The sequence below is a fragment of the Erigeron canadensis genome, chromosome 1 (genome assembly GCF_010389155.1).
Source record: "Erigeron canadensis isolate Cc75 chromosome 1, C_canadensis_v1, whole genome shotgun sequence".
Lineage (NCBI taxonomy): Eukaryota > Viridiplantae > Streptophyta > Magnoliopsida > Asterales > Asteraceae > Erigeron > Erigeron canadensis.
This window is the reverse complement of record NC_057761.1, coordinates 48,504,357-48,576,445: the sequence shown is the minus strand read 5'-3', so window position 1 is coordinate 48,576,445 and position 72,089 is coordinate 48,504,357. Positions and strand designations below refer to the sequence as shown.

The 72,089-nt window shown below is 31.7% G+C and overlaps 5 protein-coding genes and 1 long non-coding RNA gene across 10 annotated transcripts; 3 read left to right on the top strand and 3 right to left on the bottom strand.

Moving 5' to 3' along the window:
- Positions 1-13,883: 13,883 nt before the first annotated feature.
- LOC122585611 (NAC domain-containing protein 43-like) lies at positions 13,884-16,031 on the bottom strand. The gene is made up of 3 exons (XM_043757733.1): positions 15,824-16,031; positions 15,311-15,591; positions 13,884-14,648 (listed from the first exon to the last, which is right to left on the bottom strand). Exons 1-3 carry the CDS (start codon positions 16,014-16,016, stop codon positions 13,905-13,907), a joined length of 1,218 nt encoding a protein of 405 aa, XP_043613668.1. The 5' UTR covers positions 16,017-16,031; the 3' UTR covers positions 13,884-13,904.
- An 18,408-nt stretch (positions 16,032-34,439) lies between these two features.
- Positions 34,440-38,515, top strand: LOC122602770 (alcohol dehydrogenase-like 4). Of its 5 annotated transcripts, none has more exons than XM_043775382.1 (10): positions 34,450-34,668; positions 34,797-34,933; positions 35,037-35,086; positions 35,626-35,963; positions 36,081-36,163; positions 36,281-36,356; positions 36,903-36,964; positions 37,233-37,328; positions 37,449-37,591; positions 38,226-38,319. In XM_043775382.1, exons 1-10 carry the CDS (start codon positions 34,608-34,610, stop codon positions 38,233-38,235), a joined length of 1,056 nt encoding a protein of 351 aa, XP_043631317.1. In that variant the 5' UTR covers positions 34,450-34,607; the 3' UTR covers positions 38,236-38,319. The 5 variants fall into 5 exon arrangements, with proteins under 5 accessions (XP_043631329.1, XP_043631323.1, XP_043631317.1 ...); XM_043775376.1 differs by having other exon boundaries at positions 34,461-34,668; positions 35,635-35,963; positions 37,430-37,591; positions 38,226-38,515; XM_043775367.1 differs by having other exon boundaries at positions 34,461-34,668; positions 37,430-37,591; positions 38,226-38,515.
- Positions 38,516-40,905: 2,390 nt separating this feature from the next.
- On the top strand, positions 40,906-48,185 carry LOC122602206 (protein phosphatase 1 regulatory subunit 12A). The gene is made up of 7 exons (XM_043774923.1): positions 40,906-42,165; positions 42,331-42,680; positions 45,198-46,202; positions 46,295-46,748; positions 47,211-47,281; positions 47,374-47,496; positions 47,587-48,185. Exons 1-7 carry the CDS (start codon positions 41,271-41,273, stop codon positions 47,932-47,934), a joined length of 3,246 nt encoding a protein of 1,081 aa, XP_043630858.1. The 5' UTR covers positions 40,906-41,270; the 3' UTR covers positions 47,935-48,185.
- Positions 48,186-48,326: 141 nt separating this feature from the next.
- LOC122604510 (glucan endo-1,3-beta-glucosidase 11-like) lies at positions 48,327-50,364 on the bottom strand. Its single transcript, XM_043777400.1, has 3 exons — positions 49,505-50,364; positions 48,900-49,426; positions 48,327-48,679 (listed from the first exon to the last, which is right to left on the bottom strand). The coding sequence occupies exons 1-3, from the start codon at positions 50,130-50,132 to the stop codon at positions 48,605-48,607; spliced, it is 1,230 nt and encodes a 409-aa protein (XP_043633335.1). The 5' UTR covers positions 50,133-50,364; the 3' UTR covers positions 48,327-48,604.
- A 1,225-nt stretch (positions 50,365-51,589) lies between these two features.
- LOC122583364 lies at positions 51,590-53,919 on the bottom strand. The gene is made up of 2 exons (XR_006321319.1): positions 53,348-53,919; positions 51,590-51,908 (listed from the first exon to the last, which is right to left on the bottom strand). It is a non-coding gene; the product is annotated as an uncharacterized LOC122583364 (long non-coding RNA).
- A 12,213-nt stretch (positions 53,920-66,132) lies between these two features.
- Positions 66,133-71,852, top strand: LOC122609027 (serine/threonine-protein kinase AFC3). Its single transcript, XM_043782089.1, has 13 exons — positions 66,133-66,477; positions 66,569-66,677; positions 67,960-67,986; positions 68,077-68,230; positions 68,312-68,360; positions 68,579-68,693; positions 68,843-68,934; positions 69,023-69,170; positions 69,504-69,568; positions 69,664-69,761; positions 70,176-70,278; positions 70,558-70,707; positions 71,414-71,852. Exons 1-12 carry the CDS (start codon positions 66,358-66,360, stop codon positions 70,702-70,704), a joined length of 1,227 nt encoding a protein of 408 aa, XP_043638024.1. The 5' UTR covers positions 66,133-66,357; the 3' UTR covers positions 70,705-70,707; positions 71,414-71,852.
- Positions 71,853-72,089: the final 237 nt, after the last annotated feature.

The following is a 72,089-nucleotide window of genomic DNA, read 5'->3' as shown; positions in this document are numbered from 1 at the left end:
TGACATAGAATAATGAATCTAATTAGTTTTCCAAGATATGTGATCTCGCTGACTTTTATTCCATTGGCAAGGGATAACTTGCAATGTTTATATTACTATACGATAAGCATAGAAACCTACGCAGGACATGTTCTTGAGGAGACGATATAAGCCAGAAATCAGAGAGTGAGTATATATAAGTAAATAGAGTGTATATATATTGTTAATTAAAAACTTTTTTTTGTCACATATATTCCCTATAGTTGTTACAAAGACCATTATACCCTCACGTGAGGGGTTTAACGGCTTAAACTAATAGAAGTTAGTGTCGGAGAGTTCTGGCAACGAAAATGAAAAATATAAGAACCATTTGCAACGGAAAAAAAACATAAAAAGCAAAATGCGTGTATGACAAACCACGGGAACCATTTGTGACATTTTCTTAAAAAAAATATATTTGTAGTTTTGCACAAAAGTGCAAAAGACATAACTCTACTACATAAAATACTCGCATGTTTGAATCTGTTCAATTCTCTCTCTAATCTATATATCGTGATACTCAAAAATAAATAATCGAACATGGGTTGGTTCTATAAAAAAATGGTTATTTCACTTAATTAAATCACAAAAAAAAAAAAAGAGAGTCAAGATTTCTTTGTCATTATAAAAAAAAAATTTGCTAGAAAAGAACAAAAGAAAAAGATTGATATCTAAACGTAGTTTTCTTTGATTAAGATGAATGGCTCTATTTCAAGGTTTGGTTTGAGCTTGTAAAAGGCTAAAAGACTTATCACACGCTTTAAATCATAGTATAAAAATATGCTTCAAGACATGTATGGTCATAAACAACTTATCAATGGAACCAGGTGTTTTTAGCCTTAACTTTTCCAAACTTTTATGTGAAACCATCTATGTATGTTTTTCCGTGCCTAATAATATTGATAAAAAAAAGTAAAGTAACTCCTAATGGCATCCTATACAGGTTTTGGGTCTTAATCCCGTCTTCGATGGTGTATAAGGGAAGTTGATATGTAGACAGACTTACCCCTACCAAATATAGAAAGACTGTTTCCAGGTTCTACCAACGGTGGAAAAAAACCTTCATCCTTACTAGACATGAGGATTGAACCCATAACCCATATTCTCAGAAGTAAGGGCTCCCAATAATAGTGATGTTAAAGCTATATATGTGGTGGATATATTGGCCTGGACTCATCAGCTGGTGTATGATCCTGTCTGTAATCCTATAGTTTAAAAGACAGGAAAAAAAGTGACGAGTCGGATTCCTTTTTGGGTGTCGATTGGAAGTTTTAGCAACCAAATAAAATTTCTTTTTTTTAAAGATGATATGAGTTAAAGTGACATATGGGTAGACTAGAAATGACCTAACAAAAACCTTGATTCAAATAAAGTGCAATATATAACCATGTTGATATAAGAATATTTTGATGGGAATATGGTTGTTATTTGTTGAATTGGTAAGACTAGTGATAAAGAGAGGTGATCATGAATGGTAACCTCTCATATAATGTGTTGATTAATTCTATCTAAAAGACTATCGTTGCCCGATAAAGTCGATCACTCTAGTCATTTAATTGGAAGAAGAAGAGTCATTTTCTAACCTTAATTCTACAACAAACATCAATCAAAGTGTTTTCATATATTCCTATCCACTACCTTCCGACTAATTTGTTATCTGGCCAACAAAGACTTTAATCATCAACAAAACATCTAGGGGGTATGTTACTAAAGAAGCATTTCATATCATATATATTGCTTCTTTCATATAATTGATTTATCCTTTTGCATTTTTTCCTTTCTTAGGTGTATATTTTATATTTACTTCATAGAGAAAATGTTGTTATTTGTAAAATATCAAATTTATAAGAATAACTATATATAATGTATATATTTAATATTTTTACTTAGCACCCCTTAATTATATTCATATAAACGACATTTAAAACATTAATGATATGTTACACTATCAATCATTTATCTTTTAAAATATCTCTATTAATTCTTAATATCAATTACTTTTACATCAATTATTTAAATCACTCGACGTCGCCTCCACCTCCAACCCCACCACCACACTGTCGCCGCCATAACCATTGTTGCATTTGCGCGGTTACCGTACTAGTTATTGTTATTATTATTATTATCATACACACAAACTAAATTAAAATATAAAAGACCAAAAAATTAAATAAATGTGTTGCTCCAAATATAGCAAAGTGAAAGATGAAATCAAATGAGCTATTGTTTGTTAGAAGAATATTAAATTATCTATTAATATACTAAAACAGGATTAAGGTATTTTTTTTTAATCGATACATAATGTATTACTTAAACGACAAGTGTCCCATTTAGTATTCTTAATTGAATCAAGATAAAATTTCTAATTAGTTTCTACTTACGTTATAATAATAATAATAGTTATTAAATATAGATATCTATGTTATATCAAATTTATTCCAATACCAAAGAAAAAAAAAAGTATCTCTTAGATTTTTTTTCAAGTTATCTCCTAAAAACAAATTATGGTTAAGTATTTATATATGGATATTTATTTCAATTTATCTCCTAAAAGCAAATTATATATGTATCTATCAATAAACTAAAATATGATTGAGATGTTCTTGAAACGACTCATTGTGTAATCCTTGATCGACACATGTCCTTTTATTTTATTTATCATATTAAATTAGTTTTTTTTAATTGTATATAGATACATTAGACTTAGAATTAAACTTTAACTTTTGGTTTATTAATCGAAAAGAGATTATAACCTTATTTGATTGATCATTTTCTCATTAATATATTGTCTCTTTTTCTTTCTCAATTCTTCAACTATTATTATTCATATCAGTTATAAATAAGTTTTAACATGAAGACTTCAAAAATTGAGTTTACGATCCGAAATCACAAGGCTATTTGCCATCATTCATTATGTATACAAGTTTTGATTTGGATGTGATTTTAAAAATTTAAGGTAAATCCAAAACTCTAACTAAACATATATTATATTTAGCATTATTACTGTTTATTATAATTTATCTTCGATCATCGATTTACTTTAACCACATTTTATTTCATACTCAAGAATCATGTAGGAGACATATTCAAATTTCTTTATGATACAATCTATATAGCTACCGTACATCGTACGAGTATTAGGACTAGTGTATATATATATATATATATGGTATTCGCGTAATGTGGTGACGGTGCGTTGGTGACTGCGACGATTGGTGGTGATGGCAACAGGGATAGGTGAAAGCGACATCGTGGCGACAACGAATAGATATTCTAAGTTATTGATGAAAGGTAATTATGGTAAAAAAAAAAAGGTAACGCAATTATTTTAGAAATTGAAAGATAAATGTCAATAATTGGTGATTTTCATTTATTAAGAATTTTTTTAATATATCAATAATTAGTGATGATATCACCTGTTTTTAACCGTAGATCACCAAATATGCTTTAAATTGTTGTACTATATATATAAAACCGTGATATATCTTTGGTGTTGCATGACTAAAAGTAGGTGACGTATAGATCAGCACTGGGTGTTTCCGAGCAGCGAGGCTTACACCCATTCGCATTAGTTCATCCAAAGTTCCTTCAAAACGACTTCTGGCATCACCGAAAGGATCGAAACCACATCCGTAGATTCAAAAGAAAAAAAGAAAGAAGGAATTTTTCAATCCTTTGTTTCGAAGGCCAGTCTCTAGACTGGAAAAGATTCAATCCACTTGTTGGCCTGAATAAAAAATGAAATTAAATTACAGAAGATGAAAGTCAAAATATATACATTGAACCATGATATCAGAGCTTTATGTATAAGTACATTGAATATCGATAATGAAGATTTCTTTCAAATGTCAAAATGAATTAAATGTAAGATAACGCCCGTAAACTATATCTATATTTTTATACTATCCAATTATAAAGATTACAAGTTTTTTTTAATAGTTAGTCGTTATTCAACATCAGGGAACACCTCACCGTATAATGGTAAAGCTCTGTACATACTCTAGACTACGAGATGTAGAACATAAGCCGTTATTATTCATTTAAGAATATGCAAATTACCTTCTATAATTACCTTCTATAATAAAACAAAAGGAAATGAATAGTAGAGTTATAAGTTTTTGAAAATTTATCACAAAACCTTTAATAGTAAACTTTAGGTTTTTTAAGTTTCACCACAAGACTTTCAAATCTTTTAGATAGTAGAGTAGATTTTTAAATTTTCAAAATTTCACCATAATTACTAAACTTTTAAGTTTTTAAATTTCACCACAAGGCTTTCAAACATTTTAGATAATAGATCTTTAGATTTTCCAAATTTACCACAAGACTTTCATACTTTTTAGTTTGATCCTACAACATAATATCTATATAAAGCAAAATATCACATTGTCTATATTTTGTCATGTCGCACCATATTCCATTTAGATTATGTCTTTCTTAAAACATTTTTTTGTGTTTTTTTTCCGGTGGATTGATCTAAATATGATGGTGTGTCGTGTTACTGTTTTTAAAAAGAAAAACGAAGAATTGCAGTTTTTTTAACGACATTATCAATATAGGAGTAAGCATATTGTGGTATTGTCTTCATAAGAAAAAACTCGCAAAACGATAATTACCGCCCCGCAAATGCGGGGCTTATGAGCCTCCTACAATAAGCTACATCATCAATTTCTTATCTTTTAAAATATATTCACTAACCTCTTGACATCAATTATCTAAATCATTCAACACCGTTACTGCCACCACCAACAGTTGTACCAGTCACCGCCATGACGATCGATTACCACAACCATCATACTGCCGCCACCATTATCGTTGTTATATTGCGCGGGTATCATGCTAATCATCATCATCACACATACACAAACACACACACGCACATAGGGTAGCTTTCCGGTAAGAACATGTTAAAAACAAAAAAATTCAATAGAACTAATTGTGAATATGTCTTTTTACATATATTTTTTACATGTATTTAAAAGGACATAATAGTAAATAAAAATAAGAAAAAGAAAAAACAAAAATATGCATGCCTAGCTTTCACCACGTTAATTCATGATAAAAAAAAATAAAATAAAATTTCATGACAGTTTTACTTTTCAAAAATAAAAAATAAAAATTCATGGCAGTTTATTTTTTTTTTGTAGACTTTATAACATTTCATTGACACTCTATTTCCAAATTTTTCAATCAAACATAAACCATATGTAATTAACATTCTGATCAAATAACACTTATCAAAATTTTCAGCTTTTGATTGCGCTTGATTTTTATAGGGATGCACTTTCGCATCCTTTTTTTCTTGATTTTAAAAGGATGAACATGTATAAAAAAGAGGTATTTGGATGTAAAAGTCAGACAAACAAGATTCACACCAAAATTATATTATCCACACATATGAATGAATTGAAGTGAATGCAAATACAAAAAAATTGCATCCCTGTTCCCATACAAAATTGTGCATCCATAGTAAAAAGTTGTGCATCCATGTTAAAAAAATTTACACAAAGCATAAAATTGTGCATCCGTGCTAAAATTTATAAAAAGCATTAAAGTGTGCATCTAATGGGTATTGTTAATAATTTAATATGTGTAAACCGGGTTGGGTTTTGTAATGGATCTTGTATGGCGAACAGATGCAATAGTTTGGAAAAGTATTAGTGATCTGAGATTTTGCTTTGTAAGGGTTGTGGTTAAAATTTTGCAGAAGAAAGTGAATACAGTATTAAATCGAAGATATCGTTACAAAAAGGAAAAGAAATAATGTATTTGATAGAAAAAGAATTAATCTAAATCTGATTGATAAAAAATAATTATAAATTAATTGTATATTTCAATTGTCTATATTACCCTTTATAATGGCTGATGATTTGGAAGTCTCCTATTGATTATTACAAGTTCTTATTGGATGACCCATATATATATATATATATATATAGGGTTAGGTATTTATAAAACAAATATTAAAGTAAAACAAATAAGACAAGATCTTGACCCTTAGATCATGATTAAATTGATGCACTAATATTCACGAACCAATTGATGCACGATGATTTTCATAATGCACGGTGATTATTAGTGAAAAGAAACATATTGTTTATTTATTTTACTTTAATACTTGTTTTATTTTACCTAAAACCTATATATATCTATATCTATACTATCTTATAAAGCATTTTGTCCTTTTTGAAAATTCCAATTAATGATTTGAAGTACCTAAAATACCTTCTTTTTTTATTCATTGATTTAAACATCCTTAGCTAATATACCTATAGTACCCTTAAATCTCAACCACTTAATTTTTTTTTCTCTCCACAAATCTCAACCACTCATTTTTTTTCTCTCATGCATAAATCATTTTATTCATCTAATTCATTCAAAATCATTTATCTCAAAAACAATATATCAATAAATTATAAAAATTGTAGAGTGTTTTTAAAATTTCATGCTCTTTCATTAGAGATGTAATGCGATATACTTTCGACGAATTTTTAAATGCGAGGGCGGAGCCCATACGGATAATGCATTTGGCTATCACACTCCATGACTTATCACCTCCTATGACCTATCACCCCTACCATCTCACCGCTGCAATGCGCGGACACTTTCCCTCGTATATATATATATATACCTCCTCGTACTTCCGATTAGGGGTGTTGATCGATCGAGTTATTCGGGTTTCCGGTTATATGGGTCGGGTTATTCGGGTTTGAGCCATACAAAATGTGATCAAAAAACCGAACCGAATAAATATTTTGATTTTGGGTTTCGGGTTAGATGGTTCGGGTTGTTTTGGGTTGGGTTTTGGGTTAAACCCAAATTAACCAATTGAAAAGGTTTTGAAACAAATACAAAAATTTTCAATTTATAAAAGATGGTTAGTTGCCCATTTACATTACATAACAAATGACATCGTAAATTTTTGAAGTATATTATCATAAATTTAAAAATACAAAAGAAAAAATAAAAAAATTACGCATAATCAAAATATTAGAATACCAAAAAGTAGATAGTACATGCATTATACTAGTCTAGTCTTTCTTCTTATCTCTTCAAATATGTTTTGTTACTTTAATAATCAAAGAACCAAGATTTCTTGTTTCCAATTCTACACTAACAAATGAGATAATAATAGACAAAATTTATATATATTGAAAGATGTAATGAAGAAACAAAATTATAATCGTCGACTACTGCTAGTATTATAGTAACCAACTAACAATGCCATATTTATCATTATAATAATTGTATAAAAAATAAAAATAATTTATTCGGATAACCCGAAATTAAATTTTATCACCCACAACCCGAACCGATTAAATTTATATGGGTATGGTTGGTTTTGGTTATTTTCAACACCCCTACTTCCGATGATACCTTTTTATTATACTTAGTCCATCATCGATCATAACATACATTAGGAAGATTAAATAGGTAAATAAAACAATAATCAAACATATGATTTTACATGAGAAATAGTGAAACCACTAACGAATTATTTGACTCAAACACAACTTTTATAAAGATATAATCTTTTCAATTGATGTACTTTTTTTTTTTTGATTTAATATTATGTTTTTTTATAAATAAATATTTAAGTCTGATCAATTAAGTGAATGGTTGTTTCTTGTTACTCAATTTTATTATAAGACTAAATTGATTTTATACATCTCACTATGCCTATTGATATTTGTATATTTTACTAGGAAGTCATCTTAATAATTTTTGTAATAATTTAATTATGATATTTGATAGAACTTAACTAAAATAAGATTGAAAAAGTATTAATTTATGATACTGAAAAAGATTATTATGAGGATATAAATATCCCATATCTATGTATTAAAAATACTCATTTGTTGATACGAGGTTGGCCCATTTGGTAAAAAATTTTGTTTTTGTCGGTATCAATAAAGAGTTAGTCTAGTGGTAACGAAAACACTTGATATCCTTAAGGTCTCAGGTTCAATCCCCGCTTGGCGCAAAATAATAATTCTTTTAAGGTACTTGTTACTAATGAAACCTAGGCTTACATGTAAAGTTTAAATACACGGGTTCGATCATTCGGGGTGCCCGGATCATGTGGGAATTAGGATGGAAGTATTGTACCGACATCATATGACTCATACGAGGTGAGTCAATGGGTATCCAATTATAATACCGAGACTAGAATTCCCTTATTACCCTTTCTACACTTTTATATATATATATATATATATATTTTGTCGGTAAATCCTTTGGAATAATGAGGTGGTGGCCCTCGCCCCCATTTTAAATCATTTTGTTTGGACAACAATATCTCTGTCTTTGATGAAAAACCAGAATTCTTAATCAGTTAATAAAATATTCCTAATATCCCTACTTATTATTCGTCTATGTTGAACTAACATTTTCATGTCCCATTATTTATATTTTTTATATTTATACTATTATATAAAGTAAACTATCTCCTTGTAATCAATTAAAAATTTGAAACGACTATATCACCCTTATTTTTATTCACTAAAGTAAACATTTTCAGATATATACCTATAATACTTTTAAGGGTTTGTTAGTGACAGCCTTTAGAGTTGTCAGTAAAAACTAATTGGGTGTATTAAAATTTATACCTTACTGTTAAAAAAATCAAGGACGGTTTTTAATATATAATGTACAAGTTTTTAAGCATATAATATGTTATTAGTGGATTATTTTCCTACTTTTAATGATATAATTTCTCCAACCCTTAAATAACCGTATTAACTCTTTTTACATTAATTAATTTTACCACCACGTCTCTACCACCACCGTCTATGAAGCACCGAAACGCCCCCAACCTCGGCGTGCCCGTTCCGAAACGTGTTGGGAACGGAAACACCCCCGAAATGTGTCGGGAACGTATCCACCACGTTTCTGTGTTACTCGAAACGTTTCGACTGAAGTTTCCTAAACGTTTCTGTTTTGCAAGGAGTTTCCATGCCGTTTCATTACATATAGTTTGGGTTTTAGTGGGCTTTTTAATTCCAACAGGCTCAATAAAGCTTTAGATAAAAAAGTTAATGGCGGAAGTTTTCTACAGAGTAGGATATGAAGAAGACGACCAACAATTATACGTTTCAATTTTTTACATACCATTCCCCTGAAATTATATTCTATTACACATTTTCCCCTTGTCTACTAATGTCTAGAACTCTAAATTTCTAGTTCTGATCTTTTACATATCACGCCCTACAATTGTTTACTATTACACTTTTCCCTCTTGCTTATGAATGTATATGTTCTTGTCTTTACAAGTTTAAACCAAAATGTTTAATTATGGATTTCTATCTTATATTTTTATTATATATATATATATATATTATTGCCGTTTCCTTGCCGTTCTGTATCTTGGATTTTTGATTTTTGTCGTTCCCCGTTCTCGTAACGTTCCCGTTTCTGAAACTGCCGCCGTGACCACACCGTCGTCGTTACTATCATCACCGTTGCATCATGCGGGGATCCGTCTAGTACAACTTTATATACAAATTACTATCAATTGACAATTCTACTAAGTGTTTTTTTAGATAACATTTTCCAAATGTATTGTCATAGCATTTGTCCTTTATTGTAGCACTAGAAATTAAAGCAATATTCTACTATAACGTAAAACGGAAACATCCAATGAGTAGCGACACTACTGTTCATCGACGTATCAATTTCTTAAGTCACTGGCATTCCAGCCTATAAATTTCTTTTTGAACAATACTTACGAAGTCATGCTTTCTCTAGGTCTAGAATGAAAACATACGTACGTACAAGAGTTGTTACGATGCCCTTTCCATGACTAATCAACCGTTAGTTTTTGTCAGCGCAACATTTGCGTTATATGATAAAAAATTCTGCCTTCCCTTAACACTAATCTCACATGATATCTGCAATACATCACTAACCAATTGAGTATTAACCATTAAACTATCATTTATTCTTTTTATTGTATACTCTTTGTGTAAGATAAGACAGGGAAAAAACCAAAAGATTCATTCATGACCAGAACCACGAGTCATCCAATCATGGGCCTACCGTAAATCACAATTAGTAATTAATGTGCACTTGTGGTGGCTTTCGAAACGAGCCAACAATGAGCATGCATATTGGGATCCCTCAAAGATAATTAGGAGGGTGAAACAAGACCCCAAAGTTGCTAGTAATAAAGTACAATTTTCATTGTCATTATTCATTACAAATTTCAACTGGAGAATGTGGACAGAAACTTAATTAACAGACCCCAAAGTTGCTAGAGTAATAAAGTACGATGACATGCAATTATTAATTGACGTAAAAATTTTTTTTAAGTGTTTAAAACTTGTGCCTAAAAATTTTTAAGTCAATTAATTTTTTATATTTTTAGCATGGATCCGGTTAAGATGATGTATGCCAGATCTCTCGTTGTCGAATCGCGACACGAAATTTTTAGCGAAATTTTTACTTTTAAAAAAAAACAAACAACATAAGAACATTAAACACGTGTCAATTTTTGGGATGGATTGAGAGAGAACAAAACATGAATCATAATAGCTCTTCAATAATTGAATTAATGGTAGATATTCTGTTTAGAAAAGTTCTGTGAGCAGACTAATTATAAAATAATTCGTTTTGCAAAGTTGGAGTCGTAATATTATGGGTAAACCTTCATGGCCCTTAAGAGGGTTTATGTAAATTAGAATAACAGTTGTGTAACTGAAAAACAAAAACAAAAATTACAATAACAGTTATGTAAGTAGCAAAAAAATCATATGCGTATGAAAAAATTACAATAACAATTTTGTAAAGGCATGTTTGGTTTACAGAATCTGATGAAATTGTAATTGAATTTCATTTCGTGGTATGTTGTTGGCTGTAAAAAAATGAAAAAATTTCATTCCATTAGAATGTAAACATTCCATCAGATGATAGAATCTCCATTCCTTCAGGTTATTGGATAAAATTTCATTCCTTTCTTTTCTTGAATTTTAAGAAAAACAAAAAATATTCCATCAAATTCCATTTTTTCAGAATCTAAATTCCGTTGACAGATTCCATTTCTTACAAAAACATTGTGTGAACCAAAAACGCCCTAAGTTGCCAATGAAATTGAAAGCTAAGACTTCTGACAATCTTGCAGCTCTTCCTGGCTCTTCCTCACTGCCAAATCAACATTTCTCCCTCATTAAATCACCTCTTCCTACTCACTACACACCCTACCTCTTCCTCATCTCTCCCTTCACTTTATTTATCTATATTTTTATCTTTACACACACAAACTTAGGTCAGGTCCACCACACCTCTTCCTCACCCGGCGATGGGGGAAGAGTTAAACAAGGAAGAGCCAAGATGAGGCACGGTGCTAACGCAGAAAGAGCCAAGATGAGATGCTACGCCGGGGTTGGCACCGGCCTGATAAATGAAATTGAGTACAATTACTCTTTAGCTTATTGGCCTAATATTTTTGGTTTCATAAAATACATATGTGTAAGAAGAAAATTCTTAGGCTGAGGGTCCCCCTACCCACAAACGCAGTGCACTCCATCCGCCATTGTTAATATGTAAAATTTTATCTCACTTACAATTAACTTAATATTGATTATAATGAAGTAATAAAATTGTTGAGATTAAAATCCTAATAACAATTGTAATTATAATATTGCTTGATGTATGTAGCTAGTTCGACAAACATAATGTTGACCTTTTAATTCATGATGTCATTCGCAGAAGCATTTGAAGACAGTGGCATGGGTGGTAAATGTTGTAGTAAAACATGAGAGACCAAAAGCTTTTTGCAAGATATTATACATGAGCGACATCATGAAGGACAACAAAAGTACGTTGTATAAACAACTATCTTGAGCCTATACTACTCGATTTGGTGAAAGCAGTTTGTCATATACAATGGAAGTATATATTGAATGTTACAATTTTGCGGATGAGTGACACGTCCAATTCATTTTCACCCATCAAAATCAGAATGTTGGTTTATAAAAAGATAATGTATGTCAAATGTTTAAGATTATCGAATCATAACATAATTATTCAAGTCAAACTAATGTTTGTTGTTATCGAACTTCTTGAACACAATCAATGAATACTTGTATCAAAGATTATTTTGGGCTCATACTTAATTAATGATTTCAAGCAATGTGTACATTCAGTTTTTTCAGCATTTAGGATTTTATTTTTAAGTTAAGTGTGTTGTTTAAATTTTTTTCGTAATTCAATTCGATCAATAAAAAATTACAAAACCAGAAACTAACAGATTTTTTCATTAAATGTAAAGTTTGTTTGTGTGTGTGTGTGCTTTGTTTTTTTTTGGTCTCATGCATTCAGCTTAATTAAGTGAGGATATCATATAAATGAATTATTGATTTTATTGGAGATAATAAGGTGGGATGGTAATCTTTATATCATTCGTTAGTCAGATACGTTTAAATGTTTAATTGGTACGTAGCTAGCTAGCTAGCTAGTGGAGTTGGGTGTGGTGCGTTAGTTGTCTAACAGAATTCTAATCATACTTGTATTGACGACAATAATGTTTTGGGCTTTTCACATATATAAATAATTAAGTTTATTAATTCATACGATGTAAGAGACAACACAGTAACTAATGGTTGGAGAGCAAATCTAATCTTGTTTTGTTGGTGGTATACATCTAATTTGGAAAAAAGGTACGTGGTGAGCTTTTCATACAACTTTTCATATATAGTAGCTTAATTAATTTGCTGGTGAAAGTTTTTTTAGCGTGACCAACAACCACCACATCCTTCTAATTAATCAACAATTAATAAATACGACCCCGTCAAAATAAATATATACATGCGCCATGCATCATATTACAACTACGTACGTACTCACTTTATTTATCTATACTATCTATAGAAACAAATTATCTCCCTAAAATTTAATACTCTACCTTTAAAATCTCTAATTTACCTTTTTAATATATAATCCATCAAAACTTTATCCCTGAAATTTCAAAAATACCCTTAAAAAAAACCTTACGTTTGTCACTTCTCTTCCTTGAAGTTGCTCACATAGTATACCAAAAGAACACACATGCATTACTGAATTTAATAATCGATCAAAATAATTATGCTCACACTAAAACAACAACGACGGTTTGCACTTTCTACCGTACTAATAAACATTTGAGTTGAATCATACATTGATGTAATAATACGGTACTGCTACTTAACCGGTGTTTTATTCTTATGTTCCGCCGCATCGTGCGGGTATAAGGCTAATGTATATATACGTAATACGTATGTAATTAAATATCATTTTGAGGTAATTTGGAAAAAAGGGGGTAAACTTTCATGAAACTTTTTATAGTAGCTTTGCTAGCTGGTGGAACTTTTTTGCTTGACCAATCACATCTCATTAAATACCCATTGTTATAAAAATGCTGTCAAATAATATAAATACATGCACCATATATCACAACTACTACTTCCAACTTTATTTATGTATACGTATATATGTACATGTGAACGATAATCATATAGTAGTACGTTACGTGATGGATGATGACATAACTTTTTTTACATGACATGCATGGATGGCATTTAAGCTAGCTAGCGCGCGCACCCCACAAATCCATCACGAATACATACATACAAACATATACCTTTATTCACTAATTCTTATTCATTCCTTTTCTATATAATATTTGTGTAGAATGTTTTTCCTTTTTTCTTTTTCAACCTTATGCTAACTTGTCATCAATCATCTTACATTCTCGGACGTCAATTCCATCATGCATCACCCTAAAACCCTATATTTTGTTTTTCTACTTTATATTATTATACGAGTATTATATTGATTATTATAGTGTATATATATATATATATATATAGAGTTTATGATGATGATTAATTTCTACGTACTTACAAATAACATTATACTGACAAGTGACATAACGGATCTGGAGATGACGAAGTTGAAGATGATCGAGCGAAGCTCCACAAATCTATCTCACTCGTGTATGCCACTTGGCTCGGTGGTCTAACGGTCGTAGTAGAATCACATAGTTGGGATGGTTCTTGTTGATCATCGTGGTCAAGTGGAAAACAAAAGTCTTGATCACTAGGCTCCCCATAGCAAGAGTATAATTGCTTTGATAAATCTACCTGTCCATTTAGTTGAGTAGCCACAAGGCGTTCAAGATCAGCCCAGTTATCAAGACGCTCGTGTGTGTCATGCTCGGCGTGCCTTTGTTGATCGGTTTCTGCCAGAAACTCGTTCATATGTGGCCTAAAAGTCAACCTTTGATCAAAGTTAGTTGAAGTTGAGCTATGATGATGAGTGGACAAGGTTGTCATGGTCGTCGGACTATCGAGCCTTGGAAGGTGGTAGAATCTGTCGCTAATAATGGGGTTAACGAATTGCTGCATAGCATTGTGGTTCACGGTTAAAGATTCGATTTCCTGCTTGCAAGACATCCTATTATTGTTACCCATGTACACTAGTAACTGATCAAGAACACCATCTTTATTTAACGACTGTAATTGTGTTCTTGAATCCATAGACGCCGATGATATTGGTCTTTGTGGACTCTCAAGCGCTTTGTGGTAGTTTTTCTTCTTAAAAACACGGCATACCACCCACCCATCTTCTTGAGTTGAATCACACATGTTAGGACCCTGAATTCTTAATTTAATTTGTATTAGTAATGACATAAAAATGGTAACATATATACTAGTTTATAATCAACACTAATGACCATTTCATCATATTAAATGTTCAATTTCGTTTTGTCAAGTTTTTTTTTTCTTTTAATTTTGATCATAAATATTTTTGTTTATGTTACAGAGTAGTTGATGAAAATTATATCAATAAAAATATATTTAAAATTTAATTTGTCTATATATATTATATATAAAATGTTACTGTGTATAATATAAACTAAAACGTATGTGGTTATTGTTAAAGCAAAATACTTAGAAAAGTCAAAATTTAATCTTTAATAAGTCTGTAAAATTACTCCGTATTATACTATTTTGGATACAATTTTTTTTATGAACCATTAACCATAGTTAACAGTTTCAATAAACAAATATAAAAGTTTGACTTTCAAACTTCAGCTATAAATTTTTGTGTCAAGTAAAACTTTACTTCCGTAAATACCGGACGTACGCGCGTATTTAATTTGATGATAGTTGATAGTAAATTGGTCATATGTTATCAATGGATTCAATAAAAACAAAGAGTTTCTAAAATTAGAAAACTTATACAAATTTAAAATTGAAAACTCCTACAGTCAAAGTTGTATTTAGTAGCTTAATTAAATTGAAAACAAACTTACACAAGGCGGATCTTGACTGGTAATCGTATTATCATCAAGCCTATATTCATGCATTATCCAATCAGATTTTTGACCGTGAGGTGCTCTCCCTTTGTAGAACACAAGTGTCTTCCTCATACCAATTCTCGTAAAGCTACTATATATGACCTTATCTCGACCCGTGGCTTTCCAGAAACCCGCTGCTGTTGCGCGATTGGTCCTTGTCCCCGTTGGATACTTCTTATCTTTATGACTAAAAAAATACCAATCATTTTGTGGAGTGGATCCAATTTTGCACTTCTCTGAAATTACAAAACACAATTCATGCATATCATATATTTTGTTAATTTAGCTCAGGAACCCCTAATCTTTAAAGGAATTTTTTCTTTCAGGCTAGCGACCCTGTGGCGCTCATAATATATATATATATATATATATTAAAAAACATATATACGATAACATATACAAGTATACAACACGTAGTAGATGGATCATTAATTAATTAATATATGTCTGTACTACATATATACGCACCTTGTATATCCCAAGGTTCAAGCTTATTAAGATCAACATCACGAATAACATCAAGATCGATTTTTTCATAAGCAACTTTCTTCCTCAAGTAATAGTGAAGAAGCTCTTCTTCGGTAGGATGAAACCGAAACCCTGGAGGTACTTTAGATTGACCGTTAACATTCACAGATAAACTCATTTCGTCTTCGGACATTAATTACCAAAGGGGGAGGAGCTGGGAAAAAGAAAGGAATGATAACAAAGGCGTGGGTAGTGTGCATAAAAGTGGTTGCAAGGACATGATTATTTATATATGTAAAGATGAGTGAGATGGGTCCAAACAAACTCAACGCATATGACCTTTTGGTGTATATGATAGTATGGCCAACTCAAGGGACCCTCAACTTTTGCACCAAATGGTTCCTTAATATATATATTTGCGTTTGCATAATAAACACTCACCAGATTGAACTACTGCACACAGTTAAAAATAATTAAATAGTTAAAATTGAAATAGAAGAAGCTAGGTCCGAAAGTAAATTAGAGTTGGAGATATAATTAATGAGGTACCAGACTTGGACTTGTGGTGATTGTGTTTGCTACTTTTAGTGTAGGGTCTTCAACTTGGAAAATAACTAACCACCTAAACACCAAAGAGAGATATATAGACTATATATATAGGAGGGGTGGTGTTAGGACAGCGAGGGTCCCAACTGGTGGGGTCCAACGGGCGAATGTAAGCAGGAGGCAGGCCTCCATCTTAACTATGACCTTCGACCTTAAAATCTCTTAGAAAACCACTTTTGAAACCACCGCTATCTTCAAATATCTTTTTCTTTCTCTCTCTCATTTCCCTCGTGCAACAAATTAGTATATATATATATTATGATAGAGAGATATATATATATAGCTAAAGAACCACCCGTTTCATGGCCATGAACAAAGTAAATGAATTCAGGTACAATTATACCAATATCGCGCCATGTCCGACAGTATTCCATGCACATTATTTATCTCGAATAAATGACATATAGAACAATGAATGGAGAGTTTAGGTCTTTTTTATCTATCCTGATTCCGTCATCACCTTCTCTTAATTGTCACATCAGCTTTCTTTTAAGTTCTGACATACACCAAAAAACTACCCCCTTCCTATCACAACACCATCATATCCTTACGACCTTACCTCATCCTCAATTACGCACAAATTATAAACCCCACACACACATACAGTACTATTTCTACAAATAAGCATACACACATACACACTTAAATGGACCCCACCCATATCGACCAACTGATGTTTCAAAATTTAGACATAAGACACATGACATGACGAGATTTTAGACGACATGGTGCGGTAATCATGAAGAGATGGATGGGATTTTAGACGAACTTAACACGATGAGGCCCATAGTAAGTGGCCGTGCATGGTTGAACCACAACCATAAATTATCAATCAATTAGAAGGAAATTGAATATTAATTACTATCCTGACTCGAATCAACCCAAAAGCATGATTAGAAATGCAAATTAATACTAATATTCTAGTTATGAAAACATATATATAGTATAGAATTCATTACCCAATACCCAACATATATAATACTCTCATTTTCACGCCCTAAAGTCGTTGCAGAGAAAGCTAGTTAATATCTTTGGCGGCTAAACAAAAAGTTCGTAGACAATTCATAACGCATACTTTTATATATATATAATATGGTTTTAGGTAAAATAAAATAAGTATTAAAGTAAAACAAATAAAACAATAGGTTTCTCTTTACTGAAAATCACCATGCATCATGAAAATCATCGTGTATCAATTGTTTCGTGAATCTTCGTGCATCAATCTAACCATGATCTAAGGGTCAAAATCTTGTCTTATTTGTTTTATATTAATACTTGTTTTACAATACCCAACCCCTATATAATATATATATATATATATATATATTGTTTTATAGATGGTTCAAGTCGAGATCTCACCTTATAGATATACTAAAGTTAATTAATAATTTGTATAACATGTGTGTGAGTATATGTCGTTAATTACAAAAATATATATATGATTTTTTTTAAAAGTTACTTTCGATCCAGGCGTGTTGGAGTAAACAATTTTAATCAGTGATTTACTGGACCTTCAACCCTCTCCTTATGAAAAATACCTTGAGATGAAAAACCCAAGACTCGAACCCGAGACCTTAGCAAAAACTCACCTCCGAAACCCACATATTGGATTTAGAAGATACCTGAAAACCTATTTTTGGGTCAAATTCTCTTATAATTACATTTTCCGGGCAAATTCTCTTATAATTATATCATACATATCTGATTCTGAAATGTTTTACCATGCTCTAACCGTGACAATTTCACATCAAAACACTAGTATATACGTACATATATAATAACATACATCGACAAGTTGTGCAATTATTAACTTTTTCAAGATACAAGACAAGAAGATGGATGATATAGAAAAATTTAGCCGTAGTTTGCCTTTTGCTTTACGGTCCACACAGCTGGGTAAACATTACAACATAATTAAATTACCTTTAGTGAGAAATAAAGAAATAATATTTGACTTAGGGAAGTTTTTTTTTTCTTTTAATTTTAGTCATAAATATTTTTATTGTGTTTTATATAATATTTGATAAATATTACGTTAATAACATTATAGCTTAGTAGTTGAACACCAACTTTACATGTGTTTAATATGCAAAGATATTTGATAAATATTATGTTAATAACATTATAGCTTAGTGGCCGCCTGCAGTATGCTTTTAATACGGTGTCATCATGTTTGGAATCTTGATCCACTTCTAAAAATGTTTAGTCAAAGTGTCCTTGTTCTTGCTCGGGAGAGCTACTAAGGCGTTTGGGGGATTTTGGCGTGACCTAAACTAACTAGACCTTATTGTCTAGTGTATTAATGTTGAATTTTGTTGTATTGTGATATACATTGATAGGTCGTGGACACGTGGCGGTTGTTGAGTGTTTATAACTCGATATTAACTTGTCGTTTTTGCTTGGAAATCGAGGTGAGTTTCGTAACTCCCTACTCGATTGATATTCGAGCTGAAAAGTGTATACATACTTGATTGTTTCATTGACTGATTGATTGATTTTTTCGATTGACGATATGACTTATTGTTTGGTTGATCATGCATTCGATATTAATTATATGATGTGATTAGGATAGTTGTACATACATGGAAGACAATGATGCCTTTAAAAAGTTATACATGTGGTGGAAAGGATGCCGGTGACCCTATATATAAGCATCTATGATTCCTTAAATGTAAATTCGTATGAAATGTATATGCATTGTGATTTGGTTGAGTTGTTGGATATTGGACTTGTGATTGAGTTGGATGACATGTCTTGTTGGGACATTGATTGATTTATGGATTGATTGAATATGCATTCGTTTACGATTATACATTGCGATTAGGATAGTTGTGCATACATGGAACATGATAATGTCTTCAAAGAGTTATAGATGTGATGAGAAGGCTGCGGGTATGTACATGATGTGTATGTAAGCATATATGATTCCTTGAATACAGAGCTGTATGAAGTGTATGTACATGATGGATGGTTGAGTTGATGGACATGATGGAAACGAGGACAAATAAACGGGTATTATATGTACTTGATGACATTAAACGGGTACTTACTTGATGACATTTGGATGAGATGAGAACAATCAAGGGACAATGATGGACATATTTGACATTATAGAACTTGCATGATACTTATTGTTATCGTCATTACTTGTTCTTGTTTATTATGCTTATTCTAACTAGCTTGAGTAACTCATTTTGTGAATACATGTGTGATGGACATTGTGGGTCATTAATGGACATTTTTTGTATGTTGAGGAACATCGATGGACGTGATAGGCATGATGGCATATAAACGGGTGCTTTAAGTACTTGATGACATTATATGAGTACTTACGTACCCAATGACATTATACGGATACTATAAGTACTTAGTGATATTTGGATAACATGAGAACATTTGTGAGACATGGATGAACATGTTTGACGTCATAGAACTTGTGATACTTATATTTATCGATATTATTTGTTTTTGCTCATTTTACGTACTCTAGCTATTGTATAGTTCGTTTAATGGACACGTGTATGATTAGGTTGTGCTACGAGCCAACCTAAATTGTGTACTTGTGCCCTTTTAAGGACTTACTGTAAGTGCATTACTTGCTCATTATCCTTATTCATATATTGTGAATGCCATTGGCATTATGTCCTTGTCATTCTTTCCTACGAACTCACCAACCTAGTGTTGATCTTGTTTAATACACTTTCAGGTAATCTTGTGAATCCAAGACGTGATGGTTGATTGATGTTTGTGCCAGGACTTGGGTTTGGACTTACATGGATCCAGGATTCATTCGCCCCATTTTATGCATTTTGTACTTGATTATTGATGTTGGATTATATTCAACGAATCTCTTTCTATTCATATAGTTCATGTTCTACGATAATCTCATATGCATATGCTATATCTTTTCGGTAATATTTCGAACCTAGCTCGGGGTGTTACACAACGTAAGTTAGATCCTTTGTTGCGAGCAAATGATTCATAACTTTAAAAAAGAAAAGAAGAAAAAAAACATGCATTCAAAATTCAATTCATTTGTATTTTTAAATGAAATATTATATGACACAGTTAAAAATATATACATTTTAAGCTTAACATTAAAGATGAAAGATTTAGCATGACAAATTTAAAAAATCCAAATTAATATATGTTGTAACAGTCACTGGACCATATTTTGAGTCAATACTCAACCATTCATGTTTCAGTCATTATAGGGTGTTTTGAAAATGTTAAGAACCATTTGTTTTTAACTTTAACTTCATATAGAGGTAGTAGTGAAAGTCCAAATATTATGGTTTTAAATGATTATTCATTTATTGTTATAACAAAACTTAATTATTAAGAAAAGTTGCTTAAAAAAACATATATAAATGCCATACAACACAAAGAACACTAACTTAAATTGTTGTATATATATTTCAAATAGCAAATACACGTAGAATATTAATTTGTTAAGCAACTATTGAAATTACCAGATATACAAAAGATCAACTCAGCACTAAAAGAAAACGGGTTCAAGCGGATCCAAAGTCACCCGAATAGTATTCAAATATCTAGGCTCCAACATGACTAGGTCCAACATCAATTCCACGATACCTGCGTGCATACATGCCTATATATGTTGAAGTCTTGCAACATGAACCATGAATAGAATTATAATAAAACTAGTCATATGTGGTGGTGTAGTGGTCTCAGCGGCCGTGGTAGTGGAGACGATAAGGTGACGATGTGGTTATTAATGTAAAAGTAATTAATATATATTAAAAAGGATGATGTATTTGTTTAAGTGATAAAAGGTAAATGTCATAGATTAAGTTTTTTAGAGATATTTTAAATAGATATTATAGATATTTTTGTTTAAAATAATACAATAATAAATTAAACAGATATTTAATTTGGACAATGATTTGTCTTGAAAAACCTCGGTTTTTGAATGCATAATCATATATATTGGACAATGATGTACTTGAAACCTCGTTTTTTTTTTTTTGACAAACATGACATGGTTCCCCATGGTCATAGCTAAGAATGAACTCTTTCATATGTATACTTTATACGATAATACGAAGAAGCTTGATACGATACATATGTGTACACGGCTCGCAAAAATTTCATCACGTAGTCGTATATATATAAACCAATTAAGCTATCGTAATAATTATAATTTGTTGGTGACAAAAAAAAAACACATTTGAATAACAGAACTTTAGCCACAGTTTCTTTAATACAATTCATCGAATGGTAAGAAATAAGTGTATACCTAACTATTTCCAATTTAATTATTTAAATATACATATAAAAACTCGATCAAATTAAATTAAAATGATATAAAAGTAAAGGTTTTTCCGTTATATATAATTGCTTACATAATGCCCTTTCTCTTGTACTGAAACAATAATCTATATATATTACTTCATGTGAGGTTCATGTAAGAACCATTCATATATAAACATAGTTAATATCAAGTATAATTTGATTTGTTCATATGTAAACGAATATGTTCACATATACTATGCATTTATGAACATCAAATTATAATTTAAAATTTCTTATGTTTTTTTCAATTAAAATGATTCTCATAAAAAGTACTACATCAGTCCCATTAAACCTGTCTACTTTTAAATTTTTAAAACCAAACTTTACAAACTCGGACCATAAATATTTTCGTTTTTGTTATACGAGTATAATATTTGATAAAAGTTATATGAGTTGATTGTGTTTTAGATGTGTGTATATTTCATTGGTATAACTTTCATCAACTATTATATAACACGAATAAAAATATTAATAGTCAAGGTTCGTATAGTTTGACTTTGAAAATATAAAAGTGGACAAGTGTAGTGGGACGGAGGGAGTATATCCTAAATCTAATACTATCTTATAAAACATTTTGCCCTTTTTTTTAAGAAAAGATAATTTGAACTTCCCAAAATACCCTTATTCCTTATTCACTAATTTAAACATCTCTACCTAATATACTTATAATAACCTTGAATCTCAACCAGTCATTTTTTTCTCTCTCCTTCATAAATCATTTTAATCCTCTAATTTATTCAAAATCTATTATCACAAAAGCAGTATATCGATAAATTATAAAAAATTTATAGGTGTTTTTAAAATTTCATGTTCTTTCATTAGAGATGTCATTAGATATACTTTCGACGAATTTTTAAATCCGAGGCGGAGCTCATACGGCTAAAGCATTTGACTATCACACTATATGACTTATCACCTCACCATCTCACCGCCGCAATGTGCGGATACTATCTCTCATATATACCTATGGATATACAACTATTCATTAATGTACACACCGCCAAAGTAGTAGTGAGACTTTGACAGATCGATATATGATCAAATTAAAAGCCTCTTTAGCGCATGAGAAGAACTAGTCATTAAAGTTGCAAGCATGGTCGCTTTCGGTCGATACACTACTAATCGCTAGGTATATGATTTATATTTAATTAGTATATATATGTACGCAGCATTATGCAATGACTAGTGATTTGCTTTCGGTTCGTTTCAAACCACTACGTACAATTAAGTTCCTCATTTTACGTAGATTGAATCGGTCATCCAAATTTCCTTCTTTCTTCCAGTGACATGAATACAGACTTTTATAGCATAATTTAAATTAAGGGAAAAATTCAAAAAATTGTAACCTTTTTACACAAAATTTTTAATAAAGAGAACCTAGCTATTTAGTTTTTGTCTATTAAAAGAATCTCATTTCTAAAAATTTCGCAATAAAGGAATGTCGTTAATTTTTAACGCCAGTTCCCCGTTAAGTGTCACGTAACCGTGATCACGTCATTAAAAATTACTTACGTAGACTTTGACCGAAAATAAAAATACATATATATGTGTGTGTGTTTTTTTATATATGAAAAACATGTATGCTATGTTTTTCCTTCTTTTCTTCTTTCCCCCAAAAGCCATGAACCTTAATTTTTCAATTATCCTAATTATACCGAATGAAGTATACCTTGTATATTCTGATATTCCTTAATTGTTGGTGAAGCTATCCTCTTGTGATCCGAACTCATGTTACAAGCAACCAGGATTGATACAACATGTGGTAGAATCATTCATGAAATGATTTTTGATATGAATTCTATATAATGATAAGTTAGAATATTATAAGCCATTAATTCAATCAGTTCAAACAAATACAATAGATATGTGTTCTTTTAAGGACGAACATGTCACATGTGATCGCATAAATCAAACATGTACCGAATATGAAAAATATGGATCTCATATAATTGCGACAACGATCAAAGACACACATATAATAGAATTAACACATGAACATATATATATGTACATGCATACATAGGGGTGAGATTGGGTAGAACCTTTCGATTTTTATAAACCATAAACCGTTGGATTGGGTTTTGGCTCGGTTCGGTTTCGGTTTTTTTTATATCTATTAGCTTATTAAAGTAAACATACATGTTTAGTGGATGGATGGAAGGATAAATCATTGTTTTGTTTAACGGTATGTTTGGAATAAATGAATGTAACAAGTATTAACAGCTAGCACATGGTTAACTATTTGGTATGCCGATTGTGCATGAATGGAGCTCAAAATTGGTTATAAAATTAGTTATTGTTTGTATGGAACTCATGTTCATTACTCAGTTTCTTTCTCTTATCTAAGTCATGAACAATATTTACATGTAAAAAAATGTATACACGAGTCAATAATTATAATTTTCTTTTAAGTTCCTACTCATCTTATGAGCATTTGTTATTCCATAGTTCCTAGTAACAATTAATCTTCTCTTCATATTTAAAACATCCTGATAAAATCTAATTTAAATCTTCGTCTTAAACATGTTACAGAGAATTAAATTTTTATTTTATTCAATAAAAAAGCAAAAAGTTTTAATACATTAATAACATATTTACTAACCAAAAATAACATATATAAATATATATAATGATATAAATATTAAAATAAATTATAATATATATGGTTTTCGGTTCGGTTTTGACTTTCGTTTTTTGTATATGAAACCGAAACCGGTCTTTAGAAATCCAAAACCAAGCCAATCGGTTTGTGTCAGTTTTTGGTTTCTTTGGTTCGTTTTTTTTTTGTTTTTTTCGGTTTTTAGTTTTCTGGTTCGGTTCTTGCTCACCCTATTGTATACCTCAAAACCTGATGATAATTAATTGATAACAAGTCCTTCCAACAAATCTATATACCAAAGACATGTTTGATTGGATTGATATTATCTAAAGTTATAGTAACTTTATAGGTAAAGTTAAGATAATTTTGACTGTTAGATTAAAAATCAAAGGTTAAAATTCAAAATTGATTTTTCAATCTTGACCATTGATTTTAATCCAATGGTTCTCATCCATTAACTATATCTATAAAGTTCATATTAATTTTAGAGGATCTCAATCCTGTTTGATTTATGTGATGTGGTCTTGATAACAGAGAGATGATGTTCACATGTTCACTAGCCTTTAATTGCATTAAAACATATTAATTGGATGTTTAATAGTCCATGTAAGTAATTTTTAGGGACGTGGCACGGTAACGTTATACCTAATGGACGACTGGCGTTAACAACTAACGACATTCTCTTTATTGCGAATTTTTCAAAATGAGATCTTTTTAACAAAAGAAAACTAAATAGATTCCATTTATTAAGAATTTTATGTAAAAAGATTATTTTTTTTTATGAATTTTTCCCTTAAATTAATTGTGACTATATCTGTGTGTGCATAATATAGTATAATGATAAATGATTAATTAATAATACGAGTAATAAGAGTCGACATGGGAGTGAAAGTCCTGAGAATAATGATTTAGAGCATATTTGGTTTTCGCGGAAACAAATGCTAAACATAATAATTGTCGTTTTATCTCTAATAGAAATAGACACTACAACCAACCCTTACCCGCTAACTACCACTTAATTTCCTAGTTAATGATTTTAATCACTAACTCATGCCATTAGCTAATTAAACATGTCATTACGTACTAATCATATAGCTAGATTCATTTGTTTATAAATTATTGTTTCGGATTAATTATAAATATATATAAACGTTTTATTCTATTGAAAAAGATATATAGTAAATAATAACTTGCGGAGTAGTATATGAAAAATGAGGCAAATTTGTCTAAAACATAAAAATGCTTAAAATGCAGTCTACATTGTAGTTCGGTGTGTTAGTATTGTTTCTGCTACCATATCTTATGCATTTATCTATACCTATAATCTATATCTAGTACCTGATAAAAAGGAGAACGGCTTTCAAAATCAAAAGACGAATTGATATATCTAAAATATCTCTCTACTTCATTCACTAATCTAATGTACTCTTAATGAAATTGTTTATAACATACTCGTATATATATTTTTTAGAATGGCAAAATCTCTTAAATTTTTTAACAATACCAACACCAATTACTTTTACATTTACCACCATTGCCGCCTCCACCACCCGTCACCACCATCGTCGCCGCCACCCCGCGCAAACCGCTACTATATATAATTCTAAACGTTATTGTACGTATTTACAAGTCATTCATGATTTCATTCTAATCCAAACATGATAGTACCGAACCCATAATTACTTAACCAGGCCTTTTGTGGTACGTACCTCCATGCCCAATTTACAGAACCTTACTAATTTTTCTTTCAAATCAACAGTGACTCTTTTCATTAATCGAAACAATAATCATACATCTATATTAGAGGTTTAGAGCGCGTTTAGTTGTGGAAAATGTTTTTTTCTAGTTTTATATATATATTTCTAGTTTTCTAGATAATGAATGGAGATTTTCATCTTTAAAAAAAATGAAAATTTGAAAACGCGTTCAAACTTGAAAATTGAAAACAATTTCAGAAATGTGAAATGAAAAGTGAAAAATAATAAATAAATAAAAAGTGTATTTCAATTTCTCATAAAAAAAAAGTGGAAAACAATGTTTTCTTGAAAAACACTTTTAAAAACTACAGTATGATTTGATTGCATTTTTCGTTATTTTTATTTTCTTAGAAAACAAATTTTTTTTCAAAATTAGGAGTTTTCTCAACTAATTAAACGTACCTTTAGATTCTAATGATCACCGAGACTATAGAGAGTGGGGCGATTATTTCACCTCCCCCTCGCCTGCTACACCACCCTGTTCTGCCGATTAAGCCCCCCCCCCCCCCCCCCCCAAAAAAAGGAGCAAAATTTTCCTATCGCCCAAAGGATTGCTTGTTCTAAGGCATATAGCCGTTGGCAACGACTCATTATTTTTTTTAAAAACAAAATACCTTTTAATTTAAAATTTACCATCTTTTTATTAACCTTCTACCTTTTTCATACCTCATCTAAACTTTTTTTCTTTTCTCTCTTTTTTTACACTTTTTTACAATGTTTCTTAATAATAATAATAATAATAATAATAATAATAACTTTAACCTTTTTAATAATAATAATAATCGTTTTATCCGTCCTAACAATCAAAATCAACAAAACGTCAACGATCCTAATATGTTACCAAACGCGGCGTTGTTCTCATTGATCCAACAAATGGGTGCTACGCCACCACAAATGCCAGGTTTTATACCATTTTATGTGCCAAAACAAGATGGTTTTTACAGTTTTGGTGGCATTACGCCACCACAAAACATGCCGGGTTCATTTTTTGGTAACTTTTTATATATTGTATTTTACTTTTTGGTTTATATACATATATACAATTGTTGTTTATATACTTTTTGATAGTTCATATAAGTGTAGTATATATATATATTTATAACAATATGTTAGTGTTCCACACTTAAGCTTAGGTACCTAACAACCTTATATATGGGTTGTTTATTTTGAGAACTTGTATAAAAAAAAAAGAACTCAAGAAGAATTCTAAACCACACATTCTTTTTCTCTCTTTCTTTCTATTCAATTAAATAAAAAAATTCATCGAAATCATTCAAAATATTTTATCTCACAAACCGTAAATCGTTATACGAAACAAAAAGCATGGGTAATCTTAAAATTTAGTCCGCTTTCATTAGAGATCCAATTCGATATACTTTTGACGATTTTTTAAATATACTTAAAAAAAAGTTTAAAAAAAATTGTGGGAGAAACATGGATGCCACATGTCCTAAGTTCCCCACCCACATGAGTAGCTTCACTCCCCCATTTTCCTAACCAAATCTTGTTGCTTACGTGGCGCCACAAGCGGAAGTCCCCCACCCTCAAAAGTTATCTCACTTCTTTTAGCCAACAATCGAATGAATACAACTAAATAAGGAAAATGATAAATCCTCCTAAAGATTAGCCTAAAAATCCTACTAAAACATTAAGAAAGTGACATGTGATATCCACTAATTCTCTTTCCTAATATTGCCCCCGGATTTTTCCACGTGTCATCATCTCATAGTTAAAAGCATTATTAGGCTATTTGGTTAGGATGATTAATCATATCCCATTAAATAAATATTAATCATGTAATTATTGTCTCCCTTCAACAACCACGTAGGCACGTACCACGTAATACATAATTAATCCGTCCAATATTAGCGGGATACACCTTATGTGTTATGTCATCGTGTCATCATACATGCATACAATTAAACTAATTAAAATGATAAATACTCGAGTATATAAATCAAGAAACAAATACGTGCTTCACTTGCGTAGTGGAATATGACCAAATGTGACGTCCACCTTAAATATAAATTAATAACCTTAATTAACATGCTTTTGACTTCGATGCACAAAGTCATCTTCCCTGACTAGCTAACTAACTAATAATACTCAGTAGTATTTTAGACCAGAGTTGTGCACATAATCACATATATGTTACTACTGTACAATGGGTTGTAAATATTGTATACTGTGATATATACATCAAAAAAATATGTGGATTTTTTTTTATCACATCTCAGTAGAAAATTTGTTTTACACGCCTCACATAACGTTGAGACAGCTGAGTACTGGATCTTTTAATAGCTTTAGCCATTAGGCCGTAGTCACTATACTAATAGTGATCGCAAAAATTCAAAAACTTCACAGACTTGATATGTTGAATAACTGAATTCAAAATGTATGGGTAAAAAATGGAATTCTTCCTCATAGTCCCCAGATAATTGTCAGGTTGTGTTAGGCCTCATTGAATACCGTCTTCTTCTTTTTTTAAACCTGTCCAGTAGATGTAGAGACCACATATGGGGTGAACAGGTTCTGACCAAAAAACGATCGTTTAAAAAATAAAATCACATTATTGAGAATTTATGACGATGTTAATTTTTTTCATATCAAATCAAATTTCAGTAATATATACGTTAAGTATTCGTACATGATACTAATTCAGGGACGGAGCCAAAACTTATTTTGTAAGGGGGCAAATTTAAAAGTCTCTTGTTAAGTTTATTAGAGTCATTTTTTAAGGAAAATTTTTTTTTCAAAAAATTAACTCTCACATGAGAATTAGAAAATATGGACTCTTAAAATAATTTCGTGTGAGTGCAAGTTATGGGAACTTAAACATTGGTCCTTGCAATTTTGGCAAATATGCAAAAGGAGGGGTTGCATTATATTAAACAACATAAAATAAGTTCGTCGAAATCAATGATATGCTCTACATAAATTTTCACCTGACTATTGTGATTACTATCTACCTATCTATTAAAGGAACCCATATTTTTTTCCAATCACTTACGTGGCATCACCTAAATGCAATTCAGCCTATAAACTTAACTTTTATTTACAAATAGCTCCTTCTTATTTATTTTCAGAGACCTCTAAATCTTAAACATATTCAAAATCCATTTGCTGACATAAAATTGTAACTCCATATTCTACATTCAAAATCATGTTAATCGTTTCACATGCATATGAATCATGTTATTCAACCTCCTCAGATCTAAGAACAATTATAAACATTTGTAGCGGATAATTACTTTTGAATCAAAAATCTAAAATTGGTGGAGGTGCATTCAAGACCTATTGTTAGTGTTTTGCATAATAGAATTGAATCTTTGAATTTTTAAGACCTGCTATTAGTAATTTAGTATTACTTTTTTTTAACTATTTGTTTTAATGCAATGAAATTGATGTAGTTGAAATTCAATATGTCTGCTTCCATCTTCCCTTTGATTCATATAGACAAATTTTTAAGCAAAAACTTTATGGAACCCGTGTGTTATCACGAGACCAAAATCTAGTTATATAATAATGTGAAAAGAAAATATCATTTTTACATATAACTATATCAATGTATGATACATTAACTCAAACAAATAAAACACTTTTTTCACCTTATATTTTTAAACTCTATTAAAAATCAAAATAACTCAAGATTTTTACTTTATCAATAGAGGATTTTATGTCAAAACTAATGCTTCCAACATAAGTAACATACTTTCAAAGAAGAGGCGTATGACAACGATGGTGACATTTGTATATATTTTCTTTTTATTTATATTATTTAAGAACAAAATTACAAATATACCTTTAAAAATTTACATTGTACTAAAATTGGAATGGAGCAGTTGCCCACACTGCCCCGTTGTGGAGCCGTCCTTGGATACTATGATATTGTATCTATGGAAATGGATACACGTAACGGAAGTTGATAAAATTCTGACTGTTAAAAAAGATGAAGTTTCACTGCTGGATCAAAACCTGGGCCCAATAAGTAACTTAATCATAGAAACTCAAAAGAATGACAATCCAATCCACACTAGCTAAATGCTCCAGAGTCCAGACCTCCAGTTAGTTTTGACTTTTGATGATTAAATAATATTGTCATTGATTAATTTTTGGTTTGAGAATTATTTCAAAATCCCCTCTTAAAGGAAAAAATATTATGCAGTCTCTTAAAGTTTTAATAACTGTGCACCGTTTGACTAATTTGCTAGTATACATTTAACATTCTTTGAAATGTAATAGATGGATCTCGTACGATCCGATGCAAAAATAGATGGGGTGAAGTTATTCTAACAACATTAATTTCAAACCAAATATTATATATTGATAAAATCCTATTACAAATACAATATTCAACACCATACATTGATAACATAGAGTTTGATCGTTCCAAAAAGTACCATAAATCATAGACAAAATATGAAGCAAGACCTACTCATATTACAAATCTTTATATATAAGATTATGTGGCATGTTTGTAGTTTTTTTCAAAAGGATTTTAATTTATTTATAATGTCATATTTACTATTGAACACTTTTAAAGATAAATTATCCATTAAATGCTTATTTTAAAATTTTATATTAAATTGAAAATGTCTTTTTATGTTTTATTAATGCAAAAGGTACTTATATAAATTATGTTAGTTAATTTAGTATCTTCAAACCAAACTATAATATATCAATAAAAAAAATATATATATTTATTTTTATATTTTATTTTTTTTGCTATAAAATTTTAATTAAAATACTCGGATTGAACAAGAAAAATTGTGATGACATAAGATTTTTAAAAATTGTGTAATTTCATGCATCCTTTTAATTAATTATGACATCATCATATTTTATTGATTTAAAATTTAAAATATCCTTCATTTTAAAATATTATATTAATATAAATTTTTATTAAATGTTCACACTATTATGTAAGATTTTAATCTTAAATTATTAAAATATCCTTCCTTTTTTAAATATATCTCATTAATATAAAATTTTATTAAATACTTACACCATTATGTAAGATTTTGACCACCTTAATTTTTCATTATAATAGGCCGAAAACTATGGTATCTTTTATGATAGGTTTGACTTTTTTTTTACCACCCGTATGTGTTTCAAGATGTGTCCACAGCTACACAAGTTTTGTTTCCGTTTAGTTTCGTTATTTACATAATAACTTATCACAACTTTTCAATTTATTTAACGTTGTTATTATACATTTTAACATGATAACATATTTTAAAGTTACCCGGATATATTTTACTTTATTTGTAAAACGTTTATAAGTTAACCCGGGTTGATTAACTAGTTTATTTATATTAAATTATTAATCCGTGCGCAAAAAATAAATGATAAGCCCAAGATACTCGTATCATAAACTTGATGCTCATTGACAAGTATGTATCAAAAATGGAAAATGATTAATACTTCTAAATAATTAGCTTAAAAATCCTTTTAATGAAAAGATAATAACAAGTGATAAAATTAAAGGATAAATTTAAGAAAGAAAATTAGTATTATCTTAAAGATTTAGGAGAGTTTCTATGCTAATAAAGTAAATCCCATAGTAACTTAACATCAAATAACTCAATAAATTCGACGAATTGATGAGTTAAATAGCGTGGGCCGACTCATTTTACTGGACCAAATATACAGAATGTATAGCTATTAAACTAAAATGGATGATATTTTAGAGTGGGTCTTGACCCATCCGACCTAGAGGACAAAAAAAAAATGGTTAACCGAACCTATTCGACAGTTAACCTATAACTGTAATTGGTTAGTAACCGATACAGTACAAACCGATTATAGGTTAGAAAAAAACCGCCGGTTAGTAATCGACTTTCACTTTCAAAACCAAAAACCGATTCCTGGGTTAACCGATAATCGGATTTTATTTTTAATTTTAACCGGTTAATCGATTAATTATATATAATTGGGATTGTTTTCTATTTTATACTCACCACTTACTGGATGATATATATATACATCGAGATATAAAAAGAAACATGAAGTCACATACATCTGGAAAGAAAGAAAAAAGCATCGGAGAGCGGAGAAAGAACCAACTGATCACCTCTTCAAGATCCTCCACTGAATCACCTCTTCAAGATCATTTAAAATATTACGTACTATGTGGTTGTGTGCCTGTGTGTGTATGTGTGTTCCACTAACCGCCCAATCATATATATATACATATATATATACACATCGATATATGTGGCGGCCATGAGGGGTAGATGATAATGAAGAGAAGTGGTGTTATCAGTGGTGTTGGTGGGTAGATCCGGACGGAACAACTTGTTTTATGTTAAAAAAGAAAACCCCTTTTGGCTTATATATTATTGATAGCGGGCGGTTAAAAAAAAACTATTAGGTTAACCGGTATCGGTTAACCGGTTATTATTAACCAAAACCGATTACACCGGTTATAGTTTTTAAAAACCCAAACCGGTTATTAACCGGTACCGGTTAACCGTAATGGGTTTTTTTTTTTAAAAAATAACCGGTTTTGGTTACTAAAAAAAATAACCGAGATCGGTTAATTGGTATTTGCACCTCTAATCCGACCTTTTACATTGCTCCGACACTTATTTTGGGATGACCGCGTACAACTGTACAAAGAAATATGTATAAAGTAAAATATAGAAAGTAAGAAAAAAAAAAAAAAAAAGAAGATATAAAAGTGAAGAGAAAGAAATTTAAATTGAATATAAAAACAAATATCAAAAATATGTATGTGAAATTGATAATGTAAATATCTAAGTTAATACTGATAATATAATCGGATAGTAAAATACTAAATAAAGTTATCAATATAATATAGTTTTATATTATATTAAAGTAAATTATATTTTACGTACAAAGATAACTTAAAACAAAAGAAAGATCGACAATTATATAATCAATGTCTTTTAATTAGTTTTAATATTCACTAAATATCTACCGTAGTTTTACAAAAAATAAACAAATTTTAAGTTAGGTCAAGTGGCCGGTTTGTGCATAATATTAAAAGTTAGAGGTCATAAATACTAATCTTGTGTATAGTTTTTTTATTTGCCATTTAAAATTGAAAAAAAAAATGTCCATGTAAACAAATGATGACGTGGCAAATGAAGTGCCACAAAAACACTAAAAAAAATAGATTTAAATGTCAACATATATTAAAAAAACATTAAAATTACCATAAAATATCACTTAAGCAAAAAGCCTAGTTGGCACGAAAACAAAAGTGTCACCTAAGAAAAAAAACTATTATCTCTTAATTATATATAGAGTAAATAGATTACTTATATTGATGTTTTATCGAATACATTAATTATTTATTTTTTTAACAAAATTAGAAATACGTTGTTATTTTATTATATATTTATTAATTTTTATTATGTATATTGATCAACATCATCCTATCCATTTTTTTTCCCCTGACAAATCATTGGATTCGAATAATCTATGTGTTTTTTTTAGACGCAACTACACAAGTATGTTTCGAGTTTTCTTCAATAAGGAAGACGGAGTGGAGTGGTGAACCTTGTTGGCTTGTTCGACGTCAATTTGACTCCTTAATCTTTATTGCCAATGGGTTAGTGACCCGATAACGACTTCCAACCTTGAAAGGATCCATCTAAGTAACTCAAATCCCATTTCTTATATTTATGGGGTGAATTAATAAAGAATTTTTCACAAGTGTTAAAAAGAAAAAATGTACCGCAAACAATTTAATTCACAAATAATTTATTATACTTCAACGAATTGAACCCACTTTTAGTTGGTTACAAATCCTCTTGTACCCCAATTGATCCTTTTCAACAAATCCTCTTATAAGGATTGTAATTTTAGTCTTTAGATTGCTTGATTGGACTTTAAATCCCCTACTATACTCATATTATTAATCTTGTACTTGTAACTCTTTAATAGTAAGTTATTTATAGTTATCAAAAATGTGAAAATAAGTGTGTAGTACTTTCTTTTTTTTAAAAAAAAAAGAAGTGAATTTAACATGTATCTCGTGATCTGTTGTTGAAAAAGCAGAGCAAGTATTGGATTTCACTAATTAATATTTTTACAATATTAGCGAAAAGCCGAAAACCCGATCATTGCTGGGTTTAAAACTATTATTACAGTACTTAAATTGCTACTGGATTTGTTTATCAGTTTGATTTGTCAACTCACACGGCGGCTTCGATCAATTTGTGGATTTGCCGTTGAGAACGAAGTACATGATAAGACCAAATAATTAAAGGTCGATCGAATAATAATTGAACAAAGACCCATAATATTAATACGAGTAAATGAATGAATGCTAGCTTGATTGACCAACCATATAACATTAAATGAAAGCCACCACTAGCTAAGCTCACATCAAGCAGCTACTGTAAACATATATACTGTAAACATATATTTTCTGGAAACATATATATCGATCTATATACACACACACATATATATATATACTGTAAACATTGCATATATCACGGGGCTAATTAATTACCAAACTAACTTAAACATCATGAACGGGAAAGAAGAAGCAGCAAATGGTCTTTCTGCAGCCAAAGAAATCTCATGCACAGGTTGGTTGGTACTAGACTTTTTGATCATGTAATTAAATACAAAACATACAAATTAGTGATCGATCATTTTAATTATATCGATCTGATGTTGTTATTGGCATAATCATGATGAATATGTATGTATGAAGCTGCCGTGGCATGGGGTCCCGGGCAACCTTTGTCTATACAACAAATTCGTGTTCTACCCCCTCGGGAAATGGAAGTCCGAGTCAAAATCCTTTTCACTTCAATTTGCCATACTGATCTTAGTGCTTGGAAAGGTCAGGTACTACATAGTACTTACTAGCTCCGTATTTAATTACTAGCCTTTCTACCTGTATGCGCATTTGTGTTTATCGTTTGACCATGATCTACTTGCTTATAAACAGAACGAGGCTCAACAAGTGTATCCTAGGATTTTTGGACATGAGGCCTCCGGGTAACGTCTTGAATATATACTTCTCATCAAATTATATGTCACTCTTTATGTAATTATTTACATTTACATATATATAAAAGAAAAAACTAGATTTAAATTTATGTCCTATTAATGTATAAATAAATAAATATAGCTTCACCTTTTAAACTTAATGAAAATAATAAAATCTTAATTAACAATTACAATAGCTTCAATATTAATGAATAATGACATATATAAGCGAAATTGAGGCATTTTCAAATGACTTCAATGTGTAGATCGATCATTATTCTGGCACCTAGCTAATATATTGACATGCCAATGGTCTAGTACGTAGGAGGCTTTGCTTCTATGGAGGTCTCGGGTTCAAATCAGAACATTGACGTTTAATTATTAACTTGGTGAAAACTATCAACAACTAACATTTATTGTTCAAAAAGCGAAATAAAATTAATATGTTGATCTTTAAAAGTGTACTTTATCCAAGTTTTCAATAACTATGTTAAACTGTATTATAGTAGTATCCTAAAATACAGGGTAGTGTAATCGTTGTGATTTAGTATATATAGGGTTGTTGAGAGTATAGGGGAAGGTGTTAAGGACATAAAGGAAGGGGATCATGTTCTCACGATCTTTCATGGAGAGTGTGGTGAATGTGATTATTGCAAATCCAAAACCACCAATTTATGTGCAAAGTTCCGGGTCGATCCATTAAGAAGTGTAATGAGGAATGATGGGAAGACCAGGTTCTTGACGCAAGATGGGAAACCCATCTTCCATTTCTTAAATGCTTCTACGTTTAGCGAATATACAGTCGTGGACTCGGGCTGCATCGTCAAGATTGATCCAAAAGCTCCACTCAACACCATGACCTTATTTAGCTGCTGTCTCTCTACAGGTTAATTTGCATTCTAGCTATATATATGTATACTTATTTTATTTTTTTTGAACAGCAAGACTATACATATGCATGTATACTTATTGGTTTAGATATATATGTTTAAACACAAGCTAGGATTTGGAGCTGTAATCAATACCGCAAATGTACACCAAGGCTCTACGGTTGCAGTTTTCGGGTTGGGTGCGGTGGGATTGGCGGTAATACATAGTAGCTAGTTATTTGTCCATCTTTGGTTTTGTGAAATTAATTCATTATGTTCACTTATTGGTCTAAATGAGGTGCCGCAAATCATATATATATTACCTTTGAAGCAGGTCATACAAGGAGCCAAGGCAAGAGGGGCATCTAAGATAATAGGAATTGATATTAATCCTGACAAACGTATTAAAGGTAAAACGTACGTATATGTAGCAAATTATTTACTAATACGAGTTTGACTCCCAATTTCAATAATCAAATTTATAACCAAATAACCTAATTAGCAATGAAACTCATTTTCTCATTCTCATACGTACCAATCAACCATACGCATCATCTCATAAGACCCGAACCACAAACTCGGAATGGAATTTTATATTTGGGCCACAGAAAAGTTTTGACTTTGAGGCCCAGTCCAACTCGGTAAACCAGTTGGCCCAGTTAAATTATGAAATAGTTTTGACTAAGATTATTAGATGTTACAAACAATAGTACGTGGTTTAGTGAGGTGAAGATGAAACATTAAGTTTAGCTTGGCTAAAAAATTCAATGAATTAGAGAAAAAGATTTCATGCATTATAAATTTTTTCTCTCTACAGGCGCGGGTTAATTAGTATGTAAAAGTAAAAGTGTAAAACTATTGGAAAATGATTTCCATTATTATGCATTTTTTTCAAAATTTTCCTTACAAATTAAATATATTAAGGTATGAAGTTTCTATATATTGTCGATATATAGGCCAAACAATGGGAACGACGGACTTTATAAATCCAAGGGACATTAAGACGTCGGTGCATGAGGTAATTAATCAACTACTTTGTCGATCTGTGTGTGTAATTATGTGTCTTAATACTCTTGTTCTTTTGTAAAAGTTCATTTTGTCATATACAATACAATTGATAATGATATATAGAAATAATTACGTACACTAATTTATGTCAACTGATATTTATTAAGTGCATAAGTTATTTGTAATTTCTATCATAAAATTTAGAGTCGACTTTTGCTACGGAAAATATAATTATTTTAGGTTAGAAAAGTTATTTATTAATTTGTTATAATTTGTAGAAAATAAGGGACATGATTGAAGGAGGGGTAGACTTCAGCTTCGAGTGTGCCGGAAATGTTGATGTTCTTCGTGAAGCCTTCTTATCTACACACGATGTACGTATGTAAGAAATTATATAGGCATTGATCTAGCTATCATTTAAGTTGGAATAATATTATTTGATTTGAGTTGGATATATATATTAATTAATAAATAGGGATGGGGGATGACAGTAGTATTGGGAATTCATCCAACTCCAAGAATGTTGCCATTGCATCCAATGGAGTTGTTTGATGGACGAACAATCACCGGTTCAGTGTTTGGTGGCTTTAAAGGCAAATCTCAACTCCCTCTCTTTGTCCATCACTGCATGCATATGGTACGCACTACTTGGTGTTTATTGTATATGTTATATGCTGTATGTATATGCAAAGGCGAAATTAACTATGTACATGTAGGGAAGAGATTCCTTAAAATTATCCAACTTGACTACAAGTTGGTAAATCTTGACCTTTGACTTTAAATCAATGGTCAAGATTACTCTAATTTGACCTAACAAGTTAATAATAACTTGAGGGATTCCCATATATGTAACATAGGAATAAATCGGGTTATGGGTCCATTAAATTCATGTGGTATATTTTTTTTTTAGAAAATTATGTATTATTAATTATTGTTTGGTAGAGTTTAAACAAAAATAACTAGAATATCGGTCAGTTTAACTAATCCTTAAACTTTCGAAATATTATCCTAACAATAAAGCTCATAAACATTCGTGTCCTTATGTAACTAAATGAGTAAAGTGCCAAAAACGTTTAAAAATCGTTAAAAATAGCCACAAATCCTTAAACATCGCTAAAATCATAATAATTTAGTCGTTATCTTTATTTTACGCCGATGGCCAATACAAAGCTAGTGGTAAACAATATTGAGCTACGGGTTGGCCTTCAATCTTGTTTCTTGTGTGTATGTTTATATAATACTCAATGATACGGAATATCTACATGTTTTAGGAGGGAGTAAAGTTGGAGGAGTTTATAACTCACGAGCTTCCATTCAACAAGATAGACCAGGCTTTCGAACTGCTCATTCAGGGAAAATCATTACGATGCTTGCTTCATCTTTGAATTATATTTATATATACGATCGAGTATATATGTATGTGTGACATAATTTATGATACATATTGTTACTTGCACAAGTTTAAAGAGATCAAATTGGTTTGTCGTTTTGATACTTCATTTATAAACAAATACATTGAGCTTTGTTGGATTGGGTGATATGATTCGTGGCGTTTGATAAATTGTTACAATATGATTGGATTGGGTGACATTGAGCTTTATGATACATATTTACTTTGGAAAATGTGATTGTTTATTATTTATTTCTTACGATTTAAATGTTTAAGTTTGATTTTTTTAGTTTTTTTTTTTAACAATTTTGACCGTAATTTATTTTTTTTTTGTGTGTTATATAATTATTGATATATATATATATGGATTGGGTTTTAAAGGTAATTTTCATTGATATTCACTAAATTTTATGTAACACAAACAAATATATTTATAGTTAAGGAAAAAAAACTTAACAATTTAAATCGGAACGGAATCGAAGTATATTATTATTAATGTGAATTATAATTGTAAATGTTAGTTGTTAGTTTTTTTCCTAAGTTGATCAGTCTCAATTAAGAAACAAATTCTCTCATCTCTCTTTTAACAATTAGATTAATAACTCATAACACATCTTTTATTATATTAAAGCACAGTTGCTTTAATAACTTATCGACCAATCACAACTCTCGATTTCTTAATGTTGATTTTTTTTTAATTTTGACTTTAATTTACACTTTTTACCCAATAGTTTTAATGTAATAAATAAATAAATAATAACTTATATATATCCGATAAAATAATAGCTAATATATATTCAATAATATGTTCTATCACATATATATAATTAATTATATAAAAATAAATTAAATTTATTGTAAATATATTCAGATTTTAGTAGTAATTGTACAATTTTAATTTTAATATATATTAAAAGACAGTTGAACTAATGACTTATTAACCAATCATATGGCTCGATTTCATCAAATTGTCTCTCGCTGATTTCATCATTTAGTTTATACATAATTTTATTTAATTAATAAAAAACAAATAACTAAAATAATTATTTTTACAAAGTTATTAAAATTGGATTCTATCTATAAAGTTCGGTTTTCACACACGAACAATTGTACATTGCAGTATCTCGAGTTAAGTCGAGAAGGGGCTTTAAGGTGCTAATATGTGACAAAGATGACAAGACAAAAAACATTAAAACAAATTTCGTCTATAAATAAGTTTTTCAAATGATGAAGGATGGTATATACTTCCAATATTCTTTTATTACATTAGTTTTCTTTCTGTAAGTTAAACATTATTGGCATTTGAATTGAACACTCAGTATCTACTTATATCTTCAACTTTCACTTTATAAACGTTTATGAGTTACATTTATTAATATCTAATATTAATAATGTCGTAAGTCTCGTGTCCAGTTTTGGACACGGATCTAAAATCTAGTGTTTACTATTTTAGACGTTGAAGGTAGGAAAAGAATGCGACAATTGACAGAAAACCAAAATGTATTTATCTAGCTAAACAATAAAAGCATTTGATCTATTTCATCCCGTAAACTTTTGTTATAAATCGAACTAGTTCATCTTTCTATAAACAACATATATAAGCAATAACTAAAAATAGTATTGTTGTGACACTTCAAACCCGTCATCATTCTTAAGTTACAATTCCATAAATTTCACCTTCGTTACTATTGTTGATGTTGATACACCAACACATATTTAACTTAGAGTTACGTACGCATAAGAAATTAAAGATAAAAACGACGATAATGGTACCAGTTGATGTATTCGAAAACATTGATGGAGTCAAAAAATGTTTTTTTTAACGTGCTAATGGTTATTAGTTAGCATTCGAGATACCACAGTCACATCTAATTGGGCAGTATCCACAGCTCGAACCGTGCATGCCTGAGATGAACCCGGGACTTTCGAAAACTCCCAAATAATCTACTCTTACAAATATAGAAATTAAGATTCGACCTTAGTGGATTTCCCCAAAATTTTGACAAACTAATCATCTGGTGTAGGACCATTCTATGTGATGATTCTTCAAAAGTAGGAACACCTTATGTAATATCATATCTGAAGGGTAATAGGTTTGATCATAATTTTAGGTTTCTAAATCACTTTTAATATGATTTGGTGGTTAAGTGTTTTATTTTTTCACAAAAAGTCTTTGAGTCAAGATCTTTTTATGTAAAACATCTTGAAAATGATAAATATAAAAATAAAAAAATTTCCAAACGATCACAAAAATATCCCTGTTAGCCCAAAAATATACATCAAACAAACCTTTTTATGGTTCAAATCTAGCATTCTGATTGACATTTTCGTTCTATCATCATTACTCGTACAAAACAAATATTTATATCATCCCATAATGGGCTGGACCTATCTAGCCCATAGCCCTCAGCCTACATAACCAATTAAAAATCCATATTTTACCCACCAAGACGACCCATCCCCACATCAGTAGCCCAAATTCACTTTCAAGCCGACGGACGCCAAATTTTTATATAATCATATTTTTACATTTTTTCATTCTGGTTCAATTTCATGTCCACAGAGAGAGATATACATTCATTCATACAAAATATACAATATACATATACATACATATACACTTATTCTCAAATAAAAAATCATCATCTTTTAGCTTAATACTTAATTCAAATCATTCACCATACAAAGATTCTTGATTTTTTTACAAGGTAAACATATTATTCTCTGAATTTTTATTTTTTTCCTCCCTTCAGTTTATCATAATTTCATTTTTTTTTAGAAATACCCTTTTGTTGAATTTGCATAAAGTTGCTTACTTTGTTATAGTTTTAGTGAATTATACATGTTTGAAGTAGGTGGTATTGTTTTTATATTGTGAATTTGGTTTTTTTGGTGTTTTGGGGTTTGTTTAGAATTAGGGTTTGTGATGAAAAACCGATCGAATCGGTTACCAACGATATCGGACACACCAGATGACTGGGTGGATGAATCTTGGGTGGTGGATTGTGTTTGTGGGGTTAACTTTGATGATGGGGAAGAAATGGTTGATTGTGATGAATGTGGTGTTTGGGTGCATACTAGGTGTGCTAGATATGTTAAGAGCGAAAAATTATTTGCTTGTGATAAGTGTAAAGGTAAGAAACTTAGGAAAGAGAATGAGGAAACCGAAGTTGCACAATTGTTAGTTGAGTTGCCTACCAAAACTATGAGGATGGAGAACTCATATTCTGTGAGTTGTTCTGTGCAAAATCCGTTTCAAGTTTGGACCGAGGTTCCTATGGAAGATAAAGTGCATGTGCAGGGTATACCTGGTGGTGATCCTACTTTGTTTAGTGGGGTGTCTTCGATTTTTGGTCCTGAGCTTTGGAAGTGTACAGGGTATGTTCCTAAAAAGTTTAAGTATCAATATAGGGAGTTCCCGTGCTGGGAGGATAGGCATGATGACGATGACGATGATGATGATGGTGGTAAGAAAATTATAGAAGATATTGAAAAGCGTACTAGTAATGGGGCTGATGCATTGTTTTCATTGTCAAAGGAGAATGGTCGATTAAAAAGCGAGGTTAATGGTGGAGGTGGGTTGGATATGGGTCCGCCAACTACTGATAGGAAGAAACAAGAAGTTGAGAATCATGAAAATAGGCGCCAGCAGAGTGGGTTGAGAAAAGAAAGGAGTTTGCTGAAGCCGGTTGTGGTTCATTCAGGCAAACAAAAGAAATATGATTTGAAGGTGTTCAAGGACCAGAACAGGAAGAGAAGTGTCAAAGTTATGGAGAAAGATAGAGATTCTAAGAAGATAAATCATTATTCTTCTGATTCAGGTATTTTGTTTTTTATTTCAGTTTCGTGTGTTGCTTATTAGTTATTATTTGTTTGCTTTTGTATTAGCTTTGAGATATGTATGACTATGCATGTGCCAATAATAATAATACGGAGTAATAATTTAGAAAGCTTAATGATATATGTTTACTTTACTATAATATTAGTGCCCACCAAATCAAGTGATGCAAAACAATCAGAACCAAATGACGGGAAAGGTCTTAAGGTTTTCAAGATCGATAAGAATAGTTCCAAACGTGATAATTCGAGAGTGGTTGTGCAGACCAATCATAAATCAGACCATCTTCTTGACAATAGCAACCCTGCCTCTATTGGACAACCTTCAGAGGATGTAAATGATGCAAGAATAAATCCCTCAAGAGAAGCAAAACAAATGGAAGAAAATGATGTTAATCAAGTTTCTCCAAGTGGTCAGATTTCTCCTAAAAAAGAAGACGGCAAAGCAGCATCGCCATTGATTAAAAATTCTATGCAAACTAATACCGTAGAACATGAGGTATGTAAAAGTTTAATTCATAGTTACACATATTTGGTAGTTCAGGGTTAGGATAGGAGTCGAGAGCAGTTTTAACCTCGAAGCTTTAGTCATCGTAATTTGCAAAACACTTGATCAACTGAGTATCTGATTTTACATAAATATGGCCACTGTGAAGAGTTGAAAACCATAACAACACCTTTAATAGGACCACTTGTTACATAATCATAGTTTCGAAATCTGAACACTTTAACAGCAAAAACCCATACATAAATTTTTTCGAAATCTAATACTACGTATGAGTATTCGATTTTAATTCATCAGTGTCACATGATAATTTTCAATATGTACATCCAAACAGAGGAAAGTTATTTTTAGTACAAGGGTTTGAAAAAGTATTTCCTCCTCCTTCTTCCTTCTTCCTTCCATCTCCGACCACCACCACCACCACCACCATGATCATCTCCAACCACCACCATGATCCTCTGGCGACGGCGACCATGATCCTCTGGCGACGGCGACCATCTCCGGCGAGACTTACACATGTGTAAGTACAACTTTTTTAGCATTTTAGGGTTTAAATTTTCTAGGTTTTTTCCTTCGCGAGACAACCACCAGCCACCATCATCTCTGACCACCTCAACCACGGCGCCGGTGCCGGCATCAAGGGCTTCGCATGTACCGTAGCAAACCATCACTATCTCTTGGATCGCCGCCCATCAAATCCATACGATTCCCATATGCTTCCCTTGACGATCAGCTTAGAACGGATGAGGGTCTCTGGCCCGTACCATATCCACCCGAAAACGAACCTGATTCTCACCGGAAAGTTAACTTACACATGTGTAAGTCTCGCCGGAGATGGTCGCCGTCGCCGGAGGATCATGGTGGTGGTTGGAGATGATGATGGTGGTGGTGGTGGTGGTCGGAGATGGAAGGAACAAGCATGTGTAAGTTAACTTACACATGTACCTTTTGTACTTTTTTAAATGCTTTTACTATAAATAACCCACCCCTATCCAAACATACTGATAGTTTGACCAAGTTGGTTATAGCATGATATCATCTATCTAGGTACACTTTTTTTAAGGGCCTATTGATTTAAATTTAATTGAACTTTCCCATAATTCCTATTGTAATCCAACTTTTTTCCCCCTATTAAATGTATTTAGTTTCAAAATCACCTTATAAGTGTGTTAGATGACTTGAAATTACATTGAGAATTAGGGGGAAGTTCAATTCTTTTTAATAGTTGAATTATATTGCTAATGATCTAGTGCAATCTTATTGTTAAGTTAAATCCAGATTATAAATAATGAATTTATAACGTCAATCTCATAGCAAGGATCTTGAATTACCACCATTGTCAGCTGTATAAGAACAATTTCACCAGAATTATTGTTACTGTCAGAGGTCTCCAGGCGTGGTTTTTCTCTATATCTCTTTCTATGGGAATGTATGAATTAAATTTTAAAAACCCTTCTTATTGTTCAATTTTTTTATTTTTCATTTTAATCTATAAATGGTTTTGATGCTATCATTAAACCCTGAATGCTATATGGACCTTAAAACCCCGATTGATCCTTCTCAATTTCTGTCATAAGAATGGCAAAAGAAAGGGATGGATAGTGGTGGCAGTGGCTGATTTTTGTGGGTGTTGATGGTAGTGGTTGCGGAGTGACGACAGAGATGAAGACAAAGTCAAATAAAGCAGATGGCTGCTTATTTTGATGTGATAAAAAGTAAATAAATAGAATGACTTACAATGCACATACTATCTGATTTGGCATGAAAGATACATGTTAATCAATAGAAAAACAATCTACTTTATTGAAATAACCTGCAACTGGTTGTTTGGGGGTCATTAGACACGCACAATAGGTGAAATTGGAAAAAGAAAGATATATACATTTAATAAAAAACGAAATAGTTGGATACATACAATAGGAATTATGATGAAGTTTTATACACTCCAAGTAAAATATCCCTTTTAAACTCTTTATCCTGCCAACATCATGGTAGCCTGTGGTGATCTCTTATAACCATGTAAAGTTCACTTTTGATCTCACACACATGCAAAGTTTCTCTGAAAACTTAAAGAAATTTACTTTTCTTGTTTTAGTTCACAGGTTTGCTGCTTGGGACTTTCATTTTAGAACAAACTAAATGAACATTAAGAATGCCTCAAATATGACATGAGGCACATATAGAAACATGTAAGATTGATGGAAAAACATACATGTTTGAATGCTATGCTCTATATAGAGGTATAGTAAAACGGATACGAACGACATAAATGTGGCAATAATAAGATGAATTGTACTATGTGTTGTCTGATCATGATACCCAGCTTCAAGTACAAAACAAGGATAGTTAGTTGATTCTGTTGACAATATCTGACAAAAATGGAACTATTAGAAATAAGTTTATATAAGTATTGGATACATTTACGCTTTTTAGTGCTTTTGATTGAAGCTGGGTTTTATATTCTTTGAAGTGCCCTATCAGCTGTAATGTTGTTTATAATTTCCTTTTTAGGATGGCCTTAGTGTTGACGATGTAAATCCCAGTGGAAGAAGTAGCAGTAGAAGTGATGAAACTGGGTCCAATAAGAGCAATGTTGAAAAAGCGAGCTCAGCCCCAAATGGCGAAATCCATGCACCAATTGAAGTGAAGGCAGTAGAGATCAATCGTGCTGGAAACACTTCCAATATTCAAAGTGATATAAAGCAGGATAGCTCCAAGACCTTGGCTGAAGATATGAAGATTCCTGATGACCCTCCATCTACAAGCTCTGCGGTGAAGAAAGAAGATGTATACATGTCACAAAAGGTGCAAAATGTTGACAAAAGCATACCGCATGATAATAGTAAAGCAGATGAACCCGATGAATCACCTGGCAGGCTGAGCCAGCCAAAGGAACCCATGAAGGGGCCTGAAAGTTCCACAGAAGCTCATGGTTCTTCAAAAGGCCAAGCCAAATCACATGGAACTGTTACAAGTCCTTCAGGAGCACCTAATAAACATAACATGACGGTATCGACTGTCACGAAGTCTTCTGCTGGAAAACCTTCTTCAAAACCGTCTGTTCCTGATAAGGCGAGATATTATAGCACTGAAGATCGCAAATTAAGTGTCAAACAGAAAGGAGTCTCTGATAATAATACCAAGAGTAAAAAAGATATTATCGGAGATGCTTCTGAGAAGCCTAAGAAAGTAATACGAGACCTTCCAAAATCCCCCTCGACATCTGCCTTAAAATCGTCACATTTGAGTAGGTCCTCAAGTGCTCCTGTTTCCAAGAAGAACTCATCTGATTTGAAGGATCCTGCATTCTTATCGTCCTCTAAAACGTCTTCTGTCACCCCGGATTCCGGTGACTCTGCCAATTCATTGCGGAGTGAGAGTGGTACACATGAACAGAACAAAAGTACTTCAGAAAAGACTAGTCAGCTAAGTAGACAACCTGCACCAAAGAACCATCTACCACATGTTCACCCCATGCCATCTACCAACTCACCTGCAACCTTAAGTGATGAAGAGGTTGGAATAAGCGTTTTATATCTATGTGAAAGAATAAAGACATGCTTAACTTTATATGATGCTTTTTGTTTACCTATATGTTTTCCCTGCAGCTTGCATTACTTTTACACCAAGAACTGAATAGTTCTCCAAGAGTTCCACGGGTGCCACGTATGCGCCATGCTGGAGGCTTACCTCAGCTAGCTACTGGTACATCTACAAGCACACTAATGAAACGGACATCTACTTCTGGATTGAAGGATAATGGGCTGGCATCAAGAAAGAAAAACAAGGATTTAACTAATAATGGGGCTAGTAATTCTCGTGAGTCTGATGGGCCAAAAAAAGTGGATAGAATGCATAAGGTGCCCTACTCAAGGAGGCATGACCCTGTGAAAAATGGTTCAGCAAAAGTTGTGCCTCATGTTGATAAGAGTGCTCCTACTGCCTCAACAACAGTGAGCAGTGGTCCATCTTCTTCTAATGAAGCTGCACGGAGTTCACCTCAAAATGCATCTGATGATGAGCCTGGTGCAGTTGGGGCTCCTACACATCGTACTTTACCTGGTATGCTTATTTAATACAATCAAAATTGGGACTGTCAGCATGCGTTTTGAAACTGTATCTGATTTTTGCTGCATGAAGGTGCCGTAGTCAGTTGCCTTTTATTATTCGAAGGGTCGGATAGTCAATAATATGTTTCATATTAGTTGCAAGTTGCAACAACTCCTGGCTTATGCACGCCTTCTTTGAACCTACATTGCTGGAGTTTCATTTCCATTTAATAATAGTTATTCTTTGCAACAAAAAAAAAATTGGTCTTTATATTTAACTGTTTATCAACTATGTCTTTGAACTTGCTAGACTTCCGGACTTTCAGTTATCTGAAGCAGAAGCACATCCTAATGTTTTTTATTTACTTGTTATCGCATCAAAATAAGAATGCTTGGGATTACATTTCATTTCATATACCAACCTAATGCTGTGTAGATTATGCAATTTTGACTTCTTTTTGCCTTTTTTTCCCAGCCTTGATTGCCGAAATTATGAGCAAAGGTAAGCGGATGACATATGAAGAACTCTGCAATGCAGTTTTACCGGTATAATTCTTAAACGTAGTGTGAATATCATTGGTTCTTGACTTCTTTCCTTTCTGCCTTGTAGTAATGTTTGAACTTTTTTTTATTTTCAGCATTGGTCTAATTTGCGTAAGCATAATGGGGAGCGTTATGCTTATTCCAGTCACTCACAGGCTGTTCTTGACTGCTTGAGGAACCGGAGTGAATGGTCCAGATTGGTTGACCGTGGTCCTAAGGTGTGCATTCTATAAACACAAATCATCTTACATGTTGCTGCTTTTTTTTTTTTTAAAAGTAAATTTCATGTTCAATTACTTGTGTTACAGACAAATGCAGGTAGGAAGAGACGCAAATCTGAAACTGATACACCAAATCTTGAATCAGAAGAGGATGATTATAGCACAGACAGAAACACAAAGGACAATGATAGCAGTGAGTTATCAAAGGGGAAACAGAGGGCAAGAAAACTTAGGCGACTTGCTCAAAGAAGAGGAAATAAGGATACTAGAACTAGGAGGAGACGGAAAGCTGAAGTTGTTAGTAGTGATGATGATGATTCTTCTTCTGATTCTAGCGAAGAAAGTGAATATAGTGATGAAGAAATGCAAGAAGGAAAAACATCGGGTCAAAACGAGGCCTCTGGCAGCTCAGATGAAATGGAAACGACGTCATAACGTACTCAATAAATGTTTTTTTAACCGTAAATGATTAGGAAAAGAGGCTTGTTGTATTTTAGCATTTGTAACATCTTAATATCTTGATGGTAGGACAGAAAAGTAGTGATAGCAGTGTGATTGTAGTCATGATTGGTTAACTAGATTTTGTGTTCCTAATTGTCCAGGGTGGTTTACTAAACATATAATCCCAACATTGATAATATGAATGTTTAATACATAAATATGAATCTGAGAATATTTTTTTCTTATGTTACGTTGTTATTTTAAACATATGACATCAATCATTCTTTTCTTTTATACCTTGCATTTGATGGAATTGATTACTGTAATATTGGTCATATATTCTTGAATCATATACGATGCATTCTAAGTTGCTAAAACGAACTTGGTAAGCAAAGAAATGTAACTTGTATTAAATGGCTAAAATGAATACATTGCATATTTATAAGTAAAAAAATGAATAATACATAGAATATATCAAAGCTAATGCTTCTAACGAAAGAATTATGACAACAAAGCTTTTCTACTTGCTAACATCAAACTTTTATAGGATCTCAACCTATAAACAAATATATATCTTGCTCAACTTTTCCATCTTTATTTATTCCTTCTCTCCCTTTTTATTTGATGCTCACAGATTAAATAAATGAAAAGGTTTTCTTAGCAATCAAACATAGAAACCCAATGAAATCCAACCCATTGCCAATAACAATATGATGCTGATTCTAATGCCAACTCTTCCCTGAAAAAACAGATAACAAACACGCCGTCAACGGATATAACAACGCATAATAGCAACGTACTTTAACTGATGTTCTGCTATATGGATACATATACTTCTTTTACACCCTAGGGGTTTCTATCACAATGCCTACAATTACCTATATACACTTAACACTTCATTGCAAGCAAACTTTATAAAAAGTGTAGTATGGAATAAAGTAAAAAAAAAAAAAACTTACCGTGGATGAGATTGGCATATATCCATCCGAGGGGTTTCCCGGCGTCAAAATATAAGGTGGCGCCAACGTTATTGTCTTATTATGGCCAGAACTACCTCTACTCGAGATTCCAGAAAACCCAAGATAATAAGCTGGAGTTCCATCAGGCTTAAACAAACCATAATTCCTCTCAGAAGTTGGCCCAGGCTTCAAATTCTCATTAAACAACGCAAAAATGAAAACATTCAAATCATAGTCAGGCATTGCCGGTGTTCCTTTTTTTTGGCTTACTATCTTCAATAGATTTCCATTATACTTCTTGGCATTTTCTGGGGATGCTCCAACTTCATCGTCATCTCCCTTTGATGGCCAGCCCGTTTCGGATATCTGAACTGGAAGTTTCTTGTAACCTACAGAACCAAGCGCTGCATACACCGCATCTATTTGTGCAAATAACATATTGTCATAATGCAAATTGTTGCCAGAATCAACTATTCCATCATTCGGCTGAAACAGAACATAATCTAGTGACACCTGCTTAGGATTACCTGAATATAAACAAATATAATAAGTTCTGAAAAGTGAATACTAAATGGACCTACAAAATTTGGAAATCTTTTGTTTACCTTTATAAGCAAAGAAAGGGTAAGCATTGATCATAAAAGGAGAACACGTTTTTGAAAGAAAGTCCAAAATTTGAGTAAGAGAACCAACTAAATCTGGCCGAAAAGCCCCTGAAGAAGGGGGATAAGAAGTACTAAGTACAGCTAAAGAATGTGTTGTGGTGACAATAATTTTTGAGTCAAGATTCAAGTTAACCAAAGCAGTGTGTATACTCTGCATTGCTGGAAGTAAGCAGCCCGAGAGAGAAGTATCATTGAATGTCAAAACTTCATTTCCAACAACAATGGTAGTGATTTTAGTTGCTGGAAGAAAAGGTTGGACGTTGGTTTTAACCCATGATTCACCCTCCCCAGGGTCTTGTAATTTTGATAAGTACTCATTACCAATTCCAACAACCAATTCGATGTTTGTGTTTGCAAATGCTTTAAGGACTTTTGGGTCAGAATCATAGAGCTTTACCTTGTTAGCTCCTATGCATTTTACTAATGGTACTACTTTATCTGGTGAAGGAAGATTGTTTGCAATTTGACCGTAGTTGACTCCAATGGAGGACACGAACACGACTAGATTACCGGAGAAGAGGAGAAGGAAGGCGGAAAAGTGAAGGAGATGGGTGGTAAAATTTGACATTGGGTGGTGGCTGGGGATTGAAAGTGGTGTTGTTTAAGATAAGCTAAGTGATATCTACTGCTAGTGTTGCATGTGGGTGTTTTACTTTTGAGAATAAATATTCCAAAAGTGATACAAACAAATACTTGTGAGTTCATGTTTTGCTTTTACATTTTTATGCGTTTTTTCGATACAAATAATTTAATAAAAATATCAAAAGAAGGGAATAATTGTGGATGAAGAAATGTGTGATGGTCATTTGATGTGGCATGCTAGATGATTGAATTGGCTTTTTATTAGTGGATTTATAGTACAACTGTTTTTGTATTGTATTTAATGGAGATGTGAAAGTAAACCTAACTAACTCGATTTTTTAAAGTTCCAAACCAGAATGAAGTTGATCCAAATATATGTCGTCAGAGTTCCTACAAAGGCATGTGAAGTGAACGCTCGATGTTCCTGAAGTTCAGAATGAAGTTTTTTTCTGGATTTGATTGAATGTACAACTTCTTCATTATATATACCTTTTTAATCAACTTTGTTCTTGATTCAAGTTTTCATGATCTAAAAGTGATCGACATTTATCGAGTTTCAATCTGGTTAATTTGACTGGTGAAGGATCTCACATGTCTGCACAATTGCCAGTAACCTTTTCCACCATGTCACAACTATCCTAAGGAAACGCTCCGAAAGGTTAATTATATTGATTTTGTTATATAAAGAAAATCTACTTGAGTAGTACGAGTATAACTTAACAAAAAGTACCTTATTAACAAATTGGTTGTCCCACGTCTTTAATGTGGGAACTTTCAGATTTTCAAGGTCAGTAGTATCAGATAACACTGAACTGAGCTGGAACTCTCAAAATTTCATATTAAATTTGCTGGACTCCTGTTCTTGATAACACTATCATACAAGAGCACTGCCTTATGCATCCTTGAGTTTCACATAGAGATGGTAAGCAAACCAATATATTGGAGTGGATTTTAGTCAGAGTAAACGTTCCGTCAACTGTTCTGGGTTGGTTCGGCCAATCCACCAAACACCTTTTTTTCTTCTTTTCTTTATCGACTATTTGAACTATCATATAAATCGGTTGAAATTACCATATTTACATATTTAACGCCTTCCATGTTTAAGAAAACACCAAACTAATGGACACTTAAAAAGTGGGCCTTTCAATGAACACGACCTCGTTTCCTATTTAATTCAGCTTCTCAAGTAAGAACATCCTTACAAAAACGATATGACAACAAAGTATTTCCTAGACTCATAACCTATGTGATATTAGTAGCAACACGCCACATGACCACAAACATCATACGCTATGTCCAGTAATAGTGGCCCTGAGTTATGACACCAACTATTACTCTATTAGAGGCAAAGTATTAAAGTAATCAACTAAAAATCTCTTATGATTTGCTATGTCATCTGAAACTACACCACAAAGTATGCAATTTCGGAAACGAAAAGCAAACTGAATAAAAAAGTGCTTATAGTATGCTCAAGTAACAATAATAATGATACAATCGGCGCCCAACAAATGGGATCTTACAATGAAATAGAAAAGAATTAAAACTACCCACATCACACCAATCAAAATGTCACAATCCTACAACCAGATATGTTTCTTAATTGCAACTTTGGCATGAACATTAAGCAGATAAATTTAAAAACCTACATCTTCGATCACCTGTGGGCGGTGACCAATGTCTCAATGAATCTTAATCCATCGAATCTTGGTGCAAATTTCTCCTTCTCTAAACTGATTTCCCCATCTTTTCTCTTCCTCAATTCCTATAAAACCGGATCAAATTCATTTACATTCATCCTCCACTGTTTAACTACCCCGTAAACAAAAAACATAGCGTAATGGCGCTTAAATTTTGGAATAACTTGATGTACTTGTAAAAGCACATCAAAAATCACATTCATTTTCATCCAATCAACTAAAAGAGCATAAACTAGACTAGACTAAGCTCTAAAATTATATAGAAAAATGTGAAGAGCTTGCATATAAAACTACGTACGTAGTAATAACAATAACAGATGTTTGGCTTAGCATAATTTTATGTCCTTTAAATTATTCGATTTTCAAAAAGTCATTAAGCTCATTTCTACCGTCTTATGAGCATACTAACATATAAGCAATAAGCTCATAACTTGTTAATTAATACTCGTATTTCAAAAAATAAGCCACTGATTCCAAAACATATGTTATCATACACCTCCGATTCTTCTACTAATTAACTAAATAGGTAACAAACCGCGTACCCTATTGAGCCCTAAAGTTTCAAATTTTACTTGTGAAACCACATCAAAAGCTAAGTTACATACTTACATTCATCCTATACAGGACAACTAAATACACAAAATAATACATTTTCCCAAGTTTCCAAACTTTTGAAATGAACATATAAAATCACATCAATAATAACATTAACTATCACTATTTGACTTGCTATAAACACAAATTGAACTTGGTTGAGCCCTAAAACTTGGAGAAATCCGCATCAACAATTACCATATAATATTATTCTACTAATTAACTAAATTTAACATAAGTGCACTTGCCTGGGCCCTAAAAACTCTAAAGTTCAAAACTTTATTCACTAAAACCCACATAATTAAATTTATCCATCTTCTACTAATTAACTACATTACATTCTTTTTCTAATAATTAACTGAAAAACCAAATAAAGGAACTCAATTTAAGCCCTAAGATTGTAAATTTTGGGGAAAACTTGATATGTGTGTATAGGGGTGAGATAATTCGAGACCACCTCTTATTTTAAAACCAACTAGGACCATTGATTTTTGTACACCATCATGATCTACTACGATATACAAGACTTTTTTGTAAAAACACTAAGACTTTCCGGTGATGGATCCATAGAAAAATCATGTGTAAGTGTGTAAGTTAACTTACACATGATTTTTATGTGGGCCCGTCGCTTGAAAGTCTTAGTGTTTTTACAAAAAAGTCTTGTATATCATAGTAGATCATGATGGTGGTGTGTAACTTACGAAAATCAATAGTCCTTTTTTGGACTTTTTTTAATTGGTCTCAAATTATATATATATATATATATATCTACTTATAAAGCCACGTAAATAATCAACTAAATTAACCAAAAATCCAATGACTACATGTATTTTATTCTAACAAGCTAAATAAAACAAACGATTTCAATTTAAGCCCTAAATTACTGAAACTTGGCGGGAAAGTTACGTACCTGAACAGAAGAATTGGAATTGGAGGATGAGAGCGCCGCCGTGGACGCGGCGAGAATAGATGCGACGATGGCGGAAGAAGAAAGCTTCATCATGTTGTCAGGAAATATTACGAAATCCGACGACCGACCACCGCCGGATCTCGATAAGCTTGTTTGAAGGGGGGGAATAATTATGCAAGTATAGATTGTATGTATATATATTTGTATGTATATGTATAAATTTGCTGGGTTGGGTTGGTTGAAGGAAGGATTAAAGTGGATTTAATTGTGGGTTTGAGTTCCGCCAGCCTATGCGGCTACCCACCGGCCACATTTTGTTAAATATTAAACTACTACATATTTAGGTTGTAACAACTTATACAACTTGTGCTTATTAACGTACAAACACTTTTATTTCGTTCTTTAATGTTTATTGTTGGTTGTTTGTTAGACTATTTTTTTGAATTATTCACAGTGAAAAAGGTCTAGCATGGTTCCCTCATCTTCAATATTTTGTAGGATAAGAACATTTTTATTAAACTGTCTGAAGACACGACATTTAATTAGGTTCAAATTTTGTCCTCTCTATAAAACTCAAACCTGTTTCATTATAGTACTTTTTTGTGAAATTTTTTTAAAAATGTTTTTCTTATGTTTCGAACTCAAATTCCAACATGTAAAAATGGTGTTCAGCCACTAAAATATAATGAGAAGTAATATTAAACTATTAGTTGGTACATATTCAAGTTTGGTTGGAAAACTTCCAATAAACCGATATAATTAGACTATCTAAATAAAAGATTTGATTATATTTTAAAAGTTTTGCTAATTAATGTTTTTATCATAAAATTCAAAATAAACTTTTGATATTAGCTCTTATCATTGTTATTAGAAACAAAAAAAAAACAGTTTTTATCACCACAATGTTATTAATTTATTCTTGATCGTATTATCAAACCACATACTCACATAATGTGAGACTTAATTACCAAAGTGGTATCTTTGAAAAGTTTAATTATCAAAATGGTGTATCATCCCTGGTTTTACCCCAGGTTAAGGGTTCGATTTTTTAAAGTGACATATCCTGGGGGTTTTTCCTTTGAATCATCTGCAACAACTTATGGTCTATATCTCGTAATCTAGAGTACGTGCAAAGTTTCACCATTATATAGTGGAATGTCCCTTAATGTCATACTGACTGACTGTTAAAAAAAATGTGTATTTTACACTAGCTTGTCACAATCATGGCAATGATAGGACATAAGGGGCAAGGGTGTAATCGGCAAAAAGCATCGGCTAAATCGGCAAATCAGCAACCCTATAGCACATGAATCGACAAGTTTTGGCAAACAACATTGGCTAGTTTTGGCCAATGCAAGTGAACGTTGGGGTGATCTTTTCGAGGTAATTAAACAAAAAAAACATTAATTTATATATATACTCACACATACAAATGAACGTTGGGCCGATGCAAGATTCTTCCTTGGTGGTTCATCGGAGAAAGAAACAAAGAGGCATCGGCGGTTCTATTTGACAAAGAAAAGAAAGACAGTGTTTTATATATAAATGGAGATAGATATATAGAGAATATATAGATTGAAGAAAAGAGGCATCGGCGGTGATGTATTGATGTGTGAAAATGTATATAGATAAAGAAATAAAGTGTGGTTGTGTGTGTGGTACTGATGGGTTATAAAAAGATAAGGAGGAGAGAATTTTTTATTATTTTTTTTAATATGTATGAAATAGTCGATCGGTAACTTTTTAATCACTACACCTTGTATTTTGGCAACTTTTGACAAAAATTGGCTTATTTCTTGTTTGGCCACGTGTCAAGCTTCGATTGGGTATAGCCTTGCCAAAATTTTAGCCAATCGGCACTACACTCTTGCTCCTAAGGAGCAAGGGTGTAGTGCCACAAAATTGGCAAATTGGCAAATTTTCAACCAATCACACGACGCTACGTGGTTTTGCCAAATGCTTGCCAAAGTAAGTGGTGTAGTGCAAAAAATTAGCCAAACTTGCTAAAAAAAAGACAAAGAAGAAAAAAACAAAAATGGAGTATATTTGTACTAGCCAAAATTTGTCAATCCTTGGTTACCATCGGCCAAAACATGCTGATGTCACTTGCCAAACTTGCCAAATCACATGTTATAGGCCTGCCAATTTGCCAAACCTTGCCAAAAAAACTTGCCGATGACTACACCATTGCCCCTAATAATATTATAAATCTCAAACTTTGTATGCTCTTATGTATATATTATAAATATAAATATAGGTTTTAGGTAAAATAAAACAAGTATTAATGTAAAACATATAAAACAATAGGTTTTTCTACAGTGATAATCACCGTACATCATAAAAATTATCGTACATCAATTGATTCGTGAATTTTCGTGCATCAACTTAACCATGATCTAAGGGTCAAGATCTTGTCTTATTTGTTTTACTTTAATACTTGTTTTACAATACCCAACCCCACCTTGGAAAAAGGATCAATTCATAAATAAATATAAATTTTGATCACATTATCATTAACAAAAACGATCTATCAAATTTACCATTATCAAAAATCAATGTCGTTGACTTCTTCTTTTTTTTTCTTTTTTTTTTTAAACGTAAATTTTTCTTAAAACTTCATGTATATAATTAAAAATTACAAGCGATCTACTACACTTTGTATGCTCTTATATATTAAAAATGTTCATTGCTATCAACGTCCCACACTCCATTGCATTTGGCAATGGGATTGTTACAAAAATTTTAGGTGTTCTATTAAAGTTCATGTAGAGGGTTTTATGTCATGTATGTTGATCATATTATAGTTATGTATTGTGTTTTCGGGTCTTGTTTGAAATTACATCAAAAATACGAGTACCATATAATGAAAAACTAATGAACTAATGGCTCAACTTCAGTATTTTTATTGTCAGATGATCATTTTATTTTAATATATAATTTTGTCTGTTTTAACAAAATAAATCTTGAATCATTTTATTTTAATATATAATTTTGTCTGTTTTAACAAAATAAATCTTGAATAATATCATATGTGGATAAACAATACATATGTTAACAAGGATCTAAGTACATTTTTCCAATATATTGAGGTTGTGATTTGTGAATGACTCGTCTTTAAACCAAAATAAATAATTATGATGCTATGCAGGGATTTTAATGAAATTAGTGGTTGGCCTAAACACCTAACGCTTGGATTTAGAACATAATGAACAAGTCATTGCCAGTTTGCCACAAGTCCACAACCTACATGTTCTGGTATTCCCAGCCAAAACGAGAGCATTTTAGTCTTATATTTATTTTTTTTGAAAGGTGAATTTCGTTTGAAAACTTTATGTCGCGATTTGACGGCGGGAGATCTAACATACGTTGTTTTAACCGGGTTCGCCCGAAGGCACGACGATCAATAGGGATAAACCCTGCCTCCTCAGACTTAAACCTGGGTATACCTGAGCCAAATCTTCATAGAAAGACTTCATATATACTTCCCAAATCTTGAACCCAAGACCTCCTGCTTGTAAGGCAGGTGCTCAATCACTTGAGCTAACTAGAAAGTACAGTCCTCTTATATTTTATGCTAGTGTTTGATTGTTTTCGACCTTCTCATTGTACAAAGTAAATGTTTCTTTTTTATTATCTTAATATACATCTGATTTGATAATCAACACTAGAAACATATACTAAGATCAATGGACTTACCTTTCATGAGATAAATTATTAACACAACCCTGTTAATCATCTTTTGATGTATTAAGTCCCAAATGTATAACGTCATAATTCGGAGTATACCATCCATAAGGATATCCCGAAAGTTGATTGTGACATCCGTCACCAAAACTGGTAATTTATTATAGTCTCTAACTTACATTCCAAATTTCTTGACTAGTCAATATGCCTATATAGTATAACAAGCATAGAAATGTGGTGATCATTTCCAATATGGGATTTCTATTACTTGAATTTCAAAAGTTTAGGATTGAGATATTTGATCTTCCTAAACATAGATAACTATAACTATCCCCGTAATTTCTAGACTTGTAGTTGTTAGTCATATTTATTTCTAGACATTGATAAATTAGTATACGCTATTTAGTGGTGAACGAAATCAATAATTATGAAAATAATATATAATTAGTATAACTAGTAAGATGATAATAGTAATAGTAAAATATCATATGTTTAGTAAAAAAAATTTAGTCATATATATATATTACAACAATTTATGGTGAGCAAGGAATTTTAATTCCATTAGAATTCTTATGTTGCATTAAGTCTAATCATAAACTAACTAAAACACTTATCTCCATATATATATATATATATATATAATAACTATACCCTAAATAATAATAAAAAAAACCAAAACTTTTTTTTGATTCTTTTCTTCTCTTTGGTCGATCAACACCAAAGCACCACAACATTAAATATTTTTTTTTTATTAATCATCTCATTGTCAAAGCAAACTTTGGTAAGTTTAATTATAATTCTATTGAATCTTGATTTAAATTACAATTAATAATAAAATTCTTAAGATTATATTCTATTTTTTTTTAAGGTATCTAAGAAGAAGATCATCAATCTTGGGGTAAAATCACTTGTATTCTCTTTTCATATATATTAGTCTTTTTATTTATTAAATATATATATATAAGCATATATTTTTTTTTATTAATTTTTATTTATAAGTAACCTATTTGATGAATATATATTATGGCAAATTTATAATAATGAATGAAAGGGTTTTTTTTTAAGGTTAAATCAAAAGCTTGAAGTATAAATTATATTAATGTTAAAAGTTTATGTATTTATTGTATTATAATAATTAATGTAATTAGAGAAATTCAATTATGAAGGCATGAAAATCATAATAACAGATGTAAATAGGTGTTGGAAAGATTTGAAGGATTATATATGAATATTAGTTGTAGTAGTCTTTAAAACAGTAAGTTTGAGTTATTTCAGAATCTGGACAGATTCTGTTTGTTAACTTTGAAATGTCGTATCTTGGTCATGGAAGATGGTTAAGTCACGTTTTTGGTGTCTAAAATTAATTTCAGGAAGTCTACTTTCTGGTGGAAGTGGTTTCGTGTCAAAATATGAAGTTTAAGGTTGTCAAACGAATTTTATAACAAAACTGCGCAAAGCTGAGTTTTCAGAACAGATTTAGGACGACTTCAAATAGTCATATCTTGGTCGATTTTATGAACTGGAAGATTATTTTTTTCCATAAACATTTTTAAGATGTTAAGAGTGTACAGTAAAAATTTGGATTTTTTTTGAAGCTTCGAAGACCCTTAACTTTTATAAAACTTTTCTGTGCGCAAACAGTGAATTTATTAACTAGTCTGTAATTAACGAATTTTTAAAAATAGTTCAAGAACAAAATAAATTCTGTAAAAATTCATTTAAGTATCTAACACATAAAAGTTACTGTGGTAAAAATTTAAGGACTTGGTTAGTTCTGGTGATCTAGAATAAAAATTGATAAAGTTACCAAAAATTTCAGCGAATAAGAGCTTGTAGAACTAAATCATAAATCATTAAAACAAATACTCTATATTAAGTTATGTGACTTGTAACTTAATAATAGATGACAAATCAGTTGGGAATATTTTGAAAGTAGCCATATATGTATATATCATCAAATACGGGTTACAATGGATGGTTCTTGACCATGTCCATAATTGTAACTTGTTCATATATATGTTGTGTAGATTCTAGCGACCTTGTTGGACTTTGCATAACTACTTGCTTGTTGAGGTGAGTTTCGTGGCCCCTTTTTATATTATTTCTTTGGGGGAAAATGATGCTCAAAATATTTTTATTTCTTTACTAGCTGTGCCAAAACTAGTTTGTTTTATTGGACATATACGTGTACTTATGAAATGTGTATGTTAGCTTGCTTGTGTTGATTCTATAATGCAATAGATGTCTGTTGATATCTATTGAAGACTACTTGAAATCTATCGACCAACTATATACTCCAGCTGGTAGTTGTTGGTATTTAAAGCATGATTGAGTTGTTAACAGGAGTGATGGGGATTGTGTTGTTGGATAACTATGATGGCATTGATCAGTATTTAGTATGCTACTACATGTTTATATTTACACTATTGTCCAAAACTTGATATATCATGCACAGCAAACTCATTTGTATTCCTTTAAACCTACGAACTCACCAACGTTATGTTGACATTTTCGAGCATTCATTTTCAGGTAATAACAATGATTAAGAAGATTGAGCTTATGGACTTTAGGATGACCAATAAAGAGATCCTTCATGGACTCCTAGATTGCATATGAAACATTGAACGCTATTTGCAATTGTTACTTCTTTGCTATTTGAGGCGTGTTGCCTAGACTTTCCGTTTGTGGAAATTACATTTATTTTAATTTCATTTAGTTGACTCTATTATAAAGTCCATGTGCTATAACTATATCTTTTCGTCATATCCTACGATTCCGCCTAAGGTGGGGTGTGACATTGATTATGTTTGAAAACGATGTTTTAAACTTCTTTAACATACCATCTATACATAAGGCTGTTAGGTATCTAAGTTTAGGGGTGGAATACTAACATTTTAAATTTTTATAATCCATAAAAATCATGGGCCTCAAACATTTATTCATTAAATAAAAAATATTTAAAAAATTAGTATATAAAGGGTTCCACATTTAAGATTAGGTGTTAGACAACCTTATATTACTTTTCCATATATATTGTCGATCATCAAATCTCCAATATCCGAATAACAATTTTAAATAGGGAAAATTACTTAAATGGTTAAATATTGGTACATATATCTAGATTTAGACATCTACAATTTTATTTTATTTTTGCTCATTTGGTCAGTTATTCCTTAATCCTTACTACTTAACTTTTTAGTAAGGAAATAAAATTATTTATTAAAATTATGTCATGTGTCAGTCCAAAAGTTATACTTATTTTTGTTAAATATATATATGAACCCTTTTGATATTGTTTAGGTATCATAGGATAATAAGAATGCCATATTGTTTCGTCAACATGACTACAATTGTATGCGAAGACTGTGACGTCGATTCATATAATCAACGAGCATACGGTGAATTGCAGCCGGATTTTTCTCACTGGTGTTAAACTCTCACTAGTTACGTTATTACGCACCACTGGAACTAACGTTGTTTTTACCCAGAAGCTAAAATCAAAGGACCATGAACTCGTTTCTATCTAGAACATGTTTTAGTTTATATTCCAACATTATATTAATTAGTTTCTTTTTATAACAAGATCACTACAACAAAATTAAAAGATGAGATGGTGGCAAAAATTAATGGGATTACATGTACCACTAGATATGGAGGATATGTTAAAAAAAAATATTATTTTCTTTTTGTAGTTACGAGAAAAAAGTATTTGGGCATTGCGGCAGTGATGGAGGGTGGCGGCAGTGGTGGTGATGTAATAGCGGCGGTGGTGGCGGCGGAGATTGGTGGCGGTGACGCGGGTGAATAGTGGAAGTTATTGATATTATGTAGCTATGATATATAGTACATCATGCATTATAATGTGTGTACATAGGGGTGTTCATCAGTTTGGTTTTCGGTTATCTGGTTTATTTGGTTCGGGTTTTTTGGTTGTTTTTTTTTTATTTTTCAAAACCAAAAACCAAATTAGAATTTTGTTCGGTTTCGGTTTAAAATCGAAAAAACCAAATATGAAAAACACGAATTCACCTTCTTCTTTTTTTTTTGTCTAAGTTGTGTTCAACTAAAATAGGTTCATAATTTCAATTTTTACCAAAGTAGTAATTTAGACTTCAAACACAATATGGATAAATAAGTAACATAATTGAAACAATTAAACTCTTGTTTGTCATCATTATTAAAAAATTTCATCAAGTTCTTCATTGTTTGTCAATTGAATTAATCTAATTTCAGAAGAAAAAAAAAGAGTTAATAAAATAAACAAATAAACCTAAAATGTAACCAAATTCATTATTCTATACCCATGACCAAACCAAAAACCAAATATATAACTTGGTTTTGGTTACAAACCAAACCTAAAATCAAATTCAAAAACGGTATGGGCTTTTTCAAGTTTTTAAACGGTTTGGTTTACATCTAAACTGGGTAAAAACCAAACCGCAAACACCCATATTTATGAAACTTAAAATCAATATTTAAATTTTAAGTTCAATGTTGAAAATCAAAAGTAAATTTAATTTGAATTATAATATAGATAAATGTTGATTACTAAATAAAAAGATACTTTCTCATATCATCGAGTAATAAATAAAAGTTAAGATTATTACAAATATATATATATATATATATACCTATATATATATATATATATAGGGTAACACTTCGATGAGAACAGTCTTAAACTAAGAACGGTGAGAACACTTAAAAAACATCATTTTGATGCATTAAAAGTTTATAAAACTAACATAGTGCAGAACTAATTATCATCATTTAAGTGTTTAGTAACACATTGATCCGTCAAAATCGAAAAAATCACGTTTTTTGGTGGATGCATCATTTTGAAGAATATGCATCCAAGATGGATGCACAAAGATGGATGCACAAAACAGAGATTTTTAAGTGTTCTCATTTCAATTTCATTCTTATTTGATAGTCACCATATATATATATATATATAAGGTATTTTGAGAACCTTTTTTTTTGCGATAACCTTTGAGAACTTTTCAAATAAAGCACAACCGATGATTATTCTTTACATGAAAATTGTTTTTGATTGTTTTCTGAATAACTTATGTGTGATTTTGAAGTTTATAATTGTGTGGGGCATGGATTATCATCCGTTATACAATTATGTGGAGATTTGAATTATTGATCACATATGCACGAATATTGCTATGATTACATGTGATCAACTTGTATACATGTGATCATACCAATATTCGTGCACATGTGATCAAAAATCAAAATCTCCACATAATTGTATAACGGATGATAATTCATGCTTCACACAATTATAAACTTTAAAATTACATAAGTTATTCAGAAAACAATCAAAAAACAATTTTTATGTAAAGAACAATCATCGGTTGGGCTTGATTTGAAAAGTTCTCAAAGGTTATCGCAAAAAAAGGGTTCTCAAAATAACTATATATATATATATATATATTGTTAAAATAGCAAAGTTTGGTCATTTTAGTTTAATATTTTGTTTGAAAGTCACAATTTTTTGTTAGAATAAGAGAGATTTAAACTAACATCCATCAAGTTGATAAATGCCAAAAAATCAAATACAACGTCTAAATATATGAAACGACTCAACCCGAAAAAGACCATTTTTTTATTATATATATAGTTGACTTTGATTGACCGGTTCCAACAATTAGAAAAATATTGTCATCTTTAGCCATAAATCAAAATACTCCAATTCAAGAAATGACAATTGGTACATTCTTATAATGATATAATAAGACTAATTTACAAGTTTCAGGACTCAAAAAGTTCAAACGAAGGTTCGGTAAAAAGTGAGGTAGAGGACAACAGGTGGAGGATGCTCTGGCGGATGTTCGCCTTCACCTGCGGATGCTTTGGCGGATGATACGCAACATCCGCAGTTTCTGCAGTAACAACAATCTTGACCACACTTCATGAAAACATTCTTTTGACCAAATTGACATATCTTACATTTAGACATCTAAATAAGTTTATAAACCAATATACCAACATCCCAACATCTTCCATTTGATTAAGTATACATTTTACAACAAAAATGACCGTTTGCCCAAGTTACCAAACCACCAACATTTACCGTTTTCGTCAAAATACAAATGACCATAAGACCCAACAATAAGTACAAAAGTATATGCATTCAACTTGCCAAAACACAACTAATGTATCAATAGCCATAATGAGGTGGGATGAACTAGATTTCTATCAAACACCATTCTCCAAGAATGGTCAAAATACCTTCAAATTCCTAACAACTTCAATATGTCAAAAACTTCAAATCACAAGAATTAGTTCCTCATTCCGAAACCACCTATCAAAATGGTAAACAACTAAAAAGTAAGCGAATGTTTAGTGAATAAACTTGCATACAAATATATATATATATATATACACGAAGGAGGGCAAAAACACAAAAGACTATCGCATGTAGCCAATGTTACCGTCATACCATCACTTGCATACTCACTTTTGCGCTAACAAATACATACATGGATCCATATACGCTAAATAATAATCAAAGAAGTTCTTAGGCCTCATCTCAACTCAACTATGGGGTTCTTAGGCCCCGCCCTCAAAATTAGGCCCTAATGCCGAATCGATTACCACACACGGAATCCACCATCGTATGGTAATTGACCCAACGCACATATAAGAGTATGAAAATTTACTCACCTCCTCCGCGACTAACAACAATCAAGATTGCCACAATAATTGCAAAGCTTTCAACCTAGTAATCAACACAATATGCATAAGACTTTATTCACAATCTTGGCTAACTCACTTAACCAAGCTATTAATTCACTAGCATTCCTACCCACCCAAACCCATTCTCTTTGAGTGGGCTCATTTTCAAGTCTCATTAACAAAGTTCAATTTTTCAAAATCATCCATCTCAAGTAGCTATCATTTTGCTAAAATCTCATTTTACCGCCATCATGTGGCCATTTCATCTCATTATTACCAAATTCTCATTTTGATCATAATGGCCACTAACAACTCAAATAGATAAGTTCATGCAACCCTATAATCATATATCAAGTTACAAACAATAAAATGGGGAAATATTAGCAAAATCATCATCCAACCCAAAAACCCCCAAATTTGATGGTTGTTTGAACCCTAATTCTTGAGCTAAAATCAAAATTAGGTTAAAGGAGATTATTCTCTTGAAGATTAAGAATTAGATATAGAATTAGAATGGAAATCACATTTGCTTTCTCCTTCCTTTCCTCTAAACTTTGGCCCTCACACCCACACAATCCACACTCTCAATTTCTCCAAATATGATGATTAAAACTTGAATGCTATTATTGTTAATATAATTTCTTGAAGGATTTTAGATCTAATGGAGGGTTGATGTTAGATCGAATGAATGATAAGAAGAAGATTTGAGAAAGGGAGAATGAAAGAATGAAAACATGACTCACAATAATAAGGATGGCTGGCACTCTATGGATATGCCACGCCCTTTCTCAAAATAAGTGGGTAATTTACCCGCTATCCGATAAAGTCCAACTAAATTAACCCCATATCCAATAATAAAATATTAGGAACTTATTTTAATGTCAAAACTATAAAAAAAAAGTTAATTTATTTATTCTAAAGATCTTGGGGTGTTACAATATACGACAAGAACACAATCTAAGATCTTCTCGGATCTTTAATTGTCAATATTTAAAAAAAATTATATATGAAAAAATTGTGTCGATTATAGTTCCCAAGGTACAAGAAATAACTCTATTAACGAGGGTTGAGCCACCGTTTTTCACCTCATAGTATTTTTGGTGCAATCCCAAACAAGTTATGAGGCAACAAATGAAAACAGCAAAGAGACAAATGAGACCCACTCAACCTATACCACATGTAACTATACCACGTGTAACTATACCATACCCAACAAAATACCAACAAAAGTTGACACAACAATTCATTAAATACCACTAGGGTTCGTGTTCTATTGATTCCATTACAAACAACTTTTCTTGTCTCGACTATGAATCAAAAGATAAGAGGTGTTGACAACCGAATTAAGAACTTCCATGCTGGTGTCACGAGTTCCATTATGCATTATGTTATTTCTTGCTATCCATACATGTCACCACCAAATAATAAGGATAACTTCAAATATTGATATTTTCTGCTGATTAGGAATGGAATTAGGTTTTGCTATGTATATGAGATAAACAAAGAATTTACTCTAATTGAAATTGCTTGTTGTTTGTATCACTTGTTATACTTTTTTCTTTTATTTTTTTGCTTTTGTTTGATACATGAAAATATGAAATCTATATGGTGGATTGGTAGAATAATAAAGTTTAAAGATAGATGGGGTGGGGAGTTTGGGACGATGGTAGGTTTTTTGAGAAATGGGATTTGGGGTTGTTCACTTGTTTGGCATGTATTATTATTATTATGAAAAATAAATTATATTTATATTATTAGTAAACAAAGGTTAAACTTGTCATTTAACATAGTTTATATTTAAATTATTCCCTCTGAATTCCATTGAATTCTGTCAACGGAACACAAATTAAATTTTTAAAATTTTCAGATTTCAACTTCTTTAAATTCCAATTCCTTTAATAAATTCTATGCGCGTTTGGTTCGCGGAATATTTTTGGAAGGAATGGAATCTTTCAAAGGAATTGGAATCTGAAAGAATGGAATTTGACGGAATGTTTTTGATTTTTTGAAGATTCAAGTGAGGGACGGAATGAGATTTCTTCCCCCATCCCTAAGGAATGGAGATTCCATCAAATGAGGGAATGTTAACATTCCAACGGAATGTGATTCTTCCATCTTTAACCAACCAAACACACTAAGGAATGAAATTCAATTCCAATTCCATCAGATTCCATCAAATTTTATAAACCAAACGCGACCTAATTTCCTTAAAAACATTCTATGAATCAAACGCCTATTAGTTGCCTAGAAAACCTTTTATTACTTGATTAGGTATCTCTTACGTCAAATTTCGCGTTAATGGCATATATATAAAAAAATTCATGGCGTTACTGCGCTAGTAAGTTCTGACAGAAATTGAAGTCTCAATCCAACCGAGTGTTTACTTTTATACTTAAACACAAGCACGTGTAACGAACCGCGCAATCCACTCCGTCACTCCCCACAATCTCAAAATCCCTAATTTCTTTCTTCTTTCTTCCATACAAACCCTAATTCCATCACTTACCAATCAGTCAATCAATTAAATAAAATAAAACAAATTCCTCAGATAATATTAAGAATAATCCAATCTAAACTATTTTGTCCCAAACTAAAAAAAAGCTACTCTTTTTATTTGCAGAAATCTCAATTCATTAATGACTCCAATTGATTACTCAATGGTTGAAGACAAGGACCAGCAACACAACTCCAAACGACGTCGTCTTGCCTGGGATGTCGCTGCACATTCACCTGAACAACAACAACAACAAAAAGAGGTTTTTTTTTTCTTTTCTTTATTTTTATTTTAAAACGGCAAATTTAATTCTTTAAATAAAAACTTTTATGAGTGGGTTTTTTGATTTGCAGGTTGAAGTAAGGCAGCCAGTGTCGGGTCGCCACGTGTCTCCGCCGAAAAGAGAGGATGATCGTGACGGGCATTATACTTATAGTCTTGGGGATAATTTAACTCCAAGATGTGAGTTTTTTCTTAAAAAATTATATATATTAATTTATAATTTATTTGAATTATATTATGTTGGTATTCATTGTTTTTTTAATGGTTTATCAAATGTAAACTAGTTTCTTTGAAAATATATGAAAGACTTCAACTTTTTGATGTGCATTAAGCGAAAAAGTTTGTCAATTTTTTCAAATAGGAAGGACTATATTTAGTGTAGGTGATAACCGATTGACGTATAGTTATGGTGCATATTATAAGTTTCTAGGGGTGAAACATAATAAGCCCATAAGGTTAAGTTGATAAGCTTGTAAGCTGTTAAAAATAAGTGTATCGGATCTCAAAATTTAGTATAGTCTAGTCTGTAAGGGGTTAAATGTAAAAAGATTCGAATTTTATTAAGTTTTAAGTTAAGATCTCATTCGAAGGAAGCATAGTGTTATCTATATCTATACTATATTATAAAGTAGATTTCTCCTAGATTTTCAAACTTGAAATTTTCAATATTGATTTTAAGTACTTCCCCAAAATGCTTCTCCTATCTATTCTATATTTATCTAAAATAACTATAATACCCTTTCTCTCTCCTCAAGTCTCAACCAATCATCTTTTTTCTCTCTCCTCCATAAATCATTTATTCCTCCAATTCATTCAAAATCTTTTATCTCAAAAACCGTACATCGATAAATTATAAAAATTGTATGGGTGTTCTTAAAATTTCATGCTCTTTCATTAGAGATGTCATTCGATATACTTTCGACAAATTTTTAAATCCGAGGGCGGAGCCCGTACGGCTAAGGCATTTGACTATCATACTCTATGACATATCAACTCCTATAACCTATCACATTCTATGACCTAGGTATCACCACCACTATCTCACCGCCGCAACGCGCGGGTACTTGCTCTCGTTCTATAGGAATAGCTACTATGATGAAATAGTATAATTTAGTTAGAGAGATTAAGGACATCAAAACACAATCATATCGAATATGATAAATTTGAATGGGTTAAGTGTTTGAAAATGTATAAATTGTATGACTGTAAATGTTGCTATCAAGTGTATCTGACTTTCAAGTGTTGTTGTATGCATCCAACGGGGCCACATCTTGTATGGATGCTACATCAACAAAAATGCTGCCGGATAAATGCAATGACAATATGTAACGTTTGATACACACAGTAGAATCTTTCTAAGATGGATACATTCCTAAAACTTTTCTTACTTTGAATCAATTTTGAGGTCTTTATATTATATCCAGAAACTGACAGTTGGATTTTTATTAATTATCTCATGCAGATAAAATACTAAGCAAGATGGGTGAAGGTTAGCAGTAAAGTGTCCGGTGTCTGCAAAATCTTAGTATATTTTTATCAATCTTCTTTTGTGGGTATCAGCAAATTGCTAGTGCTGTAGGCACATTTGGTCGAGTTTTGGAATGTTGGGATCGTCAAACTCGCGAATATGTAGCCATCAAGGTAGTCCGAAGCATAAGAAAGTATCGGGATGCGGCAATGATTGAAGTTGATGTTTTGCAACAACTTGCTAAGCACGATAAAGGCAAATCATAGTATGTATCTTCACCTTGTGTTAATTTTCATGTAAATGGGTAATATAGTCTGATTTTTCCCCTTCAAAATTATTTGTGCAGCTGTGTGCAAATTCGGAATTGGTTTGATTATCGTAATCATATATGCATTGTAAGTCTCCTAATGGCTAGCTTATCCGTTATTGTATGCATTTTACTTTGGTTCCGGATAATGTTCCTTTATTTTGTCATTTAGTGCTTGCTGCTGAGAAGTTTTAGTATATGATATGCTTCTTAGAAGTTAAATTAATGGAGGCTGATAGCAAGCTTCTTTCATGGCATTGTCATTGAACATGAAACCTCCTTTGAATGTATTTGACTGGTGACCAGGTGTTTGAGAAGCTTGGACCAAGTTTATTTGATTTCCTAAAGAGAAATAAATACTACCCTTTCCCTGTGGATCTTGTTCGTGAAATTGGACGTCAGCTTTTGGAATCTGTAGCATGTGTGTGGATTATTCTTGGCCTTATAGTGAAATCTATTGTCTTGTTTTTTGGTTATCAATGGGTGCAAGTAACCAATAATTATTAGTCAGTATCAAATAATTGTTAGTCTTTGTCATGTAACACTCTTGTTATCTATCACACTTGACAGATATGCATAGTTTAGGCTTAATCCATACTGATCTGAAGCCGGAAAATATACTTCTTGTCTCTGCTGATTATTTAAAGCTTCCTGGTTACAAGGTAGAATGATAGATGATCTTCGAGGTTTGAAGCATATAGAAGCTGGTGGATCTGTTTTATGTTTAAGTATCTTTTTAAAATGTTGCAGAGGACTTCACAGGGTGAAACGGTTTTTAGGTGCTTGCCAAAGTCGAGTGAGATTAAGTTGATTGATTTCGGTAGTACTGCTTATGATAATCAAAATCATAGCTCCATTGTTTCAACAAGGCACTACCGAGCACCCGAAGTTATTCTAGGTAACTAGTTGTTGACCAGAAGAGGCTTCTTGATTCCGTGCATCAACCAATATGAGCATGTGTCACTGGCATTCATCCTTCTTTGTATCTTTTTTGCTTCTTCGTTGTGACCTTATTAGCTGCAATATGAGTTCTTATAAGTGGTATTTTATAGATTATCATTTGAGTAGGTTCCTGAGTGGTTTGCCTTCTGAATATTGTATGAGTTCATGAATGATTTTTTTAACTTTAATTTGTAAACCGTAAACCTTATATGGATAATTGTATATTGTCTGAGAATTTATTCGCATCTATTTTTGCTATTTTTTATTAGTGGATTTGTTATTTTGTCAGGGCTTGGATGGAGCTACCCATGTGATATGTGGAGTGTTGGTTGTATACTTGTTGAGCTATGCTCGGTTCGTCCTCTTTTCCCCCATCTTTTTTCTTCTGCTTGGTTCACATGCAATGAAGTAATCATTATGTATTTATGAAATGTGATGTAAATCTTCAGGGTGAAGCTTTGTTTCAGACTCATGAGAACTTGGAACATTTGGCAATGATGGAGAGGGTATTGGGACCTTTACCAGAGCATATGGTTCGAAAGGCCAAGTAAGACTTAGTTTGTTAAATTTCAGTTTGTCTGTAGAGCTTATTAAAATGTTGTCCGATGATTAAGCTAATACACATTTAGCAAGTATCAAGCAGGAAAAAGTTGATTCTTATTTGGGTTTGGAATGTAAACTTTATTGAACTCGAAATAGTCATTGGTGGTTTTTTCACCTAAAAAACTCAACCTGTAATTATGGAAGTTTTAAAAATCATGTTTTAATTTGTAAATCTTCCTTTTAAAAGTTGTCATCTAAAGATGTTTGTTCAAGGTACCTCATATCCGATTATTTTTTCCAGTTCTTTTTCACAAAACAGAAAGTAAAATAACAGAGACATAATTTAAAGCCCATAAAAATCGCTGTAAGAAAACATGTATTACCTGTGTCACGTTTCACTAATTATCACAATTCACAGCCGAGGTGCAGAGAAGTATTTCAGACGATCAAGATTAAACTGGCCTGAAGGTGCAGTATCTAGGGAGAGTATCAGGGCAGTGAGGAAGCTGGACCGGCTCAAGGTTTCTTACTGACCTTTTAATATGCAACTGTATTGGGACTTATGCAACATCTTAATATATTTAACATCGCAAGGGTGAAACAAAAAGACGTGTATTCACAGAGTGCATATAATATTATGTAACTGTATTGATTATTAATGAAAAAATGTTTGTAATGTAGTTGATAAAAGTTTTTTAATATTTGGTTTATGTTTTAGTATGTATATGTAACCGTTCAACGTATACTAAAATGTTCCTTGTTTTTGGCTTATGTATATTAACTACGCCTTCTCTTGGCAGAATATGATATCACAGTGTGTATCCGCGGGAGGTTCAAGATCATTGATTGTTGATTTGCTGCATGGCTTATTGAATTTTGATCCTGCAGAGCGTCTCACTGCCAGACAAGCTCTTGATCATCCATTTTTTAGAATCATCCACGCATAAGAGGTAAGAGCTATGCATTTTTGTGAGGTGAGTTTCATCAGGTTATGATGGATTTCTCTTATGTGATTGAGAAAGTAACCATTTGACAGTACCTGTATTTTAAGCAACACTAAAAATGATAGATTTAGATGGTTGTGTCACATTGTTGGTCATTAGTTGTAACTACGTTGAAATGGCTAGTTGACTTTGTTTGACCAAAAAAAGGCATGGGACTCTTTAGTGGGAGTGAGTCCTTGAAGGCTGGGGAGAGTAGAGCATACTACTGAATTCCCCATAGCATCATCCTTTTAGGACCACCGCTATACTTCCTCTATTTTCTATAATATAGAAGGCGAAATTGATGCGCTTAACTAACCCTTTTTCTTTTAAAAAACAGAGTTAATCGGTGGTTTAAAATTGAACTAACGAATTTTTACCTGCCCACCTACCCCTTCTTCATGAGCCGGGGGCAATAAAGTCACCCAAAGTATAATCTACAATATGAGTCATTTTATTCACAAAACTTGACCTTCATTGAGATATTATATTTTTGTGTACATAGTTGCACCGGTTAAATTTTTTGAAAGTGTTTCGATGTCAACCAAACTGGACCAAAATGATCTTTTCGATTTGTTACCTAGCCTGCTTTAGTCCTCATATGTACCACCTTTACTATAAATTAATCTATGGAGATTGTACCTAACTACCCTTCCAACATTGATGTTTGCAGGTCCCATGATGCCGCAACTGCGAGCAGTTTTGATACGGGGGACCAAAAGACGGCATATGGAAATACTAGAAGGTTTAGGCTTCATGCACATGGCTGTACTCTTGGTATCCAAGTTCATTGTGGCTGTGTTCTTGTGTTACTGGCTGCTCCAGATAACCTGTGTTGCCTAGTTTTCTTTGAATGTTCATCCCGGGGTTTCTGCCCTCTACCGTTTCCAACCGTATTTTTGGTTGATGCATATCTGCAGTTTGTATGGAATAATTTATGAAATTCTAAGCTGGTTTTTAGCGATGGCATAAATTGCTGTGAATTTGGACAGTCCTGGTAGTTTGGCCCAGGTTTTGTAGAGTTGTAATGATACATTTACCCAATCGTATCTATCTAGATAAAACCTTCCTGATGAGATAATAAATGGTAAATCAGAAGTCTTTGATTGAAATTAGAGATGTGGATCTAATGGCTTTATTATTACTTAAAAACTGAAATTGTTGGATCAAAGTCATCAAACTGCATTTAATGGTTATTTTAGAATAGCTGCAAAGTTGATGTAGTTTTTAAACAATCTAACAGGCTAATTATGAAAACTTTGATCGTCATATCATTAAATTACCCTATTTAATTAAAATGGGTTTGGTTGAACCTGGTGTTTCAAATTATAATCGTGATCATGATAATA

Bases quoted from the DNA above. Each gene is read 5' to 3' on its own strand.
- LOC122604510 (XM_043777400.1), bottom strand. From the start codon at position 50,132: ATGTCAAATTTTACCACCCATCTCCTTCACTTTTCCGCCTTCCTTCTC. The intron at 49,427-49,504 runs GTAAACAAAAGA...GTTTATATTCAG, and splicing joins CCCTTTCTTTGCTTATAAAG to GTAATCCTAAGCAGGTGTCA. The intron at 48,680-48,899 runs GTAAGTTTTTTT...CTGTTTTTTCAG, and splicing joins ATATGCCAATCTCATCCACG to GGAAGAGTTGGCATTAGAAT.
- LOC122585611 (XM_043757733.1), bottom strand. From the start codon at position 16,016: ATGTCCGAAGACGAAATGAGTTTATCTGTGAATGTTAACGGTCAATCT. The intron at 15,592-15,823 runs GTGCGTATATAT...TTGTAATTTCAG, and splicing joins TGAACCTTGGGATATACAAG to AGAAGTGCAAAATTGGATCC. The intron at 14,649-15,310 runs GTAAGTTTGTTT...TTAAGAATTCAG, and splicing joins CCAGTCAAGATCCGCCTTGT to GGTCCTAACATGTGTGATTC.
- LOC122602770 (XM_043775367.1), top strand. From the start codon at position 34,608: ATGAACGGGAAAGAAGAAGCAGCAAATGGTCTTTCTGCAGCCAAAGAA. The intron at 34,934-35,036 runs GTACTACATAGT...GCTTATAAACAG, and splicing joins TTAGTGCTTGGAAAGGTCAG to AACGAGGCTCAACAAGTGTA. The intron at 37,329-37,429 runs GTACGTATGTAA...ATTAATAAATAG, and splicing joins CCTTCTTATCTACACACGAT to GGATGGGGGATGACAGTAGT.
- LOC122609027 (XM_043782089.1), top strand. From the start codon at position 66,358: ATGACTCCAATTGATTACTCAATGGTTGAAGACAAGGACCAGCAACAC. The intron at 68,361-68,578 runs GTAAGTCTCCTA...ACTGGTGACCAG, and splicing joins ATCGTAATCATATATGCATT to GTGTTTGAGAAGCTTGGACC. The intron at 69,171-69,503 runs GTAACTAGTTGT...TTATTTTGTCAG, and splicing joins AGCACCCGAAGTTATTCTAG to GGCTTGGATGGAGCTACCCA.
- LOC122602206 (XM_043774923.1), top strand. From the start codon at position 41,271: ATGAAAAACCGATCGAATCGGTTACCAACGATATCGGACACACCAGAT. The intron at 42,681-45,197 runs GTATGTAAAAGT...TTTCCTTTTTAG, and splicing joins CTAATACCGTAGAACATGAG to GATGGCCTTAGTGTTGACGA. The intron at 46,203-46,294 runs GTTGGAATAAGC...TTTTCCCTGCAG, and splicing joins CAACCTTAAGTGATGAAGAG to CTTGCATTACTTTTACACCA.